Genomic DNA, 72089 nt, shown 5'->3' on the forward strand with positions numbered 1-72089 from the left:
TTTCATTACTCCAGGGACTGAAGGCTGTGGCACCACAGGAGCTGGCCCCTTCCACCTGTAACCCAGCGCTCAGCTGGGGCTGGAGCCTGCTCAGGTCTGCAGTGGGGCTGGGACCTGTGCAGCACGGGGACCTTATTCTAGCCGCAGCAGCCACTGTGCCTTCCTTGGCCCCTTGGCATGTGGACAAAACACCCTGCCCTTGCCCTGCATACCTCCTTCTCATCACACTATTGATTTCTGCAAATAAAATGCTGCTCACTTAAAGAAAAGTTGTGAACTAGATAGTTGTGGGTTGGGAGTGAAATGTTTTTAGCTAATTCCTCAGTTTACAGAAGCTTCTCTACTTCTCTAAATAGGAATCTTCAGCAGGCCCTGGAGAACTAGAATTCAGCTCCACAAACACATTCATCTTGAAATAGAAAATGAAATCGGGAATGGGGTGGCTTGTGTACAGCATGCACATTGGTGATGCCACCACAATTTGGGGCAGTTCTGAAAAAGCCTGGGGAAAACTTTAGCACGAAAGCCTGAAGGAGCAGGACAGAGAAGCAGCAGCAAGAGATTGGACCAACATTCTAAAGAAAGCACTGAGTTTATGTCCTGCCATGAGTAAAATGTTCTCTATTCTGTTCAGATAGAAAGCCTCTCTGAAAAACCAGCACATGGGAAAAGTCTGTTTCATGTGAGAATTAGCCTGGCCATCCTTTCCAATGATGAGGTTCAATTTCCAGAGTAAAAGTTATAATTTTTCAATTCCACCTTTGTGAACACCTTGAGACCAGGAGACACAAAACTGAGAATGACTGGTTTAACCACGCCCACCAGCAGCATGGAGAGGGGGAGGAGAAGCAGCTTGAGGACTCTGAGACATGAGCAGTTTTTCGGTCAGAGAAGATCAGGACAAAGCCCACTCCGGAGGCAAGACGGTGCTTAATCCTCATGTGTTGACCTTAACTGAGCCAATACCTGAGCAAAGATCTTTCAATTAGAAAGACTTTCTTTGCATTAAAAGAGTGAAAATAACAGTTACTTCCTTCACTGTGCAAGTTTGTTGTGAGTATTTCATAGAAAAGCACAGTTTGAACTACAACAGACTACCATGGAAGTATCAGGATGATGAAGAGGAGGAAGACGATGGAGACCAAACAGTGATGGTAGCTTCGTGAAGATTTTCATGGCTTCGCTGGAGTCTGGCCTATGCTAACCATGTAGCCTGGTGTTTGTAAGTGAAGTGTGGGTGTGTGGGGCTGAACCATGAGGAGAAAGACAGACTGGAGAGAGAAAGACAACACTGATGTCGACCTGCACTGCTTCTACAACTGAGTCTCTGCCTGAGTGATCAGAAACAAGATGCAATGCCAGGAAACCCTGGCCCAGGGAAGACACCAGCAGAAGGAACGTTCTTTTGGTGCAGACACAAAAGGGAGTTTCCAGGGTGGTATCAGTGACATGTTGATGCTTTGCAAATCTGTCCTTTCTTCAGTCAGTGAAGACTGTCTGCCTTTGGGTGCTGTGTGAAAGAGGCCCACTTCCTTTTGGGAAAAAAATTACCTACTGTTGGATGAGGTGTTTCAATCAAGTTGGTGCCAATGACAAATGTGAATTGAGACTGTTCATTTTCATCACACTGATTTGGCAGGTTAGTGTTTCATGACAGGTGCTGAGAGCTAACAATTCTCGGAACTAGGGAGAACCAAGATTTTTCTTCTTTTATGCAAATGTCTCTACTTCCCAAGTGACAGGAATCACATAAGCAACTGTACACCATCAATCTCTTCATATGCCAATATGAAAACTGAGAAGAGTCATTTTAACAGCACGCTACACCTTGGATCTCGAATGTCCCCGAGGGCCATGTGTCAAAGGCTTCATCTCAGCTTGGCACTCTTGCAGGGGGTGGTATTTGTAAGAGGTGGGGCCTTGTGGGACATCTTAGGTGGTTAGGGGTTTGCTCTCCAAGGGAGAGTCTCTTCCTGTTTTTCTCTTTCACTTCTTGGTTGCCATGAGGTGAGCAGCTTTCTCTACCAAGTACTCACCCTGACATGCTGTTGCATCACAGACCCAAAACAAGAAGGTCAATTTACCATGGACAGGAACTTCCAAAACTGAGGCAAAATAAACCTTTCTGCTTTTTAAGTGAGCCAACAAGAACCCTGTTGTTTTTTAAGTTGGTTATCTCCAGTATTTCATTACAGTAACAGAAAGCTGACTAACATACAGTAAGATTTAATTCCTCACATAAATTCACATTTTTTGATTATCTAATGTCCTCCTAACAACTATGAAGTAGATAAAGCAAGTATATTATTCACATTTTTCAGGGGGACTATTGAGGTCTAAGTAGTTAAGTAAGAACTTAAAAATCAAGATGGTGTTCAGGGAAAAAACCAACACTAAAGCTCATGTATTTTGACTATCAGATTTCCTCTGAACCATGAGGCTTCCTGAGAAACATTAGTCTAGGTATGTTTTATAAGAAAGGGTCTGTTAATTCATATTATCAAGAATTAATGGAAAGCAGAATAATTTTAGTGGGATTCTAGTAATATTTTTAAATGTTTAGGTTAGAATATAAAGCCCATTCTGCTAAATGCAAAATAAAGGATGAAAGAGGACTGGCTACCTGTATAGGTAAGCCATAACATTTATGCCAAGGGTATTCCTTTAGGTCCAATGTGTTAGCTTTACATTGCTGTGACAAAAAGTCTAGGATAATCAGATGAAAATGTTGTAAGGTTTACTGTGGCTCACAGTTTGGAGGGCTCAGTCCATAGTCAGTTGACCTCATTGCTTTAGAGGTGGTGAGACAGAACCTCAAAGGAGGAGAGAATGGTGAAACCATTCACCTCATGGCCAGGATGTAAAAGAGAGACAGAGCAAGGCTGACATCGCACAACTTCCTTCAAGAGCATACCCCCAGTGACCTAAAACCTCCCACTAGGCCTCCCAATACCACTGGGGCCACCCTTTAACACTTGAGCCTCTGGGCTTCAATGCAGATTGGCACTCTAGTACCCATAGTGTAGTACCAAGTATGGGTAACACAACTGGTCAGAAGTGAGAAGCACCTTGTGAGCTCTTAGACTCTCGGGTCACACACGGCAGGTCTAATTTCCATTTCCTTGACCTAGGTTCCAAGTCACCTCAAGCAGGTTTTGTTTTCTCTTAGGTCTCAGGTTATTTAGCTGTTCAGTGGGGATCCACTGTTGCTTATCTCTCTGGACTGGGGATGTAACACCAGGTGAGGACAAACACAGCATGTGGCCAAAGGGGAATCACAACTGAAGAGAAAGGTCAGCTGTTGATCTTCAAAGGGAAAAGAACACCTGGCTGGGAGTCTGAGGTTTGTGTTCCTATTTCACAAAGTAGCTGGGTTATTTGGAACCAGAAAATTAAACTTTTAGATCTTCAGTTTTCTTCTTTGCTCCTGAGAAGAGTGGGTTGATGGTGTCTTTGTTGTTTAGGGCTTTTTCAGTTGCAAGTGATGTACTCAGAGCATGGCTAAATAAAATAAACATGCATTGCTTTGCATGGAGGAAAATGTTGAGTTATCTTAAGGGCTGGCTAAATTCAGGACTCAAACATGGCAGCAGGACTTGGTTTCTCTGTCTTCTTTTCATCATGCAGGCATTAGAAAGCAAATAGAGCACCAGAATGCACATGTGCTGTAGAGGCTGCCTAGAAATATGTGCTAGGTTCCCTTGAAGATCACATGAGTTAAGCATAGCACATTTAGAACTCTGTCCTGGAACCTCCTTGGGGCTTAGGAAGTTGAGCTATTAGTGACAGTTCCCTGCAGGCCCCAGTGCAGGGCAAGATGATGGATACTGCAGCAGAACTTACCTCCTCTCAGATTCATGCCTCAGGGTAATGAATGCCCCCTTCAACCCTAGAAGTTTCCCAAATTTGATGGCATCTAATGGCTCTGAGAGGACTTGTACACATCCCTGAATATGAGATTCTGATTGTCCAGATGCAAGTCAGAGTGTGTAAGTGCACTCGGCTTTCCTGTCACTGCTTCTACTGCCGTGGAGGTATTGTTCACTGGCATTCGTGGCAAAGGAAAGAAAAGACACATGCCAGAAGAGCCTTCACTATTACCATCACATGCATGCACACTCACACACACTCAGTCACACATGGGTACTCAAATGTCAACGTAACGGCCTTCATTTAAGAAACAAGATCTGTGTCAGATTGAATTATTATTCATACAAATATCTGTGACAGGTATAGAATTTCCCTGATCCTCTACAGTCAGGCATTAATTTGGTTATTTTTTTCCCTCTGATTTTCAGATTTCAGTCTCAAATCCCTACTCATACTGCCCATCCTCTGCAGAAAACTCTGATAAATAAAGCCAGAGTTATTTGGGAAATGCGTGGCACGAATCGTGTTGAGCCACTGTCTTTTATGCATTTAGCTTTTTAATTGACTTTGCATGCATCAGCTCTGCCTTCCAAGAAACAGACATGGTTCCCAGGGATTGGCAAAAGACGCCTGTCTCACAAGCAGATCTAATCCAGTTGGTGCCATTGAAAACCCTTAAATGGCAGCTTTCATCTTATTTGCAAAAAACCCCTCTGGCTTCAAGTTACATTTTAATCCCAGTTGCTATATCAATTTTATGGCAGCAGGGATGGGGGTTGAGACTGGGGGATATTTTGGCTGCGTTTTATTTTTCTATTATACATACAATACCTTAAGCGGAATCCTACAATGGAAAGCAGTGTGCAGGTCGAGGGTACAGGCTGGATTTGGACTGGAGCTCCTCAGCAGCCATTCTTGAAAAGGAGCTGCAGTGTGCATACATATTTAAAATTTACCATGCTTAAAGGCTGAAGCCTGTGCTAGAAAATTTATTTGTGAGTCTTTTTCCAATGTGGTGAAGGAAAATTCAATCTCACAGGTGTATCTACAGATCTCCACCACTCAAAGCAAAGCTGTAATCACAGTAATGACACTTCAGTTCTAGTGAATTTCCAAAACAAACAATGTAGCACCAGCACAACTCCTTTCTCCCTTTCTTTCTTTTCCTTCCTTCCTTCCTCTCTCTCTCTCTTTCTTTCTTTTCTTTCTTCTTTCCTTCCTTTCTTTCCTTTTCTTTCTTTTCTCTCTCTTTCATTTCTTTCTCTTTTTTTGCCTTCAAATTCACACATTACCTTGAGACTTTAAGCTTCCCATCCTATTATAGTATATATTCTGCGCATGTGTGTGTGTTTGTGTGTGTGTGTGTGTGTGTGTGTGAATTTATAAGAAAATGAATCCAATACCCTTGGGCATGTTTCTTACTCTTTGTTCACAGTACATTTGATCAGTCCATTTATGCTCTTAAGTAGGAAGAAAAGGATGAATAAAGGGTAGATGAGATATACAGCATGTACCATGTTCTATAAATATTACCTCCTTCAATCTTCACCATAAGCTAGGTGTTATGGGTGAGATCTAAAATGTCCTCCAAAACTCTCATGCCCTTGGAAGGTGATTGGATCGTAGGAGCACTGTACTCACCAGTGAATTCATCCATGATGAGTTTGGCAGCTGAATGTGGTGTTAGAAGTTGTGGCTTGGTGGGAGGTGGGTCACTGGAGTGTGGAGTGGAAGGGAATATTGTCCCTGGCTCCTCCCTTCTCTCTGCCTCCTGGCCACTGTGGGAGGAGTACCGTTACATTACCATGAGCTTCTGCCATGTTGTTTCTTAGGACTACCCGGACCATTGACTGAAATCTCTAAAACTGTGAGGCAAAATAAATTTCTCCTGTAAGTTGTGGATGTTGGGTATTTTGTCCTAGCAGGTCAACCCATTTGGCCACTGTTATCATCTGATGATGAGTAGGCATGATTTAAGAGGTTTAAATAACTCTGTCAAGACGCCACAACTCAAAGCTGACCTGGTGGGGATGCGATCCCTGACTGCTTCCTCCCCTTGGACTATCCTGCCTCAGAGCCAGGAGTTTCACAAATCTGTATCAAAAGGAAGACAAGCCTCTTCACTGGCTGCTTCCCCTGCCTCTCTGTACCTTTTACATCTGTGTCCTGCCTACACCCAGTATGTACAGGGCAGTCACTGGGAAGTTTAAAATCAGTTACAAAAATCTGCTCCTCTTCTGTTGCACTTAGAGTCTACGTCTCAGCCGGTGCTGCCACGTGATAACAGGTCACGTAGCTGGGGGTTTCCTGGGAGCACCTTACTCCTTTCTATATCCAACCTCACCCATTGGGTGTCTTCAGATACTTATGTTCTCTCTACATAAGTATCACCCTCCTCCAAGATTACCCTATAACACTCTGGGTAATAAGGTTATCAGAGTCAGACCAGGAGGGTTTGATCCCGTGAGGTCCTAACAATGGGCAGCAAACTCACCCATCGAAGCTTCCCCTGGCCACAAGGCTGAGAGCAGGCACATGCCAAGGGTTGCAAGGTAGTAAGATGGAAGCCAAATGAGCACTGATTGGGAAACAAGAGCAAATGGGTCCAAATCTCTGCTATCTGTTGTTGAATGAGTGATTTAACCTTGAAGAGTTCAATTTTCTCATCTTAGAAGTAGAGAAACAATGCCTCCCGTTGTTTGCTTTAACCTGAAATTAAATTGAGTGCAGTGGCAGAGCCCTGGCCCTGGTAGATGTTCCATCAAAGGCATTCCTGATCAGTGTGATTCCTCTGTCCAAGGCTGTCTGGGGAGAGAATGGTGAGCTGTCTCCAGGCTGGACAGCAACCATGGGTTGGTATCTTTTACCAACAACAATGTCCTAGGAGCCTCAGAGCACTGAACAAGTATCAGGCCCCTGTCCCTAAGGGGTTTGCAACATCAAGGTGAGAAAGCACAATTGTGTGGATGACATGAGAAACACTAAGAAGCTCCTCAATCAAGGAAACAACTAATTAGAGCTTCTTGGAGCTAAATACAGAATTACAAGGGGAAGGTGGAAGAAAGTACATAATCTGGCACAAGCAGTGCTGGTCTAAAGTGGAACAAGATTATAAGAGGCAAGAGGGAGGTGGACAGGCCATTCCTTTAAGTATCTTTTGCTGTTGTCACTTGTCCTGGGCAGTGCTGAGATGCTTCCATGTGGCATGGCCCAGCCCTCTGAAGAGTCATGCATTTTGAACAAAAAACATCCCCACGTTCTCGACACAGCCCTCCACACTGTATACTGTAGTATTCTCATCTCATACAGGAGGAAATAGAGACTCAGAAGACTCATGGAATTTGACTGAGGTCACAGGTATACTGATCGAGGAATCCAAAATGCAAATGAATTCTGTCTGATTCAAACACACAGACTCATTCCATTCAACAGAATAACTTCCGACAACCATCCTGACCTCGAAGCCACCCACAGAACTCTCAGTACCTGGATGTGAATTGTTGACCCAATGTTGCATCATGTGGCTGAATTTCCTGATGGAATTCCCTGGAAACCTTCTTCTCTGTCTATCTGCTGGGCTTTCCCTACTGCTAACAAAATATAAGGTCTCAGAATGCTGGGACACGCTTACAATGCTGACATGTGGCACAGGCCAAATGCCCTTTGTGGACAGCTCTGTTCTCACACTGTTGAACACAACACTGTATATCAGGGGACTACATGGGGCTCTGCACAACCCACATCTAGGCCTCTGCCTTTGTGTGGACGAGATAGGTTTAAGTTCTGCTCCCGTGGCCCCTGCCCACACACAAGAAAAACCATGAAACGCTCTTCCCAGGGAGCCATATTCCATGTAGTGACAACACTACAGGCCAATGGCCGAGCACTGGAGAGCAGAGAGAGCCCTAAGGAGACCCTGAGGAGACCCTGAGGCCCCCGAGGACCATTTCTACCTGTGACCGGAGAATGCCAGTATTTTTGTTTCCTCTGCAACACTTTATATTCCCGCTTTTCTTTGATTCCACTTTGTTTTATTAGTGCCCATTGGTTGTAGAGATGATGGCTTCATTTCCCCCTGAGACCCCCTTGCCCACCTTCTTCCCATTAGTTTCACATTTTGGGGTGGTTTCTGTGTGGATAGTGTACTTTGATTGTATTCACCCCTTTTACCTCTCTCCCTTATTCCCTTCCTCTGGCCTAATAATGATCTCCTTTCTACTTTTCTGCCATCTTTTTTGGACTTCAGGTCTCAGAGAGAATGTGTGATATTTGTCTTTCTGAGTCTGGCTCACTTCGCTCAGCAAGATGTTCTCCAACAAGCCGGTGGCTGTGCTAGCGTGCAGTGCCCGGATGTTATGCCCACTGTTCTCCCCACCTTATGAGTTCTCTGCTGGTGACCACTGTGGACCCCTGGGGATACCAAGCACATCCGAGCTCCTCTGGCCACATTTGGGCTGTTCTCAGCCTGTGGGAGAATTTCACGTTCTCTTCACACTGCTGGTAAAGGCTGAAGCTTCAGCATTATCCAAATATATATATGGGGAGGCTGGGTGCTTTGGGGCTCTCACCCTCTGTGGCTTCTCTCCCACTTGCAGGCTTCATTAACTGGAGCTCATCCCAAACACCACAAAAGCCAGCATCGCTCTGCAGAAAGCCACCAGCCCTGTAGCTTTCCGAGAAGACTCTTGTCAGGAAGGCGCTCAGGAGCGTTTGCTGTTCACACCTTCCCCTGCGAACTCAACTGGCGGCTGGTCAGCCTCACCCCCTATCATGGCCCGGTGGAAACAGAGACAGATGGAAGATGGCGCTTGGTCCAGATGTGGGGCAGTAAACCAGGGCAGTGGACACCACGTAGCTCTTCTGTGAGAGATGCGACATTTTCTGACAGACTGACAAAGATCCCGGGTGTGGACCCACCCACCGAAACAAACAAGGGAAGTTCAAGTGTAAAGGCGGCCGTGGGATAGCAAGTCCCTTCCCTGGAACCTGCCCTGGTGAGGAGCGAGCCTTTCTAATCTCAGGTGAAGAAGTCACTGCAGTTATTTGTGTAACCCAGGAGAAGATCTCTCACCGCACGTCCCTCAGCTGCATTAGGCCTGGAAAAGTTAAAATGACTTTTAAGAGTTCTGTCAAAATCAGAATGCTTATCTCTCTAGTTTGGCTACCAGTCTGCTTTTAGCTCCCAGTTAATCTCAGAGCTGTCCAGCCTCCGAGGGTGTGGGGATGGGAGCAGGAGAATGCTCCCTGCTCTGGGGAAAGAGGCACAGGTGAAGGGGAAGGAGTGGATGATCCCCCAGGGCCCTGAAGGTGTCCTGGATAAATACCTCCATTGCAATCCCTGTCTGGACATTCACAGGGAAGAAATACCCCAAACCTTAGCAATGCTGTAGCAGACTATGTCTAAAGAACGAATGAAGTAAATAAAGTCCTGCTGTAAATCGGGTATACTATGCATGCCTGTAATCCCAGGACTCTGGGAAGCTCAGGCAGCAGGATTGCAAGTTCAAACTCAGCCTGGGAGAGAATCAAAAAAAAAGTCTGCTGTTGTCTTCCAGCTCACCAGTTGGGTACGAGTTAAGGAGTCTTTCATGTCTTCCTTACCTAAAGCTTGCAGTTTACTCTAGCTGATAGGAAGTGATACCAGGCAGTCTCATAAGCACTTATGGTTTGGGATCCTCATCACACCAGTGCCATGTAATGTTTACCTCACTTTAGACAAGGCACTGATCCTCTCTGCAGCTCTGCTTCATTCTGAGGAAATTAAAAATGCCTTTCGCATTGCCTCATCAGATTGTTTTAAAAGCTAAATGAAGTCCCATAATGCACATTAACAATGTGCAGCATATAGAATTTCTGTGTCTCTGTTTATTCCATTTCCCAGCCATACATGCAGCGGGCCATGCCCAGGAAGACCTGATGTGAGTGGAAATTGGAAGGCCCAAGGCCCACATGTGTGAGCAGGTAGAGGGAAATCAAACAAGTCAGAACACGGAGAAGGTCAAGACCTAGAACCTTCCTGTTGGTCCCTGCTGAGCAGCCCGTGCCCAAGAGCAGGAGAATGAAGGGAAGAGCAAAGCTTGGGACCTCTGAGGTCCGGAGTCCTCCTCAAAATGGTGGGCTTCTGCCCCTCAGGGCTGCTGCCCATCGTGTCCATGCTGGCATATCCATGGGAAGGACACCAGGAGGGAGTCAATTCACTTATGTCTGCCATCTTAGTCACTCCCGTCTATTTTGACACTAATATGAGTCGAAGGTAGAAGACATCAGGTATGGATTTCCTCTCTACAATCTTCAAACCCATCCCTAACTTCCTCAGGCCTCACAAAGAAACATTTGCACAACCATCTTCAAAAGTAGCACAAAAGTGACATTTGTTGAACCATAAACTCCCGCTGAAACAAAAAGTACTGGTGATTTCCCAAGGCCTCACGCACTTCTGTTGACTGAAATCTCAAGCCCTCAACAAGTGAGCCTCATAGATCTTAACACAGTAATTTATAAAAGGTATTATTAGCCGGAAACAGTATCCAATGATTTAGGTTTCAGGGATGCTCATGCAAACTGCACTCCTGTTTTATACCAGCACCGGGAGAATTCCCTCAAGACCCTTAGTCAACAGTTTAACTAGTTATTACTTTTGCTTTTCCTTGGTAGCTAAAATCCTAACATGAGCAAACATTGTTTTGTTTTTGTTTTTTTGGTAACAGGGATCGAACTCAGGACCTTGCGCTTGCAAGGCATGTGCGGTGCCACCACTGAGCTAAATCCCTGGCCCCATTTTCTTTTCTTTTGAAAGTTCTCATCTCCCATTGCCCACACAACATACAAAAAAGGCAGAAGAATGCCCCCTCCAAAATTCCCAATCCCCAATTCCCAGAAGCTTGTGAATTATTTTCCACCGCCAAAGGACCTTAAGGTAAGTTAAAGACTTCAAATGTTCTATTCCCTTATTTCACCTTGTTGACTTGAACAAAATAAACCTACACAATCATTAAGTCATGGACCTTAAAATGGAGATTATTTTGGATTGCTGAGGCGGACCTATGCAACCACATGATCCTGAGGAAGCAGAGAACTTTATCAGTTGGGGTTGGGGAGGCAGCAGTAGAAGATGCAGAAGAGAGGAGCAGGAGAGGGTGGTCTCCCAAACATCTGGAACTGAATTTTACAAACAAGGTGTATGATCTTGGAAGTGGATTCTTCTCCAAATATCTCAATAAAAAGGTCAGCTAGGCAACATGCTGATTCTGACCTTGAAAGACCAAGAGCAGAAAGCACACTCAAGGCTGAACAGACTTTGAATCTACAGAATTATGTAATCATAATATTTGTATTGTTTTAAGGTGATAAATTTGTGGCAATTTTGGCAGCAGCAATGGACTAATGTTTCCACTGAGGACATTCTTCTATCCACAAAATGGCACAAGGGCAGTCCATGACCGCTATGCCTGGGGAGATTTCAGTTCAGTATGGACCTAGACAGTGGTGTGGGGAGAGTAGTAGTGGAGAATGATGAAACGCATGGCCGTCTCATGGGAAGCTCTCTCAAACAAAAAACTATGAACTAAGTGGATCAAGGATTAGTAAAGAAGAAAAAAGAATTCCTAGAAGTCTGCTTTGGGAATTATCAAGCAAGACCAAAGCAAATTAAACAAACAATGTTATCTTTCATTCCAAATTATGAAGGATGGCTACCATTAGGGACTTAGGTAGTAACCTAAGATGTGAAAATATATTTCAATTAAGCCTGTGTCTTATCTGACAGCAGGAAATATTGTGCTTCAATACATTTTCAATGTTTTCTTTGCACATAGTACTCAGTAGTCTGGGGAGATGTGAACTTCCTTTGCAAAAATAAAACAGGTTGTCATGATATAATAATTGAATGGGAATATGTTTGTCTGCCTCTCTAGAAAGGTGAAATATAGCTGTGGTGTAAAAGCAGAGGATTCTGATCAGGCTGTACATAGAGTAGATGGCTCACAGGAGAAGTTCCTCCGGTGGGATCTAATAAGGCTGAGAAACTTAACTAACAGAAACCCTCAATGCAGTAGCCTGGTTTTGATTATCAGTTTTTGATGATGCAGCCAGTGGAGAATATGACTCATCATTTACGAGGTGTGGAAATGAGTGAACTAAGTTACTTGCTGGGAAAAGACCGTCCGAGTTACAGTAAACAAGTTGCTATGTATTTTCTGCAAAGCAGACGACAACTACTGGGAACACAATGACAATCTTGGAGGTTGAAACCAGCATTGGCCAAGGGTGGATGGCTAATTCCTCCTTACTAATCTCTTTGAGAAAACCAGAGGTACAGTAGAGCAAGAATCCAACGGAGCGGAAATGAAGACACAAAAGCAACTGAGCCCAAATCTGGTCTTTCCTGAGCACTTGACCGATAAACATGCAGGGAGAAGCCCTGAAAGTAGACATGTCTGAGTTTCACTTGGGTGTACAGTGGGTGCATTTCTCAGTGCAACTTAAACATATGCTGTATGTTTTTAAACCTTGTGTAGCCGCAAGAAACAGATGCTTCTTGGAATTACAGACATGTAGCCCTATTTTGTTCAAATCAACAAGGTGAAAGAAAAGAGTACAGCATTTTGGATGAAGTCTAAAATTTTCCATCACACCATCTGCATTCCCACTCATTTCCCAGATTACTCGGGAAGGCCATCCGACTTGGCTTTCAGGCCAAAGTTACTCAAAATCAATTAGTTAAACACTGAACCAGTGGGATAATCTGAACTTGAAAGACCATGTGTGTCTTTTATGCTTACAATTTCTTTTCTTCTCTTTCATATAAAAACATCTGAAAGTGTTTCAAGATTTAGAAAAATGCAGAGAATAATTTATTGAACAGTATTAAAATCACAATACAGCTTCATTAAAATTAACCTTTTGTAGATTCATCATCAGACCCAATGATAAGAATGGCTGAAGGTATCTTATTGGTTCCAGCCAAGGACTGCACTTTTTATTTTGGGGGTTAAGCAATACTCTTGTCTCCTCTGGATATTCCTTTCTACAAAAATCACTATGTTCTTCAGCTTTTTAAAAAGAAAAGAAAGCTTTTGTGGGATTTTTTTTAAATATAAGTTTTGAAAAGAGTCAGATACTCGTATTATATCTTTGTCTCCTCGATCCTCCCTACACCAAGATCTATATTCTTTTACTCAAAGGAGTCACTCCTCTTCCTCCACATCCTCCCCCCGTAGTAGGAGAGTTCCCGCCAAGACTGCTAGTCATGATACCTCCTGACCCGACCTGACGCACGGAAGAATACATCACCTGCTGCTCTGGCTTTGCTTTGCCGTCCCCCTTAACAAGCATTCAGTCATTCTCTCCTCCCTCTGAATGTAACCCACAGATTTTCTACATCAGTGAACCTACCAACGCCCTAACAGCATCTCCCTTCCACTCCCAGCTCCATTACTCCTCTTATCTCTGCCATTTAGGAGCACACTTTGGATTCCTTGCTGTCAAAGAACACACAGGATAGATCTCCAAAAACAACTAAGAGATTAAGGTCTTTTTTGAATTAAGCTCAAGTATTCTTGTAAAACTGTGCGCCACTGTTTGGGCACCGTTCCTTGCGTCCATCAATGTCTGACCAGCACCCGTATCACGAGTACACATCATGTATAGGTACTTCACAGAGGAATGCAACAGATACCCTTTGCTTATGTAAATAAGGAGGAAAAGGAGTGCTTACAAAATTAAGTATATTGTTCTGATTCACGTAAGTGTAGATGGAGCTGACTTCCAGTCTAGCTGGCTCCCTGGGCACTTTCTGCTATGGGCATTGCTGCCCGAGTATCCGGCAGTGCCGCAGCTCTGCCTGGGTGGAGGGTGGGACATACATGTTCCCTGAAAAGGCAGTGACACTGCCCTCGAGCACAGCCACAGAGCATCTTTGACCATCCAGGTCCCTCGTCCTCACAGGCCAGACCATGGGGACGAACCACTCATCACTCAGACAAACAAGCAAACAAAACTTCAGGGGCATTATCCATGTCAGTTGTCATTTATTTATTTTGATAGCAGCATTACGTATATGATTACAAATGGTTCATTCCAAATCATATGCGGTCAACTGCAGTGCCATGAAGAATTATTTTAGATCACAAGGTGTGATCTAAAACTACTGTGAATGCTTAAAGAAGCATTTAGTACAGTAAGACACAATGCCATTCGTCCCCCTCAATATACTCCCCTTTGCTTTGAACTCACTTATATCCTGTGCTTCTTGCCACTTTCTACAGCAGCTCTGGGGTCCTCTTCCATGAGTGTCTTTAGTTGCAGTGTCATGGCTGCCTCGGTGTCCTGATTGAGTTCAAAGTGTTTATCTTCCATGATCATTTTGACTTTGGGGAAGAGTCAGAAGTTACATGGTTTTAGATCCGGTGAATATGGTGGACGAGGGTAAGCATGATGTTTTTATGAGCCCGCCTTTCTCTTAATTGCTGTGTAGCTGCAGCACTCACTATATTTTTTATTATACCTTGTAAAGATACTTCCAGAACTTCAGAAAGTTGCAAGAACAATGAGGAGAGTATGCTCAAAGTGAAGGAGAACACTTTGCAGGGGATTAATGGGAGTGTGTCTATTACTGTAATAATATTTTTAACTTAAGCATTAACTCTATGTTGTTGTTGTTGTTTTTTGTTTGTTTGTTTGTTTTGTACTGGGGATCGAACTCAGGTCCTTGTGCTTGTGAGGCAAGGGGCAGAACAACTGAGCTAAATCCCCAGCCCCTTAACTCTATGTTTTAATCACCCCCTGTGTAAGAAGAAATTCCAAGATGCATTGATGTTCACATAGCTTGATTCAGAACATGACTTAGAATTGATCGCTATATCATCTCGAAAACTGCCCCAAAGCTTCATTAAAACCAAAGAGAGCTTAAAAACAGCTTAAATAAACATTCTATAGGCCATGACCTCATTGGCATGGTAGGAGAAGACCTTCTTTGACTTTTTCTTGGTGAACAGAACTAGTGAGAAGGAAGCAGTTCAACCATCTGTCCATTTCAATTCAGAGCTGAATCCACCAAAAAATGTATACACACTTCAGGAAAAGAAAAACTTGTATAAATATTTTAATACTAAATTTATTGGGCTGTCCTGAGATGAATACAAGTTACCTTTGGTCTCTACAATGACGAGGTGCTCAAAATGGTGGCCATGGGCTTCCAAACACTTATTAGTACAGCCAGCTGCTGCTCGGGTGACCTTGGTCACTGACATTACTGCACTTGCATTTTCAATTTTTTTCTCTAAGGGCTGGCAGTGTGGTGGATTTTCTACAATATACAATATCCTCTGGGGTCCCCCCAACAAGGGTAATAATATCTGTTGACAAAACATCAGACTATTTCTTTTTCCTGAGTGTATATACATTTTTTTGCAGACTCTGTACTTTTACCCTTGGTTGGAATAGGAGAAAATCAGAATTTCTTCTAAAGAAAGAAAGTTTTTATTAGCTTGCTTTGTGAACTTTTTGGAAAGTTCAGTTTGGAGTCGTTTTTGTTCAGGTGAAGGGTTGAGTCATGTCTCATTTCCCCAAAATAGTTCATCCATCTCAGCCTCTCAAGTCAAAGGAACTGAATCCTGAAATATGTTTTATTACTGTTTCTTTAGGATAGGGAAGGAGTCTTGGAATTTAACATCCCCCTGAAGCAGAAGAAGTTAAAGGCCTACTGTGTCCTTCAAAATCAAAATCATCTGTGGAGGGAGGGTTGAGATTTCCTGCGGAAAGTACAAACTTTAAAGGTTTCTATGTTTGCTGCTCATCTGAATTCATGTACGATTTCAGATTTCATAGGGTGTGCAGAAAGGAAAGCCTCCTCTTAGATAGCACAGGCTGTCCCTGCAGCTTCTGTGAGCGTCAGGCTCAAAGTGAGGGCGGGCAGTGTAGGTCCAGATGTAGGGGACACAGATGTGCTCGCTCTTGTGGGACCAGAGGTGTGGGACTGCGAGTGCAGACTGAGGTTTGGCACTGCAATTCCCTTGAGTTCTTTGAAATGCCGCTATTAAATGACTGTTACCCTTTTAACACTCTTTACCTATTTCAACTTCTGGACATTGCTTTTCTGCTATTTTGAATTATGTCTCCTTAAAATATGTAGTTGCAAATAGGTTCATAGTTTTTCTTTTAGGGGGTTCTATAAAAATCTATCTCTGTTTGTTGGTACTTTTTTAAATGGTCTTTTCTTTGTGTGAGGGGTGGGGTGGGGAACCAAAGCCATAATTATCTCTGTCCCAAAGGAAGTCAAACACATTGCACCAGGGCACTTGTCAGCAAGGACAGCAGCACTCCTCCAGCTGAGCTGGTCCCTCCCCCAACAGCTCCCCCCAACAGCTCCCCCAGCGCATCTGCAGCTCAGCACCAAGTGGCTGAAGCAGGCCAGGCTCCAGTCCATCCCAGTCCAAAACCTAGAACAGGGATGGGCCTCAGTCGCTTCCTTGGGTACTATTAAAATTTCTTAGATCTATTAGATTGGAGGCAAAGCCGTTTTTAGAGACACCAAGTAGAGAAAGAAAATATAAATTTGGAACCAAACCTCTGTCTATTCAATCATTTTTCCATATTCTAGAGGTGACAGTCACCTAGAGGCTGGATGAATAAGTAGCTAGGGACAGTGAAGATGGAGAATAAAAAGCCACCACGGCATTCTCGAGACCTCTCACAGGACCTGGAGATCTCTCCCTGTTGCATACTCTATATCATCCTCTTTTTATGGGATGACCTTTTTAAAAACTACATTAAAATACCATGAACTAAATTACCAAAACACAAAATCCATCATCTTGATATACCAACCGTTTTATTTTTTCCTCTTTGTATAATATCATACTTTATATCTACAATTTTTAAATGTCACTAATCATCACGTGTATATAGTACCATAGTTCACTTTCTCACTAGACTTTCAAGAATTGTTTTTGTGTGTTTACAATTATCATTTCAAATAGTTCCCTTGAGCTGATGTAACAGAAGTTACTTCACAATTGTTGAAAACTTACCATCTGTGTAACCTAGGGCATGTGACATCAGCTACACGAGCCTAGAGGCTTCATCAGCAAGATGGTAGTGAAAATGTTTACATCATGGGCTTATTGTAAGACTTAAATGAACTAATATAGAAAGCATTTAAATCAGTGTTTTCACTAAAGAACTCAACATAGAATAGCTTTTAAAAATAGTTTTCACTGCAAAGTCACAGCTTCTTTGGTGAATGTCTTTAAGACACTGTCCTTTCTAATTATTTCCTTTAAAATAAGTTCTTGGGAATGAGATTCCCGGGGAAAATTGCTTTAGCATCTTTATTCTAATTAAAATAATTTTTCCAATGGAAGTGAAAGCTCTTTATGTGCACTGGATTATACATTGTTGTGACTGTCAAATGACATCTATGATGTATGTATATCTGCCTGGTGCAGGGCAGAATATGCTACTGAATAGATAGAACTGACTTGATTCTTGACTGTTACATTCCAAAATGATGCAATTGGAGAAATATGCAGGAGTCCTACCAGTTCGACTATGGACGAAAGAAGCCAAGTACCATGTAAGGCCATACATGATGGATTGTCCTTGAGTCCTGTCACCTCCAGGTATGTAAACATGTGAGTGCAAGGTCTTGTTAATCAAAAGGCATGTTATACAAGCAGCAGCTCGGAGCCCTGAGCATCAGCATAAATGCTGATGGTTCCAAAGGGTCATGGAGGAACATCGGGTCTTGTGTGAGTCATGAGCAGGGGAAGGTGACGATTTGCTTGTGCTGACCTCAGCCTCCTCATGCAATAGTGAGAGAATCACCCAGTGTGCACAAGAAGCATAGACTGGCCAGGGTCCTTCATTTGTCCAAGAAGGCTTTTGGGGGCACAAAAACAAATAAAAGAACAAGGAATCATAGCAGAGATCAAAGCACTATTCACCATGTTTCCTAGCAAACTCACACATCTCCCTCACACATTGAGCTCCTGCCTGGCACCCTGTGCTCTGGTTAGTACTGTTTCCCACGAGCAAGGAGCACTTTGCCTGTGCGCATCTGCCCTAGTAAGATCCACCTTCTCTCACTAAGCCTGCTTCCCCCATGAGCCTGCCCTGATGGTCCCAGCGTCACCATATTATTCACACAAATATGAAGGTGGAAGAGACAGTGAGTGCAGAAGAGAAAGTCTCAGAAAAGGCCAACCTGCTGGAGCTGAGGCAAAGAGAAGACCAGCAGGATGGCACAGTGACTGGCAATGCTTTGCAGCTGAAGCGGGTATTGATGGAACTGGGAGTGGAGTCAGACTCAGCGTGGATCCGAGACTCGTCCTTTTCTCAGCTGAGGAATGCTTCAGGCCCCGTGCCTCCCCCAATGAGCTCACCACAACAGCAGCAAAAGCACCACAACCCCTTCTATCCTGCAAGAACAAACGTCCATGTTGCTTAGTGACCCCCTTCGTGCCCAAGTCACAAAGCAATGGTTTCATTCTTTCGAGTTCAGAAAACTCAAAACTGTTTCCAGATTATTTATTATAAAGGGTTGGTGGCAAGGATGCTTTGTGTGCCCTGAAAAAATTCCATTGTGGGCATTCCATTAGAAAATGGGCTTTTGTGCCTTTCATAGATTACAGTTCCTTTATACAATGGACTTGTCTAAGTCTCTTCCTGTTTTCCAATCGGTTAAATTTAGCATGATTGTTTCCATCTCTTAGGAGATATGATGTCTAGGAATGGTGATTGCCTGGATGTGATACCAGGGTCCAGCCAGTCTGCCCGACTCAGTCCTGGCCTGTGACACCGCACACCGCCCAGGCTGGTCCAGGTTTCCCATGGCGTGCAGGGCACTGGCTCTTGTGGTTTCCAGCTTGCTACTTCGTAATATAAGCCCTTCAGTTTTCTGCCACCTTAACACAAAAGGACGCTGTTTTTAATACAAAGCCATTTATTTTTAGAGAAAACCTTTTCATTTTTACTTTATATAACTTTTCAAAATCAGTCTGTGATTATTGTACTGCAATGGGAAAATGCGTTTAAACAAAAGGGAAAAAAAATCTCTTATCTTCATACCCACAGATAACTACTCTTTTTTTAAAATTTAATATAGTTTTAAAAAAATTCTTTTATTGGTACATTTTAGGTATGCAATACGTTTACATTTATCATTGGGTGCCTGTACCTGTACATGATGTGTCTTAGTTCTTATTTTTCCCCCATTACCTGTGCACCAGGTGACTACTCTTAACATTTTGGGATGTCTTTCTAGATTTTACATAATATTTATAAGTTCATTGTAAATGTATATATTCATTTAAATATATCACAAAATTTATAATGATTTATATCTTTTATAAAATCAGTATGTTATCAATAGTGTGATGTGACTATGAGATGCATTTTTATCTTTCCATTCCAGTAGGGACACTTCTATTAAATTGCTTTATGGCTGTATGACTTTCAGGTCCGTAGAGCACCCACAATTTATACAGCTCATCCTTTATGGTCAGATATCTAGATTACAATAAATCTTATAGATAATGCCACTGAGAATTAGTAGCATAATTGGTTGTCCATGCTTTGGAGCCTGTTTTTGCCACTTATTCAGTGTGTAGGATTTGGCAATTCACTGACCATCTTTGGCCTCCTCCATAGAAGGACACTCATACTTTCTTCCCTGAGTTTATTCTGAGGACTAAGGTAGCTTATGCAAAGTTCTCATGAGGGCTCTTAGCACGAAGCAAAAGCTCAGAATGCAGATGTGATCTTTTTCCTGTTTCATGCTAACCACTGAGCCAGAGCTCTCATTATAACATAGATGTCCCTAATTGGGTTCTGGGCATCCAAAAAACATTTTTTTGAGAACCTCTAATAGTTGTTTAGTTTTTGTGTTTTTTTTGGTACCAGGAATCAAACTCAGGTCCTTGCACTTGTGAGGCAGGCAGCAGCACCACTGAGCTAAATCCCCAGCCCTCTACTACTTGTTTAGAAAATTAACTCTTCCATGGAAGTGAACATGAGTTCTTTTCCAGACTGTTTGACATCCCAGTATGTACAGTTCTCACTCCATGGGACTGAAGCAAGAGCTTGGCTTTCTAGGACACTGATCCTGGCACCTGGCTCGGCTGGGACACCAGGCCCTGTCCCGCTCCTGTGCCAGAATCCTGTGGCCCAGGGGTGCAAGTCTTCTTAGCTCTCCTTGGGCCAGCCTGAGACCCTGAAGATACAACAGTCTCAGCCCATGTGGCCATTTGTCTAATGGTGACAAAATCGTCACACAAGTAGACAACAAACCATGAATCAGAGGAGAAGAAATAAAGTTCTCCCCACACCCTCACCAGGCAGTGTCTCAAAGGGTGGTGCTTGTTGATTTGAATTTGACTCTTAGATATTGGTTAGAAAACTGGTAGGAAAGACAATCAAATCTTGAAGTAAACTTTAAATGGAACCACCTTCATTTGATTTGGGGTCTATTTGATCAACCTGAGAACTCTTGTCAGGTGATAATCCCGCCCAGGAAGGATAAAGTAAAAGGGGTGATGAATGGCTTTGTCCCTGCGATACCTTCTCAGCTATATCAAAAATCATCCCTCTTTGCCTAGAAAAATAATGTAAATTTGTTTTGCTATACCTTGAATAACTTGTTTTTTAATACCCTGGCAGCATCTGATATTCTACGAAAAGCTTGTAATTGTTCTCAGGCATGAAGTGTTCAACACAGGAAAGGGCTGCATTGCTTCTCTAAGTGCTCACTCTCCAGTGTGAAATGCTCTGGATGCCCTCAGGTGGGACACAGGCAACAGAGAGGCAGGAGATGAGTGGTCCAGTTCTGCAGGAAGCCTGGTAGCCCACAAACGCCGGACAGAAGAAAATCCACACAAATGTTTACGTGTAAAACTTTGTGATTGCCAGATTGAAGGTCTTGAAATGCCTCAGCAAGAAGCTGACTTGCAGCGGGGGCTGACTTGCTAAAGGGGCAAAGTATCTGGCTCAGATCTCAACATCTAAAGAGGAAAATTCTCCCCCTGTTCTTTCCTTGGAGGCTATGGGAGCTGTTAGAGGAGACTGAGGTGCTGTGACTCTGTCCCTGATCGGTCCAGGATCTGGGTCAACACACACTACCTTCATTCCGCTGAAGACTCACACCTGAAATCTTCATCAGTTAATTTACTCACTTGGAAGCCACTGTGCTAAGCAGCATTGGGAATAAAATGATGAAATAGATATCCTCATCTTATGAGGGAGACGGATGAGTAACTGATGAACTAAGGTAGAGCACAATATGTCAACGGTAGAGGAACATATGCTTGATACAGGGACCACAAGAGAAAGAGAGTGATAAATTCTGTCCAGAAGTACGTGTGGTATGGTCAATAAATACTATGGCAGATCTTTAAATTTAAAATAATTTATTAGACTAAAGACACATTGCCATGATTCTCCCTCAAAATACTCCCCTTTGCTTTGAATACATTAGTTCCAACAGTCTTGCCACTTTCTAAAGGAGTTGACAGTTTAATTTTATGGTAATTTCTGTAAAATAAAAGCTTTACCATGAGTCCTCATCTACCATAATCATCAGATCTGACACTGTGTGACTGCTGGGTCTTCCCTCAAGGTCAAAATAATCATGAAAGTAAATATTTTGAATGAATTCAGGACATCAAGGTAGCCAGGATAGTGCAACAAAAGACATTCACAGACGAGGACCCCAGAAGTGCTTCAGAAAGTGGCAAAAACAATAGGATCAGTGTTTGAAACAAAGGAGAGCATTTTGAGAGGGATTCCTGGCCATGTTTCTTTTCCTTTTCTAAATGTTGATATTCACAGTACTGTAAGAAGACTTAAGAAGCGCACATTCTGCAGGACAAGGGGTGTCTTTTCTGGTGAAGATACTCACAGTTCTCTGCTCAGTCCCGGAGGATGTGTTTTATCCTGCAACAGTGAGTCCTGATTGAGTCCCATGTGGAGAGGGACCCCTTAGATGGCAATGGAGCCTTTAAGTCACTTCAAAAGGAGGAGACTTATTCTCAAACCAAAGGGATTTTTACACCAAAAAATGCCAAAAAGCTTGTCTTTTATTTGGCCACCAAATGGTAAAAATTTTAGATTATTAAACATCAACTGTTATCGGAATTGGAAAATAAAATGCTACCTTTGGCAAAGAATTGGGAAAGGTGATTTCATTTCTTTATCTCTAATTTCCACCTCTCTCTGTGGGGGCCCAGGGCCCTCACGCTCTCTCTGGGCCCAGGATCTCAACCTCCCGGGCTTCCAGGCCTGCCAGGTGTGACCAAAATGTGCCCCAGGCTGTGACACTGTGAGTTCAACATTCCCTCAGCAGAGTGAACCAGCACTTCATATTTTAAGAAGATTTTGTGTGCTTCCCCTCAGCCAACTTACTCAACATGATCATTTGGAGACAACTCTTCATTTATCCTCCTCCTGTGGTCTCCTCCTTTTCCCAGCATTCATAACGTGATATGAAATATTAAAGAGAAATGTATCAGCTCCATGCTTCATTTAAACTGTAACCTGAAATTGAACAAAAATGTTTCCATCATGGTGTGTCTACTTGTTTTTTAGTGTTATGGGAAATTGAACCCAGGACCTTCACACTGAGCTATATCCCCAGCCTGTTTTGTATATTTTTATTTTGAGACGGGGTCACTAATTTGCCAAAGCTGGGCTTGAACCTGCGATCCTCCTGTCTCAGACTCCCAGAGTGCTAGGAGTACAGGTGTGTGCCGCTGCATCCAGCTCCATCATGATTTTTATTAGACATTTCATTCATAAAATCAGGGTGTGAGGTCAGGGATGTAGCTCAGTGTTGCCACGCCTTCCTGGCAAGCACAAGGTTCTGAGTTCCATGCCCAGTTCCACACAAATTAATTAATTAATTAATAAAAAAATAAAATCAGGGATTATAAAATCATGTGTCAAACTTGTTAAAATTATGGAGTGTGGAGTCTTGAGCCCTCCACAGATTCTGATCAGAGGATTGGATAGAATCCTGGGAGTCTGAATTTTTTCAAAAACACCCAAGATGATTCTGGTACAGAAGTGAAAAGCCAGGACTTGACACCCTGACTTGTGATAAACCACAGCTACTTTGAGTTTTACTGCCACCATACCTCCAGGAATCTTCACTCAACCCTCCAAAAATAAATATAAAAAGGCAAAGCAAATTTTTGTTGCACAAATATTTCACGTTCTCAAATCAACTTGCTTTCGGATATTAGCATTTGAACTTGTACTCTATCGTATTTTTCTACAGTCAAATAAGGAAGCAGTAGCAGAGTGAAGATTCAAAGGGGTCCTACCAAGATAGTGTGGAAAATCATTCACATCTCAATTATTTTTTGAATTATTTGACCTTCATTTAGTGAAAAGATCAACAAGAAGTTTTACTGATGGGGAAAAAAGCCAAATGTTATGCATAATTTCAAAATATTCGCCATTATGTTATAAATCATAGATGCTGCAGACAGGCAGGATTTCACAGGTTCACCAGGCCACTGGCTTCCGTCCACGAAGGCTGGTCCAGCACATCAGAGGCTAAACCCGTCTTCAGGGAAATTCTGAAGTTGAGAGCCATGCAGGGTTGTTCGTTGCATTCTCTTCCTCCAGGAATCATTAGTTTTCAGTATCACCAGTGGATTGTCAGTTTCTGGGTGTCATTTAGTGTTAGCATTTGTGCTGCCACCTCAGTGACTTACGCCTAGGTCATTCCCATGCCTCTCTTGCAAACACTTCCCAGGGGTTTATGAACTGTTTTAAAGCCAATCTGGAATACCCTCTCCTATAATCTGACTCATTTCTCTATGACTGTTTCTCAATACAGTTAGGAAATCACCTTCTGTCCTTCACGCATTATCACCCTACATACTCAGAGAGGCAAATAACACAGAGCATTACTGTATCCATCTAGTCCTCCATAGTATGAAAATTAAGGAGAGGTCTGGGTAATATGATACAGGAGGTGATTAGAAAAAAGAAATTTCCTGTCTCTTTTTGGAAAGTTTTAGGCTTTTCTACCTCCTTTGGCAGTAGCTTTACACTCTAGACTATACATTTCTGAAGCTAGCCTCAGACAAACTTTCCTAGGTATTTACCAGCTGATCATGGGGGAAGCCAGCTCCAAGTTGTACAGATAGCAAAGGCAGCTCATTTGACTTTACCCACCAGGAAATAAAGAAAACTTCTGTTTAATGCTGAATTAAAGTGCAGCCTAAAAATTGAATTCTCAGGTGTTTTCCTTAGAAGCCTCACTATGTGTTCTCCCACTGCCATGGAATTGCTTCTCACCAAGTGACAGACTTTTTTCCCCATACAGTTCTCATCTTCTTCATTTCCTTCTGCTGGCTGAGCTCTGTGAAACCTAAATGCCATTCTTTCTATCTCTGTTGGGAAGCAGTGGAAGCTACTTTGGAATAACTACTGGACAGGGTATTCAGGAGTATTATTTAGGTGCTTGTTGTTATGGCTTGGCCTGGAATGTCCCCAAAAGACCCGTTCATTGATGGCTTGGTTGCCCATCTATGATCCTGTTGGGAGGGACTGGGCCTTTAGGAGGTGGAGCCTAGAGGGAGGAAGATAAGTCATTGGAGGCATGGCCTTGATGGTGCATTGGGACCTGAGCTCTTTCCCCCTTTCCTCTCTCCACTTCTCCCTCTCCTTCTTCCTCTTCCTCCCTTCTTCCTCTTCCTCTTCTTCTTCTTCCTCCTCCCCTCCCCCTTTTCCCTCCCCTCTCCCCCCTCCCCAGACCCTCCCTCCTCCTTCTTCTTCTTCATCATCATCTTCTCTCTCTCTCTCTTTCTTTCTTTCTTTCTCAATCTCTCTCTCTGTCTCTTTTCTGATCCTCACAAAGTGAGCATCTATCCCCTGCCTTGCACTTCTACCATGACAGACTGCAACCACAGGCTGAAACCTTGGAAACCATGAACCAAAATCAATCTTTAATCCTTTAAGTTGGTTTGCTTTGGTATTCTGTCACAGCAATAGAAATCTGATACATTTGATGTAGAAGTCACTCATCTTAACACAGTGTAGTAACTATCATTATTCTCTTATTGCTTTGTTATGGGATTTTGTTTTATTTTTTCATTAAAAAAAACCCAAAACAGATAGGTAAGGGTAAGGATAGAATGGTTGGAAATTTCTCTTTGTGTTTATGTTTCCATGAGCTCCTCATTCCAGCCATGGTGTGTGTATGTGTGTGCTCAAGCACACCTGTGTTTAACCAAGTGTGCCATCACTTTTAGAGCTCTCATAGTTTTAGAAGGCTGGAGTTTGGTATTTTTTTTTCTTTTCCATCCAATTCATTTTTAAATCTGAAATTGATGGTGATGCTCCTTCTGATGTACACCCCATCCCTCCCTACCCTCAGTCTTCAAAGGTGGCTGATGTAGTAAGTTCCGCCTAACTCCAGTCCTAGGTCTACAACAGACATTACCGAGTCCTTAGCCAACTCTGTACTCATTTAGGGCCTGTAGAAGGCATCAGTCTCCACTGAATCCACACCCTTTTCTGGGAAACTATACCACACTTCCACGTCCTCTGCAGCCAGCCCCACCACCCGCATCTGCCCTCCTGGTCTCAGAGGGCCCTGCAGCCCTGGCATCTCCTGGGCTCTACCTGAAGGTGGATGGAGCCACTGCAGTCCCTCAGTTTCCCCCACACAGGGGACTGCTGGAGAAGAGAAAAGGAAGGGACACATGGTCATGTCTCAGGACACCAGTCCAATTTCCAACTCTTTGATCAACTCTTTGCTTCTTCTCTTTCTTGTTTCTTATGCAAAGGCCAGAAAAATGGCTGACTTTTAGAATTCAACCAGTGTCCTTTTTCCCTTGAGCAAATATTTTAGAAATCCTTGAAGTCCAATCTTGGAACTTTCAAACTATAGTTTTTTGCCATGGGTTTGAAAATTTTATTTTGGAGCTCAAAGCCACAGTTTGGTTTTCTTCCTGCATTCCTTCCATGCCATGTCTTCTCTGGGGAAATGAAGGTAGACAGCTCAATCACCTGGCATGGAACAGAGTTGGAAGGGAAGGGGCAGCAGGTGGATGGGTGGGGCAAGGTAGCAGATGGATGGTACCAGAAAATACTAGAGAGAACTCACATTCTTTGGGAAAAATTTAAAATTTAGTATAAAGGCAGAAAATGATTATCCTACTGCAATTGATATAAGAAATCATGATCCACTTCTAAACATTCTGCCATGAAATTTTTACTCAGTTCTTAAAATAGCAATGAGTAAAAGTCACGGCATCACCTAGTTGCCACATTTCAACATATTCTCCTTGACCAAATGCCTGCCCATGCATGACCCCTGCACTTTCCTCTGGGTCCAACCCCTGTGAACTGAAGCACCTCACTTCTGAGATGCTTCTTCTTTTCCTCTAACATAAAAGCATATTTTCAAAGCCGGGTAAACTATGAAATATGAACAGAAGTGAAGGTGGGTCCAGCAGGATGCAGGTCTGTACAGGAGGAGCTTGGAAGCCTTCTGCAGCTACACTGGAGAAACAAAGGAAAAGGAAACAGAAGCTGCAAATGCACCTGCAGGCCAGCACACGGCCCCCAGACTGCCTCTCCTGTTAGGAAAACGCTCAAGCCTGGGTCTCCTACCAAGGGCTGCTTCCCCACTCCGCCCGTTACATCAACGTTTGTGCTGGCGCTCAGCTCCTCCGCTCTTTCTCCAAGGTGCAGCTTTGAGGTGGTCTTCGCTTGGCTGGTCGTACCCTTTCCTGCCGCTCTAGGTCTGCCCCTCCTTGCCTTATCCCCATGGAAACAGTCGGACCCAAGTTGCGGGCTCAGTGAAGTGTCAGATTTGCAGCTGAGCATTTCTTGGGGCAGGGGCTGGGGATGGGAAGTGAGACAGGGAGAGAGCGAGTGTTCCTCAGTCTTTCTCCCTTACACCTGCTGCTTTTTACTGTGCATTTGAAACCACCATCCTAGCTGCCTGTCAGTGCTGGTCTGGACTCTCTCAGCCAGGGGCAGCCCCACCTGCCCTTCCCACCTTCCTGCTCAGCCCTGTCTGGCTGTCTTCTCCAGCACTATTTCCATCTGAACTCGAGGCAAAAAGCACAGAGCAGGGAGCTGCTGCCTCTGGGGTTCTGAACGCCAGTCTGGCACCTTTCAAAGGAAGCAGGCTGCTCAACAGGCTTGATCAGCTCTAGGTTTTCAGCTTAGCTCCTTCCTCATGGGGAGGAGGCCGTCGGGGCTGGGATGGGGAGACAAAGACAAGGAAAGCCCTGATTGTCTTCTGGGCCGCTGAGACCCTCCGGGACTTGGACGTGGAAGGAGAAATTACTCCCTGGGCTTCGGTTGGTATTGGAATAAATGTCCTCTAGGCCCTAGGATGAAAGGAGAAAAGGGAGTAAAAAGATCTACAGGTATTGCATTCTTTTGAAACCTCAGTCCTGCTGTTTTCATGGGTGAAAATGACTGAGTGATAGGAAAACACTGGGGAAACTGAATGCAGTGGGAAGCACAGAGCGCTCCGAGCCAGGGTCTCTGCAGCAGCGACGTCCTCCTGCTCAGCCCGTGCTGCTGTGCCACTCCCTCTGCCACCGCTCCACACAGACAGGCTCCCTGCTGTGTCCTCCGGCCAGATTTCTCTCCAGTGCCAACCAGTCATCTTCTGCTCTTTTTGAATACAATGATACAGTGAAAAGGTGGAGATGGAAGGATGCGATTAGAATTCATCAGTGTGCTGCCACCAACCCCTGGATAGTGAAATTAGACAAGCATCAAGAAAGACCACCTAAACTTAGATAAACCTTGAGCAATAAGACAGTCCCATGATTCCAAATGTCATCCCACACAGACTGTTCTATCCAAAGGAAAAATGTATTTTTACTATAGAAATAGCTCTTGTCATGTGATCTATTTATTATATATATATATATATATTTTTTTTTTGAGATGGCATCGCACTATGTAGTTCAGGCTGGTCTTGAACTCACTATGTAGTCAATATTGGCCTTCAACCCCTGGTGATGCTGCCTCAGCCTCCAGAATTCTGGGATTATAGGTGTACAGCCTGGCTGTGACCAATTTTAGCAGCACTCACAGTAGAAAGTACACAGAGGCATCCATGTTTAACCAGAGCCTCATAAACCTTGGACCTAGCATCCAGTCTGGTACAAATAACCCAATCAGGGGAACTATGAGAAGCCAGTTACAGCATCCACAAAAGGTCAAGGTTAAAAGAATTAAAAGGGAGGAGATTGTTCTCCCATGAAAGAGCTGATGGAGCAACACTAAAACCAATATCTGAACATTGACCAGTTTGTATTTCAGAAGAAAAAAGCTCTAACCAGTACTTCGTTGACAATTTGCAAATTTTAATATGTTTTGAATAGTGGTGATATTAAGAAATATAGTTAATTTTCATTTTTGGATACACAGAGGGCAGGTTTAGAAATAAAATGTCATCTTTGCCAGAAGCTTACAGATCTTTCAGAAAATGGGGAGTGGGATCCCAGCTGTCAGGATTCCGTCTTCCAATCCTTGGTATGTCTGGAAAATATTTCAGAGTAAAATGTTAGGGGAGGGGAGAAGCAAAAGAAGAGAGGAGGCTGTCTCAGGAACCTTCCTCTCTAGCCTGCTGTGTGGCACATCTTTCCTCCCTGCCCCTAAACTTTCCTGGTGCAGCCACTTATCTCGATGGCTCAAATAAGACCCCACGTTTGGCGCTGTGATTTCTACTGAGGGGAAGTGTCCGCAAGGGTTTACAGCTAGCTGCCCCCCTCAAGCCTCTCTCACTCACAGGTGGGATTTGGAGAGGTGAGTGGATCGTGGGGGTGTGATAGTCATCATCGTGGATTAGGCCACTGCTGAGCTTATAGCTAAATTGATGTTAGGAGGCAAAGCCTGGTGGGAGGGGTGGTCACTGGGGGCATGGCCTGGAAGGTCTGTCTCCCTCCTCTGCCCTTGATCTCTCTGCTTTCTACTGCCATGCTGTGAGCTGCTTCTCCTGCACCATACCCTTCTGCCATGGCACTCTGACCTGGAGCCGGTGAACTATGGACTGAAACCTCAATAAACCGAGCCAAAATAAACCTTTCCTCCTTACAGTTGTGGGTATGAAGTATTGGTGGTCAGCGAAGAGAAAGTAACTAAGACAATATTCTAATTAAGTCCATTTAGTAGACACATCTTTCCATCTGGCTTCCTAATAAGCATCACAAGAAATAATGACCAGTCCTAACAGGAGGCTCCCTGCCCTGGCTTCCTTGTGGTCTGCACTGTGGTGTGAAATGCCATGCAGAAGCTTCTAGGATATTCCTCAGGATAAAAGTCTATCCTCATGACACTTTCCCATCCACACACTGAATGCTCTCCTTCTGCATCTGGTGCCAGTGGTCACTGCTGGAACCCCAGGCCTCCCTGGTCATGGGCACCTGTCTTCCCAGGGCAGTGGTCCTGCCTCGCCCCGGTGCATGCCATGTGGCTTCAAGCCCTGTGTGGGGATGTGATCGAAGATCTGCCAAGCATGCACAGGTTTAATGATTATTTAATCAGGTGCCTCAGTGAGAAGAAGCAGAGTTTCTCGTTTTACATGGTCACATTTCTAATACCACATTCATCCTATAAAATTTCTCTTAAAAGTTTCCTGGAATTTAAAATACATTTCTATGAAACATTCATAACCCTCATTATTTTTCCCCTTTTCTTCATGACAAGGGCAATATTGCATGCATTCCCACCCCATTTGTACTCTTAGTGCATTCTCCCAACGTCCTTTAGAAATGGGAGTGGATTATCTTATTTTATTATTTTATTTTATTTTTGGTCTGTTTTGGAATTAGGATTAGAGGTTTCCTAACCTCGCCAGCATCGTGGAGCTGGTCTTCATGGTCCCAGTTTCCTCTCTGCTGCAGCTGTGCTGCCCTCTCTGGACCTTCCTGACACATTAGTGAGCAGATCTGGTACGTTCTCCAGGGCCGGGGTGATTTGCCCAGGCCAGGGTCTGGTTGACCACGAGGCTCCTGCCAAGCAGCTGGACGGGCTCTCTCTGGGGCCCGACTGCCAAGGGCTGTCCCTTCCTTCTCTCCCAGGCCCAGGCCCTGGCAGCAGGTGGGCAGGGGAGGAGGGCAGAGGGTCAGCGTGGAATCCAGGCCAGCGGCGGTCAGATGGTGAAGCCCAGCACCAGGAAGACCACGTGGTGCTTCCTCTGACACCACTCAACTGGTGCTGATCATGAGGACTGTGAGAGCCTGTCTGAAATACCTCTTCACTCCATGCGGCTGTGATGAAGTTCACCAATGTCTCTCAAGGTGCCTTGTGCCACGGACATCTAAGAATCGTCTCACTTCAATGAAGACCAGAGACTTGGGGTGGAATTATTAGAATAGATATGCATCTTTATTAGTCAAATATTTCTAACACATCAACAGTTACCAAAGGTTATTTATCTTCCCAAGTATCTTTTCCCCTTATTTCCGATTGACTTCAATGTGTGTTGTATCTTTCTCATCCCAAATCCCAAATCAAAGAAATCATCATTTAAATGTTACTTAATCTTCACAGAAAAAAAATTTTTGTAACAATTTGTATTTATTATTTTAATGTTTATGGTTCTGGAGATTGAACTCTACATCTCCAGCGCCTTTTGTTTTTACTTTTTACTTTTAGACAGATCTCACTAGGATGCTACATTGCCCAGGGTGGGCTGGAACTCATGATTCTCTTGCCTCAGCCTCCCAGAGTGCTGGGATTATATGCATGTCCTACCAGCCCCAGCTCAATCTGTATTTTTCACAGTGTGAATCTCCAGTTCTACTTGGCCCACCTTAGAAAGATTTACTCTGATGGCCAGGGATTTAGCTCAGTGGTTCCACCACTTGCCTCGAAAGCTCAAGGACCCGAGTTCGATCCCCAGTACCAAAAAAAAAAAAAGATTTACTCCGATTTTGGATAAAGTTAAAAAAACTATTTCTCAGCAACTATGGAGGATGGGCTCCCAGACTTATGGGTACTGAAATACAAAGATGGTTCATGCTCTTGCATAAATGGCACAGTGTTTGCATATAACCTATGCACAGCCTTCTGTATACTTTCTACCATCTCTAGATTACTTATAACAATGAATACAATGCAAACTTTATGTGAATAGCTGCTATACTGCATTTTGTAGGGAATGATGACTCCGAGAAATGTTCTGCACATGTTCAGGAGAAATGCAACTTGTTGCAAACATTTTGAATCCAAGCCTGGTTAACTTCACATATGCGGAACCTGCCAATACAGAGGCCTGACTGTGCATTTCTCTCACTGAGCATTTATTTCTGGCCAAATGCAGTTTTATTTAAATTATAGGTTTTATTTGATGAACTCAGAATTCTAAAGTAAGAATCAGAGTGTTCATCAAAACAACAAATGGACAGGAAAATATTTTTATGCCTTAGTAATTCAAGTCAAATAATAATAATGATCTCTTACATTTGCCCACTATTTTGTAATTTGTTAAACAGATGTTTTGAGTTTCAGGGATAGTCTCAATTTTGCCTCATTTACTTTCCTAAAGAGATGAGACAATACTTAAAATTTTGTAAAATATTAATGCAAATGAATATTTTGGTTAAAAAATTCCTCATTAAATAACATCTCCAATTTTTGGCCCAGAAAACATTGTCAGCATATTAGAAATTTGTCTGCATTGGAACTCCTATTCCGCTTTAGTCTCCAGGATAGGAAACTGTTCTTCCTGCTCAGACTCGAGGACTTGCCTCTCACCATGTGCATATAGCACAAAAGGGGGTCCGTTCTTCATACTTTAGACACATTTGTGTAACATTAAGTTCTTCCAGGAACATGTGAACTGACACCAGGACGTCCCTGAGACTCATGGTCCGCACTATGAGGAAACCAGGACTTACTCAGTGTGAGTCTATCCTTGCTACCTGGTCCTTAGCTTATCCGCTCTCTTCACTGGGGCACAGCTGGGTTCCTATGCAGCAGGGCTCCTCCCAGTGAGCCCAGAGAGAGCCTTAGAATTCTGGTTACGCCAGTAGCTCAGTCAACCATTACTGACTGAGTGAGGATCCCATAGGACATGACACTTACTTTTCTCTTCATTGAGAGAGTGAAGACTTACCGGAATGTCTGATACCCAGCCACGAAAGGGTAGGATAGTGCCCAGTAAGCTTTAGTAATTCTATCGAATATCCTTCTGAATGTCAATAGAAAAGACTAATGAAAACTGGCAAAGATGAATCTTCATTCTGCAGTGTCAATGGCAGGCATTGCTTTATCCGCCTCGCTCGGCATTTCCTGTAGAACCCCAAATCCATCTATAACTCAAAGTAGGCTGGGAAGTAGAAGTAAAGTACAACTTGTATTACATGAAACTATCCCATTGAAATCCTCAGTCACCTGGAAATTCCCATTTTCTTCTTCCAGAAGAAATGGGAGAGCCATTTGAATTCCAACTGATTGATGTCAGTGATTTGGGAACAAGTAGCAATCAAACATTGCACCCTGGGGTTGCAGCATTTTCCTGTAAATGTTTCTGCACTAACAGCCCCACCTGTGTCCACCTTTAGTTTCTCTAAGCTTTCCTCCACTAGGTCCCACAGTAGGCTGACTTCTCAAAGTATTATTTCACCACATTGCTTCTCACCCTAAAACTCCCAGGAGCCTACTTGATAAAGCCCACGTGTTTAGCTAGACTTTCTACGCCCCTTGTCACCCAAGGAGAGCACACGCTTTTCTCAGTCTTTCTCCTGAAAGTTCCCTTCCTCTTTCTGCCTCTTTGGACACTGCATATACACAGATGTGTCCTTTGTTTTCCCACCTGAATGCTTTCACCTGCCCCTTCTTCATTCCTGGAAGGCTTCCTTCATCTCTATTTTCAAGTGTTATTCACCATTTAAAGTCCAAATCAAGACCATCTTGTCCACAAAATCTTCCTAGGATATCACAGGCCACAGAAATCCTCAGGCAACACTTCTGTCACCACTGATGCTAGAGTCTGAATATTAAATGTCCCCCCCAAAGGCTCAGGTATGGGATGCTGGGTCCTGGCCCCATGGCAAGGCTGAGAGGTAGTACAGCCTTCAGGAGATGGGGCCCAGCAGGAAGTCTTCAGGTCTTTGTGGACCTGGAAGGGAACTGAGGCACTCCTGCCCCTTCCTTCCTCTTCCCTCCTCTTGCTCTCTAGCCATAAGATGAGCAAAGCTTTACCCACCGCCACCATGCCATGCCACTTTGTCCCAGGCTCAAAAGCAATGGGGTCCATCAATCACAATCGCAGACAAAAATCCTCTGAACCAAGAGCCAAAACAAGTCTTTCTCTTCCAAAGTTGATTATCCCAAGTATGTGTTAAAGTGACGGAATGCTGGCTAACGACCTATCTCATCTCATCCGAAAGGGGAAATGTCTCCATAAACTGCTACCGAGTGTGAAGAAGCTGACAGTCCTAGCTTGAGAGCCTTTTTTCCATAGTGTTATTTATGTTCTTGGGAAATTGTGCCTTGTGGCAAAAAAGGATTTTTAGTGGTGTGAATCAATCCCTGACCCTGTGAGGAATTCCATGTAGGCCATTCCAAACATTTCTAAAAGTTGATTTTTTTTTTACAGAAACCTCTTCAAACTTCTACAGTTGGATCATCATAACTGGTATTACATGTTCCTCATTCATATCTTAGCTGTAACACATATCTATATATGTATATATATATATGTATATATTCATCCTAATTTCCAAGGGTCCAGAAGGTTCCACAATGGTACTGGGCACTGGCTGTACCAGAAACTGTGTAGCTAGAGACCTAGGGGTCATAATCTGTGTTCATTGCCGCTGGAACTTGTGTCTTGATAAAATATTTTGAACTCCTTCTTCTTTCTGAAACAAGCCTGTTTTTGTCCCCTTGGAAGAGGTCAAATTTAGCAGAGGAGTCATCCTTAGAACAAGTCTATGCAGTTCCAGCCAGAACTGCAGGCAACGGTGTAGATGCAGGGCCACCTCAGCTGTGGCAGGCAGGCTGCTTTGAAGCCTTTGCACTAGTTCAGAGGTATGCAAGCAAACAGTTCAAATCACAACAACACTGCTCAGTTCTTTATGCCTCCACATGCTCCGTCCTGTTTTCTGAAAACTACCCATACACCCAGGTGACCAGTTGTGACCCTTAGTCTTGATATGTCAACTTTGTTGGATTAAGAAATGCTTAGCAGATTCAGAAGCTCCTGGGTGTATGTCGAGGTGGGTCATGGAGATGTGACATGGGAACTCCATGTGCTCCTTGCTGTTCTTCTCTAGCACTGTTCCCCTGCTCTGCTTCCAGCTACCACGAACTGAGCAGCTGTACTCTGCCACCTGCTTCCACCATGATGTTTCTGGCTCAGAGCCAGAAACCATGGACTGAATCCCCTGAAACTCTGAGAAAATTTAAACCTTTCTTCCTTTAGGTTGTGGGTGTCAGGTATTGTGTCCCAGTGATGGGAAAGCTGATGAAAACAATAATCATCACCTACAAATGTCCTTTCAAGCACACAGCACAGCGAGAATAAGCTGGGTCCCTGTCTGTGACAGCTCTCTGGTGGGAAGGGCAGAGGGTGGGGAATTTGACTTCTAGAGGGAAAAACAACCAGAATAGCAAATTCAAACAGGAATGAAATCAGGACAACTCTGTGATTCTTTCTCAGAGCTACTAAGACAGCTTCAGTAACTTTGCAACCTCATTTTCCTCTTTTCTCTAAGACTTCAGAGAGCCCCATGGGATCTCCAGAGGCTCTCACTGAGTTGCACCCAGTGGCAGAGAAGTCTTTCTTGAAAGTCCAGCTCGATTCCCCAAGTCAGAGTAAAAGGATGTGGGGAGATGGGAGTCACGAGAACCAATCATCACAGCTTGGAAGCATTTCCCAGCAGAAGGAGTTAACAAGCTCCGGCCATGCCTGGACGAGGAGCACCCAAGAGCTCCTTCAGAAGTTTTCATACAAAACATTCTTTTTAAATTGGCTGAGACAATAACTTGCCTCGGGGCTGAGACGGTGGCCGGCTGAGCTGTCAAGTGCCATTTTCTAACTTGGTCTCCAAGCTCACTGAGGACCTGCTAACTCTTTCTGCACGCAGGGAATGCAGCTCGAATTCTGACCGCTGCCGCCTCTTCAGGTCAGGCTGCATCTGCCATTCCTGTCCCATTAACCTTTCGGTGCATCTGCTCCCATGTCTGTCATCAGCTGCAGGAGATGCTGATTAGACTGGGAGCCTCTGGAAGAGGGGATGAGACAGAGAAGCACCAGAAGATAAGGAGACCAACAGGAAAAAGATTAAAAACCTCTCAGCACTGAGTACAGTCAGGGCTGAGTGCGGTTGCAAACCCCTGCAGTCGCTGGCTTTCAATGAGGGAGGATGAATCAGTTGAGATAACTCAGGAATGGGCTTGAACCTTTGCCCAGAACTCAGAAGGAACCTCCAAAGAAACCTCTGCATGTTCCCAAATTAAGACATTGAGAAAAATACTGAAAGTGAGTTTCCCTTTCTCTCCTATCTCTGTGTCCCGAGGGAATAGCTGGGACCACAAGGCAATTTTTTAATAATAGTGAATCAAATGCTCCACACAAATTCCCCTCTGGCCATTTTGATGTGTCAGAGAAGCTTTACAAATGTTAAGCTCTGAAATTAGTCCCCCGAAAGAGAGAGGAAGAAGGCCTTTGCCGCTGGAGATTTCAGGGATTTCACTTAGTTAAGAAGTCTCTGTCATTTTCTGTGTTAGGGTGAGTTTCCCTGGAAGGTCCATCCCCTCGCTGTCAGGTAGGTGTCATTGCCTGTTGTTACAAGCATCCTTTTCTGGTCTGGGGTGAGGTGGGCAAACCATAGTTCTGTTTTCCTGTAATTTCAAAAAAGGTTCAATTGCCAGCTATTTTGATGTATCCATTTACCTAGGTTCTTTGGCTTAAACATCTGATTGAATATGATATATATAAATATATATTCTAATAGGTCAGGCAGTACATTGCGGGTGATTAAATAAGAATAAAATTTTTTTGCATTTAAGTCCTTTGTGGTCCAATTCTGCTTTATCTTTGGTACCAGGAAGTATTATTACCATTATGAAATCCATACTTCCAAATAGTGTGAGTTACTGGAATGATTCTCTCAACCTTTTGCCCTCCAGTGAGTGGACAATCAGTCATCCTGAACACATACATCTTCACAGAACTAAAATCACCCTGGGTGATATCAGAAGAAACTGAAAAGGCTCCAGACCAGCGATGGCTTTTGGCAGCCAGTGCTTACACCTCTTGTTTTTCTTGTCCAAATGCAGGATGAGGACAACTCTGGTCAGATTAAACCCAGCTATGCACAATCTCCAAGATGCATGTGATTCCCATCAGTACCTCTGGTCTCTTTCAGGAGGAAACATCTGTCTCCTTAAGTGGCTACCGAAGGGTGGGGACCTGGGCTCTTGTGTGCATTCTGCACTTGGGAAACTGTGTCTTGTGGCAAGGGAATGACTGCAAGCAGAGCTGATTCAATCCCTGACCCTGTGAAGAATTACATGTGGGTCGTTCCAGAGAGTTGGCTGTGTACAAACTCCCAAACACATCTATAACTCTAACATAATTGATAATATGTGTTCCTCATTTGGATTTGACCTACAGAACTGCTAGAGATAAAACCACCATTTGATTTGATTCATTCCTTAAGGTTTATTTAGGGAATATTTTTTAAATGTAAGATGAACTCAATCCCCATAGTTATTAAGCACCTGCTACATCTTGCTTAACATGCTGGGCTCCAAGATAAAGAACTGAGATTCCCTTAGAATCTAGTGGAAAATTAAGAAATGAAGACAAGCGTGACATGGTGGTGCATGCCTGTAATCTCAGCACACGGGGGGCTGAGGCAGGAGAATGACAAGATTGAGTTCAACCTGGACAACTTAGAGGGACCCTGTGTCAAAGTCAACACTAAAAAGCACAGAACATGTGGCTCCGTGGTACAGCGCCCCTGGGCTGGATTCCCAATACTGCAAAAAGAAAAGATGCTGAACGTGAACAAATACATTACAAAGCAACAAAAATGTGAATTGGTAAACAGACCATGGTAGTGTAGAAGGAACAATGATTCCACACAGGGAGGAAAGTAAACTAAGGAAGGCTTCTTGGAAGAGATACATTTTCAGTGTCCTGTTGCTGTGTGTAAATTCCCCCAAACTTTATGGTTTCAAGAAGCCCATTTAACACTTCACAGTTCTCTAGGGAAGAAATCCAGGTGTGACCCAGCTCGGTTCTGCTTAGGACCCAGCTCAGGGGTCCTAAGGCCATGGCCAAGGTGCTAGGCAGGGTGGAATCTCTTGCAAGGCTCTGTGCAAATATTCTGCTCACGGTCATAGGACCGAGACCTTCAGCACCTGCTGGCCACTGGCCTTCTCCGCACTGTGGCAGCCTACTTCTTTAGCTCTCACAGCAGAGTTTTTGCTGCTCCTTCTATTTCTGACCTGTACATCTTCTGTCAGAAGGTTCACCTGATTACGCCAGGCCCACCCAGGAAAATCTCCCTGTCTGTTAACTTGATTAGAGACTTGAATTACATTTCTTTGCTCCCATTATATTACACAGTCTAATGGAAGGAGTTCTCTCTCATCAGAGTCCTAAGTCTTGCCAGCACCCGAGGGGAGGAGGTTATACTGTAGTGTGCCACCCTCCTGTCCCCAGCTATGGCTGCCCTAGGGCCTGGCTGGTCATCCCCTCCTCCCGCTTCCTACCCTCTAACAGACCTGCTTTTCTCGTCACTCTGTTAAGAGACTTCCCCCGCTCAAAACTCCAGTGATTCCACCTAATATCTAAACTGAAGTCCAGACGCCTTCTGAACCCAGGTTGGTCCTGAGAAACTAAGCAAAGGCGAAGGAATTGCAAGTTCAAAATGGAAATAAATAACCACTCCATCAGCTTCCCTTCCCACGGGCTGCACGGGCGGCCTGGGAGGTCTTGTGGGCGTCAGGACATCACCTCCAGCAGGAAGAGCTCAGCCCTTCTCTCCTCTGCCTGCTCTGGGCTTGGCGGTTGGCAGCGCACCGTAAGTCTGCCTCGGACAATAATTCCTTGAAGAGTTCAGCAGCCTCCACCTGGACGTGCCTCCGTGCCCCATGGTTGCCAAGCACTGCCGGCCCCTCCAGCCTGGCAGGTGTCTGTGCACTGCGCATGCACAGGCGCCCCACAGAGGAGACCTCCACCCTCTCCCTGCGCACCTGTGCTTCCTGTGTAATCTACATGCTACACGTATGTACACATGCGGCACACTGTCACGAACATGGGCAGTCCATGTATGCTAAAGATGAAAGCAAGAATGTAAAAAGCAGTTACCGTCACGAAGTGCAGAGACTCTCTTTGGTCGTGCGCTCCTCCTCCAGCCAGCAGCAGATCCGAGCAGGGTCCTGGGTCTGACGCTGACCCTGGTCATCCTCGCCGCTGCCCGGCTCAGGGGTCCTCGCTCCTCTCAGCAGCTCCTCGCCAGGCGCCTCTGTGCTCGTCCCCCTCAAGAAGCTTGTCTCATCGCTGTCAGAGGAAAGTTCAGTCAGCTAATGGCCCAGTTCTCTTGAAGCCCTTCAGTGACTTCTCAGAAGCGGCTCCGTAATCCAGTCCGCAATGGAGCCCAACACGAGGGCGTGGCATTGGTGCCTCCCCGCCTCCCCCAGGACCTCACAGAGTCAGATCGCCACTCCCTACTCACAGCGGACATGCAGTGCAATCTCACGGGCTCCTCTCTCTCTCTCTCTCTCTCTCTCTCTCTCTCTCTCTCTCTCTCTCTCTCTCTCTCTCTCTCTCTCTCTCTCCTTTACTCTGGGATAGTCAGTGTAGCTAGCATCTTGGGGTAATCCTTCACCATGCATCAGAGCTGCAGTAGCCCACCTGCTTATGTGTCCGCAGAACACCCTGTTCACACCCTGCTTGCATTTCTTCCATACTCTTGAAAGTCTGCATCTTTGCCAGATTGCACACCACACCCCAAAGTGCTCGAAGACAGAGGACAGGTCTTACGTCACCTCCTGCCAGAGCAGTGAGCCTGCTAGGAGGCCGTGCTCATGCCTGTTAGCTCAGTCTACCCACCTGCCTTACATCAGCAGCCTCATCACTCACGGACAAGTGGAAGCTGTGCACAAAAGAAGGGAGGAGAGAGGTTGCTAGTGATGATGACAAATAATTCATGTAACTTTTCAAAAGTTCTTTTAGCACATGAGAAGCAGAGAATTGAGCTAATATGGTGGTTCTCAGACTTTAGTCTGTGGATCCTGAGGAGTTCCTGAGACCCTTTTAGGACCCCTCCAAGTTCAATTATTTTTTATGATAATGCAAAGGTAGAGGTTTGTGGCACCCTAGGGCCTCCATACTTTGCCCACGGCACCTCTTGGCCAAATACTTAGCAGCCTGTATATGTATCAGGTCAAAAGAACTCATTTATTTCCTCAAACTTTGGTTGCCATTTGAAAAAAAGGTACAAATAAATTTTGTGTTTTTATTCTGTTTGTATACAACCATAATTCCTCATTTGTAGGTCACATGTGCCTGTTTGGTTCAACTGTTCCAGTGGTGACACCCAGTGGAATGTGCCACCATATCCCCTGTCCTCGCCGATGCCGACCCTTATCATGGGATGCTGTGCAGGACCAGCCCTCAGGGGTGCATTGCTCCCAGGAGTACCAGGCATCCACGTGGAGCCTGCACAGCGAGTACCTGCAGGACCCTTGGCAGATGTCCAGGATCCCCTCCCCACATGCTCACCTTTCCCACCCCCAGAACGTGGTGGGCACTTCGGGAAGGACAGGAACAAGATGAAGTGGGCACTGATGGTCCCAAAGAAATGATGGGTAAACGTCTGGTGTCTAACATAGATCCAGGCAGCAGCAGTAAACCCTGCCGGTAAGCACGTTCTTTACTGCTATCCTGTGCAGAAAAAAGCCCAGTAAAGTTAACACTCACTAAGCTATGGATCCTAGAGACCCAGTCAACAGAGGAATGGATAAAGAAGATGTGGTATATATGCACAATGGAGTACTACTCAGTCTTAGAGAAGAATGAAATCACATTTGCAGAAAAATGGATGGAATTAGAAACTGTCATGTTAAGTAAAATTAGCTAGGCTCAAAAAGTGAAGTATTATTTCATGATTTCTCTTATATTAGATACCTAAAAAATATATAAATTGATAAAGAATTAAAATAAAAGAGAGAGGACAAGAAACCAGGAGGCAGACTTCTGGAGCTATGCAAAGGGACATGTGGGAATGGGGAAGAAAGGGAGAGAGGATAACGTGATTGAAATTCACTAAGGTGTGTTAAATGTATGTACTGACTTCCCCAAATAAGCTCCTTTATCCTGCAATATTAACACGCAGTGGTCAAATTTTAAAAAGTTGAATTGCACTTTAAAATGTTCTTGATGAACCAGTAAAAATTATCAATTACATTAAAGCCCAACTGTTGACTACATGCCTTTTTAATATTCTGTGAAACTTTATTTGGAGGTCCTGTGTAATTCAGTGAACCAGTATTTTCAAAAGCTAGTGCATCATGTTATAAAATCATGTAGGAGTTAAAAAAGAAATCCATGCAAAGTGTAAGAGAGAGAGATCAAACAACATATGGGGCAAATAGAAACAAGTAAAAAGATTATAAATTAAAACTTGGCTAGGGCCGGGGATCTAGCTCAGTGGTTTTGCCACCTGCCTCGCAAGCGGAAGGACCCGAGTTCGATCCCCGGTACCAAAAAAAAAACAAACAAAAAAACTGGGCTATACTAACAATCATATTAAATGTAAATGGTCTAAATACCAATGGTCTAAATGAAAGTGAGAGATTGTTCTCATCTAAACTTGTGTTGGTATTATCCATCTAACCTTTGCCCATCAGTGACTTCAGTTAGACAGCTCATTGTCTTTAATATGCATTTTCTAATCCATAGTAAGATTGAGTCTCCTTCCCTGAACTTGTTAGATGGCATCTTAAATTCAGCTCCCAGAAAAGAGATTCTAATACAGAAAGCTGCATGAAGACCTTTTCCTGGGGAGCGCTTCTGGGAATTTAAGATAGATGTCATAGTCACTTTTCTTGTCATTGGGACACAGTACCTGATGCCTCCACGTTAAAGGAGAGAAGCTTTATGTTTTAGAAGTTTCAGTTCTTGTGTGGTCAACTGGCTCCAGGCAGAAGCAGTATGGTGGGAGGGTCTGGCAGAGGGAGGTTCACCTTATGGCCACCAGGAAGCAGAGTGTAAGGGAGAAAACTGGAAGGGAGATAAACCTTTCCAGCTTGTTTCCCGGTGACTTGCCTCTTGCAAAAGGACCTCACCTCTTGATAGGATGTCAGCTATTGCACTCCCATAATCCAATCACCTTCCAAATGTCTAAGACTTTAGATCTAAAGACTTCATCTAAGACTTTAGATCCATTTCAGATCTAAACCACAACAACGGAGCTGGCCACTGAGAGAAGCTGACCCTCAATACAAGTTCCATTGACACTTCTGTGGATTCCATGGTGAACTCCCTAGTTGAGGAGGGAGTTCACTGCTGTCCTAAATGAAAGAGCCCAGGCCTTGTACTTTCACAGTAGCCAGTTAGTGGCCACTGAGCAGGGTATAATGTGGAGCAGGCAGTGTCCCGAAGCCCAGGGCAGTTCCTCCCAGGAGAATCAGCCATGAGCCTTCAGCATTTGCCTCAGCCAGGGGAAGACTGAGTAGGCCCCAGCACTATTCGTGTGTTTGTGCAGCTGCACACGACAGAAGAGAACGCAGCTGTATAAAAGCAGCATTCCCTGCATCCAGCTAAACATGTCCAACCCCTTTAGCTGATTATTGTTATATTTCCAAACACTGATCCAGATCAGTTCTTTCCAACCTATAGCATGCTGGACGTGATTCCCTGTGGCAGTTTTCTGAGTGGCCCCAGGAGCCGAGCAGTCCTCTGGGAGGTCATCACTAGTGCTCTGCTGCTCTGAACTTTGCTCCCCCATCCCAAGGACACAGGAAATCAGTATTTTAAAATTCAGCTGTAACGTATTCTTTGTTTTCTTTTGGTTGTTGTCATTGTTTGTTTTGGTTTGGAAGTTTGGGGATTTTGTTTTGTTTTTTTAAATTTTTTCTTTGTTTCACAATTTTATTTTTATTAACACATTAACTGTGCATATTCACTAGATTTACTGTGGTATTCCCAAACATGTATACAATAAGCAATTGATCGTATCCGCCCAGCCTTCTTCCACCCTCACCCCATAGCGCCCTTTGTAGTCCCAAGGATTCACCGTTCTACTTCCAGGTTGATTGTGTTTGTTTCATTCACTCCGCCTGTGAGAGAGACTATGTAATATTTGGCTTTCCGAGCCTGGATTATTGAGTTTTACCTTTCAACTCTTTTACTAAGCATTTTACTTCTATGATAATAGTTTTAACTTCTTTGGGCCCTTTCTGGTTTCTTCCTGTGTCACGCTCTATTGCTATTACAGCCTACTATTGTCCTAGGGAAGCCACATTTTACCTTTTCTAAGAGTATGGTAGAGTGCACGAAGAGTTCTTCTTCATACTTAGTCATAGGCTGCTTCAAATTCTTGCCTTAGTTTAGTATTTTTAAACTCCTTTATGTAATTCCAGAAAGTTTCTTTAAATATCAGTCATTGCTTTTGCTAGTGTAATGATCTGAATGTACACTTCGCATTATTCCACCTGGTTTCGGCATAGTGACTACCTACCTCGCAGCTAGGCGGCTGCCCCAGAATCCATTTCCTTCTTTGGTCATCAACCTGTCTCTTCTTTAGGGTTGAGGGAACTTAGTTGCTTCAAGGCACAGAGTGACTGCTTCAATGACTCTGCCTTCTTCTAAACAGAGCCCTGCCTCCATATCAAGGCAGGAAGGCCTCAGGGGCCAATGACTTGTACGAATTCAGGTCCAGTGGAACTGTTTCTCCACGTCTATATTTTCTTCTTGTTGCTCTTGGAGGTTTAGATCTTAGTAGACATGACAAGTGCATGCACACATACACACACCATGGAACAATATGATATTTACTGCTAAGTTAGTGGATCTGGAAATACATTCAACACTCATTTTAAACTTTTGCTGTTGATTTTTTAATTTTAATGACATTTTGATATATCACACTCAGAAAGTATAGTATTCATAGAGTTGAACATTGGAATTTTCTTAAGTTTCACTGGTGGATGCATTGCAAAGAATATGTATTTGCAATTTGTTGTGTACAAACCTTTTCTTTCTGTTAATAGGCTCATTAATCACATTATTCATATTTCCTATATTTTTGATCATTTAAACTACTGATTGTATTTAAATTACAACTATTGAATTATTTATTTCTCACTATAATTCTGTCAGTAATTCCTTTTTATACTTTGAAGCTACCTTTCTGGGTGCATATTTAATGTCTGAAAACAAATAGTTCAGTTATTATTTTGACTTTTACACAGTTTCTTCTTGTTCTTTGTTGTTTTCTCCTTAAATTATATATTTTCTCAATCTACTGTTTTTTCATTGTTTTCTTATGTGGCATTTTCAAATATTTCCTTAAAAATACTTTGTGTGCCTGTTTCAGGTTGCCACATGTTTCTATGTCTTTTTAAAGAATATTTGTTATGCTTGGATGACTTAGTTTTGAGTCTAACACATTCATTCTGATCCTCTTGAACATAGCATCCCGTTTATGAGCTTCCAGCAGACAACTGCTATCTTGTTCTGTACTATGAGCGCCTATTCCCTGGAAACATCACTACCCGGCTCACACAGCACCCAGGGAGAGACCCTAAACCCTCGCCCTGACTCGGCCGCTCCTGAAGCAGTGAGTAGTAGCATGTGGAAGCTCCCTCAGAGCAGAGCCTAAAGCTGCTCAGCGGGCAGAGCCACTGTTCCCGCCACTCTGCAGCCCAGGTTGCCCTGCCCTCAGCAACCCCCGGGGCTCTAACTCCTCGTGGCCCCTCCTGCATCTCCTGCCACACCCGGCCTGGGCAGAATCTGCACAAACAGGGCACGGAGCTTTTCTGCATTGGCTCTGGGGCTACACGGCTGGCCGGGCAAAGGGCGGGGCGGGGCGGCTTTGAGGTGAAGGAGCACGTGCGAAAGGGTCTTTGCAGCGCAGCGGAAGTGCGCACAACCCGGCCTACATCGCAGACCACCCATCTGCACTTCTCAGGGCTTCTCAAAGCTGTGGCTCTATTTTCTCAGAGTCCTTGATCTCACGTCTTTCTAACACTTAATCACCTTTGTACTTGGGTGAGATTATTTTGCTGTTTTGTCAGTAGTTGGATACCTTCACAACGTTTTTAAGTATCTTAGGAACATCAGAGACGAGACCGGGGAATTATAACCATGAAAGTCTTTATTTAAAGAAAATGAATCCTTTCCTCTGTTGTGTGATTAAAATACCTCAGAAATTAAGTGGTAACTGCTAGTCGAATGAATGCTGCGTCTTGTGCTTCTGTACCAGGGGTGCTGGGGTAGGCATCGGCGTGGATTCTCTTGTCCGCCTGTATTCCAGGGTTTAGAGAGCTGTGCCTAGCCAGCTCCATGTACGACCACAAGAGGTATGCAGAAACTCTCTCTACGTATTGCTTCAAAATGTTCAAACTACACTAAGAAGTCATTTGATACTTGGCATCATTTTCCACGAATATAGGCGGTATGACAAAAAACTATAGTGAATGCTTGAATTTTAAATAAATGAATTACAGTAAAAAAACACATTGCCATGAATCCTCCTCAGAATACTCCCTCTTCCTTTGAACACATTTACCCCATTGCCCTTGCAGCTTTCCGAAGCAGTTCTTGAAGTCTTCCTTCATGTTTTTAGTTTTGTTGTCCTGGCTGCTTGGATATCCTGAATATTTCAAAGAAATTACCTTTCATGGTCATTTTGACTGTGGGGAAAAGCTAGAAGTTGCACAATGCCAGATCCGGTGAATAAGGGGGATGAGGGCACATTGTGATGTTTTGCCATAGATGTTTTGAATCAATTCAGGACATTAAGGCAGCCAGAAAAAGACTTATGAAAGAAGTCTTCCAGAACTGCTTCAGGAAGTGGTAAGAATGATGGGCTGTGTTCAAAGTGAGAGGGAGTAATTTGAGAGGGATCAGTAGCAATGTGTCTTTTACTATAATAAAATTTTAAAAAATTTTAAATTTAGACATTTACTGTACATGTTGATCGCACCTTGTAAAAGAGCAAGCGGAGTAATGGATAATAGAGAAATTACATTCCATTCATGTAACAGACATGTTTGAACTCATGTGCTAAACTATGCTATACTTCAGGGTTTCAGACATGAGTAAATGGTAGTGAATTTAGGATCTAATAGTAACCTATAAGTATGATGTGCATGATAATAAAAATGGGCACAGAATGCTTCAGGGACAAATTAAAAAGAGTCCACAATTACTGCTAATGATGCCGTAGAGTGACAGGGGAGATCTGGGCTCAGAGTGTGGGGACAATGAGTTTCGTGAATGGCCCAAGGAGGTGCATGGAGGCTGGGAGTCCAGAGCAGGTAGCTCTTCCGGAAGCCAGAGATAGCCAGAGTTAGGCTCTGTCATAGGATCTATGTGGAACCACAATCCCAAGTTATAGGAAGCCTTGAAAAATTTAAAGATAAACTTTTTGATATAATTTAAATAGGCTGGGTCATTTCTATGTTGCTGTGAAGTCAGTCCCTCAAAAGATTGTGAAGAACTCTGAAGCTACTTGAATCATTTAAGCAATTAGCATCCTGCAGAGCAATATACTGGGGTGGGGTAAACTTACCCTGTGCCCTGTGGCTCGGACAGACCTGGCTCTTGAACTCTGGCTGATTCTTGCACTCAACAAATCCTGTGATTTGGAGTGTGCGGTTCGAGCTCTGAGTTTGAATCACATATCCCAAGGCACTGTATTTCCTATGGCTATTAGGGGGTTAAATGAGGTAGCCCAGGAGGTGTTAAAGAGAGAAGCAGTCAGTGTATGACTCACATCATGAAAGGATGGTTCAGAATTAAATGGTTGATATTCCAATCACCAAAAGTTTTTCTCGATTCTCCCATGGAGAAGATTTATACCACGTAGTTTTACAAATGAGCTTGACACACTGTAAGCTCTCAGTCAATCTCTTCTGAATGAATACATACATATATTCATAAGATACCGTTGTTTGGACTAAGAGATCCATGTGATGCTTCCAAGTGAACACATTGATGCTGAAGGTTGCAACTCTTTGATTCTTGCATGGAATTCACCTGTGTTACCTAAAAAAATTCAAGGAACAAGAATTTGAAGGGAAAAATTTTTTATTTTGTTCCATTGTCTGTGGTATTCCAAAAATGCAATACTAGTCATAAACTGTGTAACTTCCATAAATTTTTTAAAACCCTCTCAAGACAGTTACATTTTATTTTAATCCTTCCAGATACCCCCACCCCAAGGCAGAATGTCTTTGTTCTCTTTGTGCAACTGAGGCTCAAAGATAGAATTTAAAGCCAGGTCTCTCTGCACCCAAATGTCTGCCTTGCCAAAGGCCTCTCATAGCGCGTCTTCTTTTTGAATGTCTTCAGCCAAAAGCCTTTCTGCAGAAACTTACTAGAATTCTCTCTGTGGTTAAGCAACCCAGCAAGGAAGGCCGCATACCCTCTCCCTCAGTCCTGGGAGAGGAGTTGCACCGTGGGCAGATACAGGCAGCTGTCAGAGCTACAGGCTCTGGATCAGGCCACCGACTTCCCAGTTAAAGAACCAGATGTGATTGGCAGTGCAAACAAAAAGCAGAGTCCCAGGGTCAAGTGGTGATTTTCCAGATCAATTTTTAAACTGTCTCTGCTGATTAGCACAACAGCAGTGCCCGTACATTGCTCAGGTAAGGTATTGATCGGGGAACAGAAGTTAACATAATGCATCCCAGCTTAGAAAAATTGTCCATGAGGTATTCGGCTTGATTCAGCCCATTTTTTTTTTTCCTGTCCTATTTTAAACCATTTTGGAGAGGGATTGTGGGAATCGTCTTCCCTGGAACACTGGCAGATCTTTCCTAATTCCATTAGTGGAAGGTTGGTGCGAGTTCAAAATGCTTTGTTAAATAGTATCCTAACCGGCGCCTTTATTTCCAGCATTCCTTTGGCACAGTGTAGAACCCCGATTCTCCACAAACATGTTAAAAAGTAAGAAGTCACTTTTTCCTTCCTTTGGCCGTTATCTGGAAGTGCTGAACTCGGAGCAGCTGCTGGACGGTACTGTTGTGCACGTGAGAATACAAGGAGCTGAGTTCCAGTTGCTTCTTCTTCTTTTTGAACAGTCACAGCAGAGTTGTGGCTCTGGATAATTTCCCATGCTCATTCTTTTCAAAGTGAAGAATCCTGGACTTCAGCCTATAGTATGTGAAATTGCTCAAATTCCAGTTTTCTTTCCAGAAAATTGACAAAGCAGGGCATATTTTGCATTGCTAAATAGGCAAAGGCAGATAGTTTCTTCCAAACCTTGACTACACACTGGTGCCTGTGTACCATCCAGTTATCTCGTGCAGCTTTTGTCTCCTCTGTGTGTACTTAGAATAATTCAAACAATGGGGTTCACTAGTCCTGGAAAGACTGGATAATTCCTGAACCAATGCTCAAGAGGAAGAAAGAATCAAGGGCATCAAATGTGAATCCCTTCTCATTCCTCTGTAAATGAAAGCTTGGCAGGGGGAGAATTATAATTAATGGCCACACTGAGGTTCTTACATGGATGCCAAAGGTTCTCTTGCTTAGTTATTTATTCCATTTACAGCCACCAGTTATATTCATTTGGACAACAGATGGAAACTAATGGTTAAATTTAATCTTTAAAAAATTATACCTATTCCTTAATGTGTTTCTACCCAATTTGCCAAGCATATTTTCTTCTGGGTTTTTTTGTTCTCTATGAGGAAATGTGAATGCAAACTGAATGTGAAGGTTGGTATGCAAAGAAAGTGAGCTCATGCTTCACCTGGCAAGAAAGCCCCACCCTCACCTGTGAGGATATTTCCTACTAGATAACCTGCCACATCTGCCCTTCAAGTAGGGTAAACAACATTCAGAAGTGGGTCTAACACATTATGCACAATGAAACCGAGACATCCAGAACACCTACCCTTAACAACTTAGACAACCGCCTACATGGCTAGATCTGAGTGGGTGTGGTAAACCTCACCATCCTGGATCCAGAGGGATCCACGGGGGGAAAGGGCCAGGACCACTCACACTGGAGGTGCATTTCAGGCAGCTCCTAGGTGATGAGTACTGGTGTGACTAGCAGAGAGCGAAAGGGCGGAAGTCTGGTAGACAGAATGTGGAGATCTTGCCCTTGTATAATTCTCCCCCAGTAAGTATGGGTGAAATCTGTGACAATATGAGGTATTGCTCCCATAACTATGTACTGTATGTACAGCAGAAGAGATTTTCCAGATGCAATTAAGGCCCTGATAGGTTGAGGGGGGTTATCTGGCCAGCCTCATCCAACCAGCAGGATCTTCAAGAGGGACCTGGGCCTTCTGAAGCCAGAGAGCTTGGACATATGAGAGGACCTTTGGAGAAGCCATGTGCTAAGGACCCAAGAGTACCCTTGAAGGCTGACTGCTGCCCCCAGGTGACAGCAAGCAAGGCCATGGAGGCCCAAGTCCCACAGCTGCAGGGAAATGGATTCTGTTGAAGACACGAAGAAGCCTGGCCCCCTAGCCCAGGCTTCTGCTGAGTCTAATCCCTGGACTTCAGCCCTGTGGAGACAGCAGAGAACCAGCTCTGTTGGACCTAAAAATCTGACCCAGGTGACCTCGTCAGTGGGTGGTGTTTTGATCACCATGTGTTGCTTTAAGCCTCTGTTGCAGAAGAAAACTAACACAGAGGAAAATCCTGCAGAGAAGTCATAGCCCGGGCTGCTCTGCAGGTGGGAAGGTGGGCTGGCTGGTGTCCCCTGTGGCCGGGCACCCACTTCCTGTCGAAGAATGAAAGGAGGTAAGGACAGTCCTGCTGCAGCTGTGGTGTGAAAGGCCTGTACTAAGCAGCATGACCCACAAACGCAGTTCCACGGCAGTGTGAGGATGCTGACCCTTATCCCTGCTTTCTGCAGGAAGAGTGCCCCTGCTGGCCACCGTGCCCCCAGGGACTTCACAGGAAGGCTGGCTGCTGGGGTCCAAGCACAGCATTTCTAACAGCCCAAAAGCAAATGTGGCATCTAGTAAAGAACCTAAAATAATGAAGTTTTCTAAAGATTAGCTGCAAGAGGGAAAAATGCTGCCGGAAGTCCTAACAGCAATGGTTATCATGACATTAACATGCAACAGTGAGGCTACTCAGGGTCACACCCCATCTCAGGGATGCTGCTTGGGCTCCGTGCACAATTCTGCCTCAACTCTGAGTTAATAAAAAATAAAAGTTAAAAAAGAAAACCTGAACAGAGTTCTTCCCCATCCCATATTTTCAGTGCACACTGATTAGACAGATGGACGGGTTTAATTTGGGCAGGTTTGGTTTTTTAAAATTAATTTTATTAATACGTTTTAGACACACAGACTGATCACATTCACCATAGGGAGTTTGTACCTGTACAGGATATGTCTTGCTTCTTCTTTTTACCCCAATCCCCTCCCCTCCCTTCAACCCTGCTTCCCCTCCTTGTTTATAAAAGTTTTGCTTCCATTTTTTCCTTCTATTCTCTTTTTTTCTTTTCCCTTCCTTTCTTTCCCCCTCCCCTGTTCCCCTTCCCATTTGAACATTTTCTTCTTATTTCCCAACATCTATCATACATTTTGGCCCTTATTTACCTCTTCAGTTTCTCACACCAGAGAAACAGTGCAATATTTATAATTTTTGGTGGATTTGCACATGCATATAGCACATCTTAATCATTTCTCCCCGTAACCACCTCTTGTCATTCTCCTTCATAGTTCTACATCTTTGGAGCATTTCAATGTTCAGGATGTACTTTGATGATATTCTTTCCCCCATCACCCATGTTGGAAATGAGCAGAAGATAGATAACTGTTCCATGTTAAAAGGTGAGATGATAAAATTGTACAGGAGACTCTGTTCTCTCCACTTTGTAGAAGAAAGACTCAAGAATGAAAATGTGATTGTTGCTCACGCAGTTCCCAGACTCGCTGGGGGACTCCTGCCCCATCATTTCTCCTGTGACCCTGTTCTGTAGCTCGCTTGCCTCTGGTCTCCCTGATGCTATCATCTGCTTGGCCTGCAATTTGCGGTGAAATGGAAAACACAGAAATGAGATGTCTGTGGTTTCCATTTAGGTTCAAACCTTTGAGGACCCTGGAGCAGTAGCTCAGGTGCTGTGCTTCCATACCCTGAAGAATTGAGTGTTTGTTGCCCTAGAAAAGGAGTCCGTCCTGTGAGGTGTCCGTGGCAGCTGAATGAGTCCCAGAAAGGGTGAAAGATTACACATCAGGCCCTGTCCCCTGTTGGATGTGATTTCAACCAAGCACAGTATTATTTTTCCTTTATGTTCCCTGCCTTCTGCTTTCCTCTCAGTCAGAATTCGAGGTGGAGCACGCGTGACCCAGGCCAGGCTCTCAGATGCCGGGGCCGCCCTGCGGGCTCCCCGCTCTAGATGTGTGGCGCGTTCCTGACACTCCCCGGGGAAGAGTCAGTGTTGCTTGTGGTTTTTCCAGGTGGTGCTTTAAAAAAAGTCTCACTGAAACTCTCTAGAAACTTTTGAAAGGCTTCTCTTTGGTGGGTCATACTATTTCTGGGAATGACTACAGGATTTATAAAGAGGAATCAACATTTTGGACCAGATTCCCATATGAAGCAACACAATCAGCTGCAATCTCGCCTAACCCTAATGGAGTATTACATCATGATTAACTTGGAAATTTAGTGTTTACTCCTTTAAGCTTAATCATATTTCAACCCCATCGAATTGGCCACACACAGGAAAAGCTGCCCTGTGCATTGCTGGGAGCCCGGTTTCTGATACCTCGGTTGCCTCTGTGACAATGACCTCACCCATCTCCAGCTCTGACCTCTGCCCAGGGGCGGTTCTCCCAAGATCCCAGGGTCCAAGGTCCCACGGGCTTGGTGCTCAGGTCCTGTAAGTGGCAGCACTGGCCTTGCTCCACAGAGGGCCGCTTCTGGGACAGAAGAGTGAGGACGCTGCCCGAGAGCAGCACGGAATCAAGACCCCTGGGAGAAAGAGCAGAAGAGGAGAGCAGGGGAGGTGGCCTGCGCTCTGCTTGCCTTGACTTTCCCATGCACCATCTCGTGGGAGTCTTCTTCCTCCCTCACTGCCACTCTCTGCAGTTTAAGGGTCCCCGTGTCATGAGTGTGCTGGACTGTGATACATGCTCTGTGCTCATACTTCTCTCTTCTCCACGGATGTCAGTGAGGCCGTTATTTGTGCTAGTGCATCCAGCCCAGTAGCATTTATTAATTTCCTACTGTACCACATTCTTCCAGCCACCAAAGTCACAGTAATGCACCTGGCAGATGGGGGACCATACTAGTGAGACTCCTCAGTGAGGTAAACAAACTTACGGGCATTTTCCCAAAGACTTTTATGTTCCCAGATTCTCACATGGTTCCCATCACATTGGGTGAGCAAGCAAGAGAATGAACCTGTAACCGGAAGCCTGTGAGAGGTGAGTCGTGTGGATTAAACTCTTCCGTTTCTTTCAGAAATATCATAGAGAAGAATTACCATCTTCACCCCAACTGCTGCCTACCCAATGACCCACGAAGCACTTCCTTAGCAGTGTCCAGTGTTGAGATAAACGCAGGGAGATGGAGTGCTTGTGTTTGGTCCCATCGTCCGGTCCAGCAACATCGCAGGGACGGTGGGAGCCACACCAGAGAGTGGCACGTGAGTGACCCCAGGGATGGCATGAGCGCGGCAAGGGCCACCAGCACTGTAGTCTAGCGTCCTGGATCAGGGCCCCGATAGGCTGCACTGCAGCCCGCTCAGAGACTCTCAGACTCTGTTTCAATCTTCTGCATCTCTTCATCAGGAGGCGCACTTCCTACAGCCCTTCAGATTCCACATGTCATTGCCTCCTGTCACAGCAGACATCTGTGTGCTGCCAGCGTCCTTTTTGAAATCAGACCTGGTGACCTGTTGGAGGCTTCTGTCAGAGGCCACCTGGGAGTCAGTGAGGGCTCCACCTTGAGGAGCGAGGGTCTATTTCACGCAGTGATCTGGATTCTGGAGCAGCAGTGTCTAAGGAGCTGTAAACAGCACACCGAGCAAGTGGAATTTGTAGTTAAATTGTTTTGATCTCCACTGTCCCTTCAAAGTGACCTGGGTCAGAATTCCTGAGGGTCAATTTTTATCACTCAGACTTAAGTCCTAGAGTCATTTTAAGTAATAGTTATGGCCCTAGTTCAGAAATGACAAAACTGATCCCAAGACATTAATGAAAACTTGATTTTAAAAACTTGATTAAAGGTAAAATATCCTCCCATCCCCCAGTTTAGGCCTGCCTCGAACTGACAGGGGGAGTAGGGCCTGAAGGAGAGGAGGTAGGATTGTATTTTCTGTATTTGTCTGCAGTATACTTCTCCTAACTGTCCACTGCCAGGACCCTTATGTGGAGAAGGATGTGAATGGAGAAAAAACAAAGCAAAACACTCAGGAAAATCCATACTTAAAATGGCCCTGGACTAAGCAGACTTCAGATGCTGGTTGGTAGACGTTTAAAACCATCTTGGACTCTTGTGGATGCTTTGTGGTTTCTTCCGGTAATCATCACTGCAGAGCTATATCCTGTAGTTGCCCTGACCATCCTGGGGGCTGTCTTTTGAGTCCTTCTGCATCTCCCAAGCAGTTGCTTCATGTCTGGTTTCTCATGTTGGAGTTTCTCGAAGCCCTCTTGGTGCCCTTCATGGGCAGAACCCAGGCTGAGTCCACACTGGCTCTTATGGCACCTGACCTCCTGAACGCTACAATAAACTGCCACATCTCTGGTCTCAGCAGACCCGGGGGGGGGGTCCTCTGCTGGGAGCTCCTTGTCTTGATGCCCTGGTGGCTTTAGCTGGCTCAGGAGTGACTCTGACATCTGTCATCTGTATCTACTAATTCAGACTCACAGAGATGAATCCTCAGCAGGCTTGAGGTGAGTGAGTTGATGAATCACACCAGGAGCTCATGACACAGAGGGGACTAAGGAGCGGAGCTATCACCAAGTGTCTTTAGAAAATCCTTGCCCTCTCCTCTATGGGAACCTCCTCCTGATGGCTGCCATTTTAAAATCTTCATTTTATCAGGCAAATCTGACACCAGTCAGAACTGGATCTCTCTCCTTTACTTTCCAAATTCTGCATGGGATAATCTGGCTCTGGAGTTTTGCCTTTATTTCAACTTGGGGAGCTGTGCTGGTAACATCAACTTGAACATTTTATGTTAACATATGACCTAGACATGCTAGGGTCTCTGTAGAGAGACCTTATTTGTGGAAACAGAAACCCATAGTTTGGAGATAGAGAAAAAACCTTGAGAACGTGTTTTGAAGCCCTGGTGTTACCCAAACCTGGAACTGGAAGCAACTCTAAAATCTCTCATAGAATTACCCTATTACATTCTGTGGTTTTGCATTTGGTTTCTTCAACTTGCCAATGGGAAGAATTCTTCTTATGGCCCATTTCTTTTCCCATAGCCTCTGAGCCAGGCAGGTTAGACCTTCCTTTTACTCCTGAAGTTCTCCCATGCTTTGACCTCCCCACTTCTTTGTTTCAGTGTTCCCTCCTTCAGGAAGTAATCTCCCCTTCCCTCTCTGCACTAAGCCCTTGTGGACAAGGGAGGAAAAGTGACCAATTTCCTGCTGTGCAGAGTAGGCCCTCACATGCACATACACAGCGAAATCACCTGGAGATCTTGGAAGCAGAGAGCACTTGCTTTAGTGAAGAAAAGGAGCTCAACAGTGTTAAAAGGTGAGGCCATGGAGTCTGGTTTGGAAGGAAACCATCAAAGCAGGAAGCATTCTGTTGCTTTGGGGTAATGATTTAGGAGTTGGCTTTTGAGAGCGAAAGAGGAAATTGGGGTACAAAAGAAGTTGCTGAAAGGCAAAGGGAGGATGTGTCAGAAGTTCTGGTTATGCACTGCTGGGTCTTCTTACCTTTCTGAGTGGTGAAGCAGATGAGGCCAGTCATGCTTGCCTGGATAGGAGCTGAATTCTCCAATGTCCTTGGAAACTGGGCAAGGGAGATCTAGTGTGAAAGTTAAGACATTACCAGTTCTGTGTCATGCTACAGGTCTCCTTGGTAGTTTTAAGGTATGCACATGGAGTCCACTATGTAATCAGTGGTGCTTTGAGAAACCAAAGACAAGGGTGATATAGGGCTGGGAGGAAATAATAATTGCTTAACAGGATAAGACACAAAGAAGACCACTGAGAACTTGGTGAAAGCAAGAAGCAGTGAACTGGAGAAGCACAGATCCCCAAGGCCCTTAGAAGTACACTAAGTTGGGTGTCAGACTTAGCATAGGATATTAGTCATTTTCCCATCACTGGGAGAAAATATCAACACTCACAACTTACAGAAGGACAGGTTTAATCTGGCTTGTGGGTTTGGAGGCTCAGTCCACGGTTAGCCGGATGGCAGCCAGAAAGCAGAAGGAGGGAAGGAGCAGCTAGTACATCCTTCCAGGTCACACCCCCAGTGACCCACTCCAAACAGGCCCCACCTCTTAAAAGCCTGTTTAGCTACTAAATTCATCAATGGATGAATCCACCCTTCAGCATGGTTCTCCATGATCCAATCACCTCCCAAACACATCAGACTTTTGGGGGATATTTTAGATCTAAATCTTAACACACAGTATGGAAGATGGGAATTCAAGTTAATTTTCTTAAATACTTGAAAAATAACCCTGCCTGGAACATGAAGGCAGCCAGGCAGCAGACACTAAGGTTACATCCTTCTCTATTGAAATCCATTCAACCTTTCAGACCTCAATTCAGTTATCATTTCCTCTCTGAAGTACAGCAACTCATGTCCTCTCTGCCCTGGGACCAGAATAAACTGGGACATTGAAGGGATTTTCTGCAAAGTTCCATGAATAAGAGCCCTAGTCTCCAGTGGGCAACACCGCATTGAATATGGCTTTCAGAAAGCCCCAGAGTGAGCATGGATTCACTTTATTTTTTTCTCTAAATGGAAATGTGACCTTTGCCTGAGCCAACAGGGTGTGTATGACAACTACCTCAGCTAAGCCTAAACTAGCTTATATGAGTGTCTGCAGCATGACCCCATATTCCCAAAGCCCCTCCCAAGGTGTCAATTGATAAATATAAAGTTGCTCTTCTCTTGTTTTGTTTTGTTTTTTTCCTTTCAGGAAAGGACACCCATTCCGCCTTCCTCCGCAGTGGAATAAGTGGCTCAGAGCAGTCAACTGCTGGTGAAAACTCAACTTGCAAATACATTCCAGGGGTTATTTGCTGAGGAAAATGTGCTTTACCTTTTGAACTTTCAGATAGCTGGCAAGAGCAAGTGGGTAAGGCTTTAGTTTTTAATTAAACAGGAAAAAATATCACACCCTGGCTTGGCTAGTAACCAAAGCCAGAGGGACTGTGGCTCTTCCCTAAGTGCCGCCTCAAAGATGTGGGGGTGGATGACAGGAACAAGGGCCAAGCATGGCTGTTGCAATGGTGACACTCTTGGTAGCTTCAGAAGAGAACCTCCTGTTGCAGCATCCAGGGGCTCCGAAAGGGGGTGGGAAAAGAGGTCCCCAATGCATTGACTCCTTGTACCATGCCCTGGAAACTTTATTGACTATAAATCAGAGTTGTTTGAAAACCACCTCATCCCTCTTCCATCTGGGTCTGTGAAGCTGCTTCCTTTAATCCAGCAGAAAGATGCCTGTGGTTTCAGACCCTGACATGTTCCATTCCATGTGCCATAGGCATGTGGTTAGTTAATGACCTAGATGTCTACTGAGGTTTGATACCACGAATTGTTACAAAGCTCTACCTGCCTCCATTCTTCTCCTGGAGGAGATGAGAACATTCTTACCATATTAGTCATACCGAACCATTTTTTTTTAAATACACAGGAAATGTTCCTGTCCAAGTGCACATAATTTGGCCAATAGCTGCTTCCTTATATCCACAGCAACTTTACCACCCATCATGTGTTCTCCAAGATAAAGTTTGCAACAGTTCAGCTTTAGTGGTAGGGTTGTTACCAAACTGTTTAAACTCAAAGCATGTGTGGCATTCAGTATCTCTGCAAATATTAATCAAGAAGAGTTCATTGGGTTTGGTAGGATGGACTGTATAACAGTTGTTCTTCATGCCTAGAATTTACCCACCACCCACACAAGGTTACACAGGCATTATTTTCTTCTTAAAGGGTCACTGATTATCAAATTATACACAGCAGTATGACTCTTCTTATGATAAAAGGCTGAAGATTAGAAAGGAAACAACTTAGCACATGAGTTCCAAGGGGCTGCTCTTTGGGGGGCTGGAGTTGACCCCCTTGGCACTTGGGCATCTGGGTACAGGAGCAAATGAGATCAAAGACAAGATTGGGTCTAGTCGTCCTCTTTGGTCCTCCTCATCAGTATTTTGTCCTGTTGAATCTGCCTGCAGCCTGTCAGACAGGAAGTCCAAGCCTGAAGTTATCTGCATGATTCAGTTTAAAAGCAGATAGTGAAGAGCAGAGTCTTCAAGTCTACCCTAAACCAATCAGCTTGTTATTGGGTAGATGTGAGCTGGTTGTCTGTGATGACAAGGCAGCTAGAGCCTGCTACCCAGTTGTTTAGCTCTGCACTTACCCCAGTGTTGCTGTGAAAATATTTTGTAGATGTGATTCATATCTCCAGCAAGTTGACTTTTGTGTAAAGCTAAAGTTAATTTGGGGCTGCGTTTATCTAGCATGTGTGAGGCTCTGGTTTCCATCTAAAACACTCCAGTAAAATAAAATAAAGTTGATTGTCAAATAGTTTTAATTTCCACATAAAATATTATGTATTTGTGGTGCTCAGCATGATGCTTTGAAGTACACACACATTGTGGAATGGGTCAAATCTAGCTATATAAAAATGAATTATTTCACACTCTTATCATTTTTGTAGTGGGGACACTTAACATCTACTCAACTCTACATATTTCAAGTGCAGAGCATATCACCATGAACTGTAGTGGCCATGCTGTAAAATAGCTCTCGTGCTTTTTCCTCCTAGCTGTGAGTGTGTGTCCTCTGACTGGTGTACCTCCTTTCCTCTCAGAATCAAGGAACAAGTCAATGAACTTGACTCAGTGATGAAACCAGCCAATATGTGAGTAAATAAAACAGTTGATACACGAGTTTTAGTCTCATACCTGACACACATGCATGCACGCACGCACGCACGCGCTCCACATGGAGACTGTCCCTCCATCAGCATCTAACCTTTATTAGCCTTCCTCCTCAAGCTGCGGACATGTTGCTCAGCTCTGCTTTATCTAGAGCCTCCCTTCTGGTACCTTTCAAAGTTCCACCCTGCTTACCTAACACGTGCCATCTCTCTAGTCCTTTTCCTGTGTCCTTTCTGATTGACTTAGTGGTTGCCTTGGTATCTTCTGCAGTTCTCAAGCCTGTGTCACCTGCCGTTCCTGTGACAGGCAGTGCTGGTTGCCATCTTCAGCAACTACTCTTTTATTTTTTTTCAGCAACTACTCTTGTAAACACCTGTGAACACCAAGGGGACTCTGTCCTTCTCCATCCATGGCTCCTGCAGCAGCCAGCACAGGGCTCCAGGAGAGTAGGCTTCCCATTCCTGTTCATTGGAATGTGTTGCAGTTTGGATGGGATTTGAAGGTACCCCTCAAGGGGCCGTGTGTTAGATGCTTGGTCCTCAGTATGATGATGGAGCCCTACAGAGGTGGAGCCAAGGGGAAGGTGACCAGTTCACCGGGAATGATGCCTTCCAAAGAGACTAAAGTAGTTCTCATGGGGCCCCATGATTCTCAAGACAGTAAATTGTTATAAAAGAAAGAGTCTGGCACCTCCTTGATCTCAGCAGTATTCTGTCTCACCATTTGATCTCTCCCTCTCCCGTGTCCCCCCACCGTGATGCCATCCACCATGTGATGCAAAATAAAGGACCCTCACCAGAGCTGAGCAGATGTCAAGGCCATGATCTTGAATCTCCAGAACTGTGAGCTAACTAAGACTATTTTCTTTATAGATTGCCTAGCCTTGGGTATTACATTACAACAACAGATGATGGACTATTACAATAGGTACACTTATACCAACAGCATCACGGATCTGCCTGGTCAGTGAAATGAAGGGAAGAGGAAAAGGAACTAAGATGATGAGGTAACCTCAGACACAGAGATAGGAGAGCAGAGACCCTGCTCGGCCTTCATAACCCAATCCCTTGTGTGCCAGCCGGAGGCCATAGCACAAAAAGGGGTTCAACGGCTTGTTTGGAAAATGGGGTTCCCATTTGAAGTGGGTCTCTTGCATTTGTCTCTGGACATTATAAAGGGGAAGAAACAGGGGAAAGGGAGCAAACTTGCCTTTATTTCTCTTGTCCGTATCTGCTTTTGATCACAGCACCCATGCCTCCTTTGCATATCTACCTCTGTATCCACTGCCTTTCCTATGGGATGTAGGGCCAAGCGAGTGGAGCCTGTCTGCTTGGTTGAGCACAAATCTCCCACTGCAGAGGACAGCACCCCGCATGAGTCAGTGTATCATGAAGAATGAATAAATGAAATGGCTTTATCAAAGCAGTGAGTATTATCAGTTTCTGTCCTGCCGACTTTATTTTCTCAAAAGATATCAGCATTTCTCCTCTGTAAGTCTGGTTGGACAGTTGTTTTATTCAAACACAACCTGTTTACCTGATCACAGCCTCCAGCCTTTGGACCCCTCAGTTCTAGGCTGTGATTCCAGATCAGGCTGGCTCCTGCATCTGTACATACAGATGTAATATTCTGTGTATTTTAAAGATTTGACCAAATGAATTGTCCTGCGGGAATTTTAAAAAGCCTTTTAAAGTTATTTTTAGAAAACAGTTAACAGAAGAGCGTCGAGTCAAATTCTGGAGACTGATGGTGCTGATGGTCTCTTGGCAACGTAAGTGTACTTATTGTCACCAGATGAGACACTTAAAAATGGCCAAAATGGCAAACAAATTTGCGTAAGGTGTATTTTAGCACAATTGAGGACTATTTAAAATTTTACAATTACGAAAAACCTTCAGGGTACTAATATTGTGATGAGATATTTTTCTTGTGTAGACAGTAGCAATCTACAAGGTCAAGAACATTCTCTCATCAAGGTGAAAATGGAAGAAGTCTCCTTGTCTTTCTCCATAGATCCTGGCCTGAGATGCAAACACGCTCTTAGAGAATGACTTGAATTACCACAAACAAATTTGGTAAGTTTCTACGATTACAGTTCCCATATTGCATTCATTTATTTTCTCACTACTCTTGAACAAAGAATACTGCTTCCTGTCATGGTCATGTCCAATATAGTACTGAATATGGTAGGAACAGCCCATTATTGTACACAGAATGCTGCCATCTGAGACAATCTCAACATTCTTCCACTATTATTTATTAGTTCCTACATTTATTGCTTTTTTAAAACTCTAAAATACTGGTGAAATTTAAAACAGCTTAATTAAACTTCAGATGTAGAGTTCTGATAAGGCTGGCATACAGCCATGCATTCCAACATTCTCAGATAGCATAATCTAATTGATTTTTTTTTCAAGAACACAGAGATCATAAACACACAGTAATTTGAAACACTTCATGTCCTGCCAGCTGGCATCTCCTCATTTCCAGTTTCCCTACACTGTAATTTTGATTCCATTTGTGAGAAACTGTGGATTTCTCCACTTTGGTAGATTGTATTGAGTTACATGCTATTCAGTTGAGGTATTTTTTTAATGAACTAATTACATGTTAGTTAATAATAGAACATTGCTTCAACAGTCAACTGTCAAATATAACTTTTAAATAAATTACTTCAGTCTTGTAGTAGGAATGGCTGGAAACAGGACTGACCTCTGAGAACAATGTGAACATCTAACAGTGAGCTATTGAGTTATAAACCAATGTATGAGTATTTTATATGAGTATTACTAGGATTCAAAAACATCAACAGCAAAGACAACATCGAAAAAATGCAAATTTTAATTTTTCCTGTCAATATATTTTCCATTAGTGACATCTAAGTTTAATCTTAACTAAAACACAATGGATCATACTCACTAAGCCCATTGTTAGACTCAAGTGAAACTGGTCATGAAACCGGTAAGATGTTGTCATCCTCTGTAATGTGCAGCTTTAAGTTAGAGTCTAGTTATTCCACACCTCATCTGGACCTGTTGAGTGACCATTTCCACCTGCTCAGTTGATAAGGATTGTGCAAACACTGATCACCCTTGTAAGACAGCATTTGTATTTCTAGATGTTCTGGTTCTGGACCAGTGTCCCCAGATCTATCCACTGCTCTCTGCTCCTCTGCTTTGCAGTGCTAGCTTTCTCTGGTTTCCACATCTATTGGTCCCCACCTGGAGTCAGCCCATAAGAAGGAAGTGCTGGCAGGAAGTGGAAGAGTGGAAGACAGGAAGTGGAAAAGAGAGGCACTTCTCGCTCTCCTCCAGTGGCTTCATTTCTTTCTCCTGCCTCAACTCCATTTGTGTCCTTAGTCTAGCTCAGAGGTGGCAGGGTCTTCCTGCCTTTGTTCATTTCTGGGCTCTTCACTGTCCCATTAGGCTGCTTAGGTCACAATCACCAGAATAACCAATTCCCTGCATTAAAATTTCACCATTCTAACTAGTCGATGATTGTCATTTCCTGGCAGGCTATGACTGAGATACCAGACTAAAACTCACAATCTCCTGAGGCTATTTCATATTTTATTCATTTCAAATGCTTATTTTTCAACTTTTGAGAAAAAAGTCAGGTCTTTTTGATGTCAAATCGCATGAAGTATTTTTCTTCCTCCTTTAAGGAACAGTAGGCTTGATAAGCTAGGGAAAAGAAGAGGTAGGCAGTTATTTATAAGGTACTAAATATCTGCCTAACATTCTCCATCCTGGAGATCCACTTTCCCTACACAGCAGGGCACACGTTTTTGGTGAGGTCGCACCCACCCAGGGACATGATGTCATCTTACACATTGTATTACAAACAGGTTTAATAATGCATTGCTGCACCTTAAACCCTGAGCTGGAGAGTTCTGCTCCAGTTGCCAGTCCCAGGCCCATCTGGTAGACCTGTTAGTCAATGACCCTGAGAGCTCAGCTCATTTCTCCCTGTTGAGATGGAACAGAAATGACTCTTACAGATTTAAAGCTCACTTGTAAAACACAGCGATGATGTCATCACCACAAGGACTTTCATCCTGCACCTCTTCTTTTTCTACCTCTCTTTATTTCTCTCTCCTCTCTGCTCCTCATTTGTGTGCTTCTCCCACCTCAACCAAGATCAAGCAGCTTAAAAGGAGCTGGAGATCTATTGGTCTTCTTCAGAAACCAAGCCATCTGGACCCCTGTTTACCACTGTCTGCCTAAGGCACAGCTGTCATAGGGAAGGGTTCAACCCAGCTGAGGACACCGAGGCCACTGTGGGATGCATGTGGCTCCTACTGTGGTTTTGCTGACTGTTGTGCACCCACTTTTCCAATCTCCAAATTACAGAACCATCTTTGTCTCCTCTCCTGCTCTCCTCCTTGGTTTCCCATCTTGCAGATTGCCCCTCGGGACCCCAGATATCCCATGTGCTGGCCTCTCAATGCTTCCTCAATTCCCCATGCAATGTCCACATCTCTTGTGATTCTTGTGTTTGTTCACCACTGTTTTCATTGAAAAATCTGACTAACTGTTCAAAGTCCTTCATTAATACCACATTCTCTGAAATACACACTAGATCCAGGGAAATAAAGTAGATTAAACACATTCAGAAAAGTAATCCCAAATCAATAGTATATGTGGGTGTAAAATATATGTATATAATATACACACTAGAAATTTATCTTCAAAGGTATACATGTAAGTACATATTTACATACACACTCATAATCTTCAAGACCAAGAAAAATAAGATGCAAAAACAAATTTGGAGGCTAGAAAGCAGAAGAATGAAGGGTAAATAACTTGAACACTCAAGGAATAGAAATACTAAGCCAGCAATAGAGAACTGAAAGCCAATCGAGATATCAAGATACATAGCACATAATCCCCAAAGGCTCAGAATCCAACCTCATCAAGTACCTTGAGACATGAGATTGAGGAGTGCAGATACAGATCAAAAGTGAATCTTAGGAAACAGGCAGTTGGCCAGTTCCCTCTCACAATGCCAGCTGGTCCCTCCCTAGCTTGCTGTGCCTAGAGCAGTGTCATATGTGGCAGCAGCCACAGTCGATGGTGCAGATATCCTTCTGAGAAGGAGTAATCTTACGCAGCCTGAAGCAACACTCCCAGCCCTTTGTGTCCACTTGGCTCCCGGAATACTAGCTGTCAGGGAGGATGTCGGAAAAATCCTCCATGGGAAATATTTCTTTGCCAAAACAAAACAACAAGGAGATATAAAGGTATCAACAGCGGCTATTCTCTGTGAAGCTGCCAGTCCAGTCACTCACTAGTGAACCTGACAATTAACAGCCCTCATTCGTGCCCTCACAAATCAAGTCAGCTTATGAGCCCTCTGCTTCTAAATGTGAAAATTACTGGCCTTTGAAGAAGGCTTCCAAAATGGAATATAGAGCAGAAAAGAAGCCCCTTCTCTGGCCCACACGCATGACCCAAAACAACTTGGCTAAGATGAAGATGTGCAGGGAGAAGAAAACTCCAACAACTGCAACAGTTTTTACATAACAGCGTCAGGGAGCTAGGAGATTAATGGAACCACGTAATAAGAATTAGAGATTGCTCTTGAAAAGAGAGGGAGGAAGGTGTTGTAAATAGAAGGGAAAGATGAATATGGTCAGAAACACACACACACACACACACACACACACAGTTCAAGAAAAATGAGAGAAATGAGAGATGGAGAGCAAAAACAAAGGCTCCCAAGTAGGAAGAAGAAGATTGAGACAACCTATTAAGTGCCCTGCAAATTCAACAAAAATAGATGAATATGAAGGCAAATCATGCTGAAATTTCAACAAGAAGATCCCTAAAAATTTCAAAAGGTGAAAAAGCAAGGAGATCATATATAAAATCTCAAGAATCAGAAAGACTTCCAGCAGCCTGGAAGGCAGAAAGTAATAAAGCAATGCTTTCAAATTCTCAAGGAATACGCTTCCAGTGTAGACGCCCAGATCTGGATAAGCCATCAGCCAACAGTGAAGTCAAGACATCGTGAGATCTACAACTCCTCAGAAAAGTCCTCTTAATTTCCTTCTTGCAGAAAACTCTGCAAACAGGCGCTTGTCTGAAAAAAGAAAAGATTGTCAACCAAAAGAAGACAAGAAGAGATCTTTACAATAGAAGACCCAGGAGAGGAGAAAGGCAAAGGGAACCTTCAGGAAGTCTGGGTAAAGACACCCCATAATGGAGCTGTGTCCTAAAAACCACAGTTTAATTGGACCAGCTGGGAAGCCCTTGGGCAAAATTGTGGAAGATAAAATCAAATGCAATCTGATGCCCCTGGATGTTCTAAGAAAAGATTGAGGCAATTGATGAAATGCTTGGGGCTGGATCTGTGATAAGTATATATAGAATGAAGGAAGTCTTAACATGAGAAATGTATGAATTATAAAGAAAATAAACAGTTGTTCCAGAAGGGAAAACTATTCACATTTTACATGTCTCCAGCCATGATAACAGAACATTGGCTTTAACAAAAACATGACAGTTTTATTGGGAGGATAGAGAGATACACATGTATGGTGCTAGGAAATAGAGATAAATTCTCATCTTCCATAGGGGGAACTCAATGAATAAAGCCTAAAACAGAAAAATGAAGAAATGGCACTATAGGGCTGGGGCTTTACCTCAGTGGTTCCACCACCTGCCTTGCAAGCACAAGGTCCCTAGTTTGATCCCCAGTACCAAAAACAAAGCAAAACAAAAACAAAGAAATAGCACTATAACTGTGCTGTGAAGAAACAGAGATAATAATACAATAATCAGCTAAAAGAGTTGATGAAATTTTTCCACAAGGAAAGGAAAACCTATGAGATAAGAGTTACAAAGAGCTGTGTTTAAAAAAATTTACAAGTCTTGTAGAGCTATTTCAATGATTAAGCTATCACATGTAACATTGGCTTAAAAAAACAAAAACAAATGACTGCCAGTGAAATCACGTGGCTCCTTCCTCCTCGCCTGCAGTGCAATGTCTGAGCAGGCACCACATCTCGTGTGGGTTACAGTGTCAGGATGCCCACGTCTGGGCCACAGTCTGAGCTCTGTGAGGGCAGGCACCTGCTTTATTCCCATTTCTTCTCTTTCTCAGTATGTTACCTGACACAGAGCTGGCATTCAATCAATACTTTAAAAAAGACTGTATGGACTCATTGCCCTCAATTCTACTATACTATATTATAGAAATCAAGTGCGGTTCCTCTTCTAAATGAAAACAAATCCAAATATTTGAAGCCAATTTCCCTATGTGCTCTGAATCTTCTCTTCCGTGGACTGCGCAGTATTTGTAAAGACTACTCCTGTCTCGGCCGTAGATTCCCACTTAGCTCTGATGAGCCTTCATCCCTCACAAACACTGGATAAAAGGTTAGTACATGTGATCAAATAGAACTCTCAGCCCCTAAATCTATAGCCCAAATGTCTACTGAAACAATGTGCAGTCATCTGACATTGTCTATAAACCACTGCTCCCTGCTGTCACGTATTTCGCTTGTTTTCTTCTGTACGTCTTCAAGTCTCTTTTTGATTTATTCCCAGCAAACTGCTCGGCCACTTTCTATGTGTAGCTATTTTTTTAAAGTTCAAATATACCCTTCTTATACTTTTAGGCCCTCATTATAGTCCATTAAGACTATTAAATTAAAATCTTGTGATCACTTGCAATAATCTCCCAATTGTATTTGCACCTGTTCATAAATTAGTGTAAGTCATTAGTGGAAGATAAGATTGGAGTCCCTTGTTACAACATTAAAGATGATTAAAATCATCTTTGGGTCAACAGTATCAGTAGAGAGCATGCCCCAAGAGCAGCCATTCAGACAGTTACACAGTCCATAACTTTATCATTTAGGTGATGTGCATTCACTTTCTCTACAAAGATACAAAAATCCTTGCCAATGTCTGGTCCAAGTAACAACAGCTACCATGACAAAACACAGAACTTATTTGGCCGTGCTGGACATTTTACTTAAGGACAAATAATGAGCTTTATATATTAGATCTCAGTAAGTGTTTACAACTCTGACACTGACTACATTCCTCTGATGCTCCAAGCACTGTCCTTTTGCTAAATTTATTTGCTGGGGATGGTTGTAGGTGAATATTACATCTTAACATCTTCCGTGGAAGAGAAGCATGTTAAACATTCCAAAAACTTCTGTAATTAAGAAACAATGTCGGCAGTTTTGACACTGGATTTCCACGCTCACTTGCTTGTATCCTTTGTCCCCTGGGGCTCACAGGCCAAGCAGAGATGCAGCCGGAGCTGGAGCGATGCTGGTGACCTTGCCACTGGTTTTCCAGACCTCACACCAACTTCTCTGGGCTTCACTTCTTCGGGCCTTTGATGTGTCTGTTTTATTCTACCGGAATACCCCTAGCTCCCCTCACATCCATGTGTCTAAAAAATCTACTCATCCTTCTGAATTAATGCCACAGATTCTAGAAAGTTCACAGTAACCTCCAGGGTAAAGAATTTCTCTCTCATCTGAAAATTTTAAAATTCTAGATTTTCATGAAACTGTGAGGTTCTGTCACACACAGCCTCATAGCTTGCTTCTATTACAGAATTCCCTCAGGTAGATTCAAAGTCCTTTAAACTTCAATAGTTATATTTATGCATTTTTCAGAGTTTTACTTAGTATAATAACTTATTCATTGTGTATGCTTAATGAAATCTTTGGATCTGTCAAGGTCTTAAATCTTTTGACCTCTACAACCAGCACTATGGTTGCCTTATAGATCTTTTGGGGGCAATATGGAATTGTGTACACAGAGCTACTCTGGAATGGGAGAAATTACATCTCTGGGAGAAACACAGTGCATCTCAATAGGTATTGGCTTCCCAGCTGCTGAATCTAGAAGTAGAGTTGTAAATTTGAATGGTGGAGTACAAGAGTTGACAGATGTTTTGTTGTGTCCAGTTGACTAAACATTTTTAAAGTCTCATCCAATTATCAGTGGTAGAGCACACCACCCCTCCGGAGAACAGCCCTTGAGCATGAAAATGAGTGAGCCAGGGAGTAGAGGTCTCTGGTCTTCAAATCACTCTCCTTCTTCCATGGATCGTTTGACAACTTTGGTCCCACGATTGCTCATAAACATTATTATAATTACTTGATGGAGACTATTCTGGTTACAAGGGTCTCAATTCCAGAGATTGAAGAGTAATCACCTCCATGAACTATTTTAATAATAAATTATTTTCTTGTATTTCAACTTGGGGTGGTTGGATTTGGCCTCAGGTTAATGAGACTTCCCAAGAAAGTGGTTTTCAAGCTTTTTGATCTTCTATAACCAAACTACGTGTCACTAAGCACTGCCCTTCCTAGCGTTTAAAATCCACATGTACTTTATAGGAGATGTTGCTCACGTGGTTTTGATTTATTTGCATGTTAAAGGATCAAAATGTTGTTTGAGAAGGGTGTTTTGATGTCCAAGAAAGTTTTCAAACTTTTTGCAAGCTGTTTTTCTTCAAAACAGGAAGCTTTATTTTGCCAAGAATAAACAAAGTGGAATCTCAAAGGGCGGGAGGTGGCTTGAAAGCCCACAAGTTTGAGAGAGTTCTAAACTTGGCAACCCACCTTCCCATCCTTTTGTTGAATGTGGTTGCTTGTCTTCCTCTCAAAACCAAATCCCCAAGCCAAGCTGAGATGCAGAGTCAAAGGGCAAACAAGAAACAGAGGTGACATTTCAGCCAGGCTTTCTTTCCCAGGCTTCTTTCTGAGAAAGCAGTGACATTCTGCACCAGGAAACTGAGACACAGCAGGTTAGCTCTTCCCAAAGTCCCATGCAAATTTGGTCCATTGCCAAGCAACCAAAAGGCCAACTTCCAGCCTGCTGTCTTTGTCCCGACCTAGGTCACCAGCCCGCCCAAGTGTAGACAGGATGTTCAGTGTGTGCCCCATTCCACAAGATGAGCCAGTGCCAAGCCTGAGACCAGCTGGAAATCACCAGGCCTTTCTGCTTCCAAAAGCCAGAATGCACCTCATCATGTGTTTTTGACTCTGCCAAGTGGGCTCTGCCCAGTTTTGATTCTGTGTGGGTCCCAGGAACATTTGCGATGGTGTGTGTGGTAGACGGCAGGGTGGGTGGGCCCAACCAGGAAGCCTTTCACCATTCCACAGGCAAAATGTTTTTGGCTCTACTCACAGTCTTTTCCAAGGATTGGCAGATTGCTTCGCCTGGCACTTTGGTTCCCAGAGGTAGGCATCTCTGAAATTTAGGTCCACTTCCAAATATTCTCAACAACATGCAAAGCACTCCCTGGACTGCAACTAATGCCAGAAACTTATCTGTATTTTTTCCCTTTTATATCCCAATTCTGAATTTAGCTTTCTTTTTACAATTAGCCCTAGGAGCCAAGGCAAAGGGGAGGGGAAAATCCAACAAGAAAGCTGTTTAGCCTAAGTTAACCCACATTGAAAAAAATGAAATAATCACTTTGGTAAAGCTTTTAGATTCGCATGCATGGCATTTGTAAGTAATAACACCATGAAGCTGAAAAACATTTAGGATTTCCCTCCTCCCATCCTTCACTCCAAATGAAATTAATACTAAATTATATCTTCTTTTGTAAATCATATGACACATAATTTATCTCTCCTCTCAAGTTGTCTCTGAGCCAGTCAAAAATTCTACTGCATTTAAAATGATCAATGCATATGGGATTTTCATTAGAAATGTAAAGGACACAGTTATACTCAGTTCAGTTGCTGGAGCATGCTTTCCACCTGTTGCCACTTAGAACAAACTTAATTTACCCCCAGTCCCACAGTTATTGGGTTATTTATACCACAACTTCTTGGAGAGACCGAAGAGGCAAGATAACGGGACGCAAATACGTTTTGCTCTTTGTGGCTTTTCACAAACAGGGAGTGTATATTTTCCTTTCCCTAAACATAGAAGAAGGAAGGGCAAGACTGAATGGTACACATCTGTCAAGGAAAGCCCAAAGACTTTTAAAAGGCTGTTAAAATGCCTCTGAAAGGGATAAAGTTTTATTCGCTTTATCTTACTTTTCCTCCTTTCTCTTTAATGAGGCGTAACCCTCTAAGTTGAGCCTGTTCCTATATTGGAAAAGTAATAACTGAGCAGTTTACCAGGCATGTGCAGAAAGATGATTGCTGTCCAGGGAATTCGAGCTAATAAAAAAAAAGAAAAAAGAAAAACTACAGTGTGGCAGAGCAAAAGACAGAGGCCACAGACAGGGAGTGGAAAGCACACCGAAAAGAAGCTGTGATTCCTTGAATCGAGATTCACAGGGGATGGCCATTCGTAATTGCGGACCATTTAGAACAAAAACAAACAGAACAAAATGTAAAGCTGCTGGTGTGGCCCATAACTGGATAATCGCTAAACTCCCCTGGCTCTCACATACCCTAGGGTTCCTTGCTCAGGTATTTTTATTTTGCAGCTCAGTGTCTGCCTCGGCATCTGGGCAGATGCAGACCGAGGGGATGGTGTGGGCAGGAGGTCGCTGACACTGTGGTGACATTTCCAAGACCCCACCAATCCTCTTACATGATCTGCACCATTATCAAGAGTAGTGGGGTGAGAACGTCCTCTAAAAATAAAATGTATCATTTTAAAATCATATATTGAAGTAACAATCCAATCTCTAGTCTTAAGTTTTAAACAATCTGGGTAAGTAGTATATGTACAGTGTTTTCCTTCTTCATTTGTAAACCCGTCCTCTCATATCTGTTAGCAAACAATCCTTGTACAGATAGAAAGAGAACCCTCTCTCCCTCTCCCTCATTGTCTTCTACAGCAGGCGGGTGTCATTCCAGGGTCCATTATCTCCCGGTCCAAGTGCATTTCTCTTTTCTCTTTTCTTTCTTCATTTTTTATCAGTGTGCGTGTGTGTAGTACACACTGTTTACCTTCCCGGTGGGGATTTGGTACATGCACCTGACACATCTTCATTTCTGCTCTCATAGCCTTTCCCCTTCCTCCCTCTCCACTCCCTCATTCTCGAATCCCCTCCCTCTTTGGGAAAGACCTATCTCCCGACTTCCTGTTATCTATCCTTCATTTTTCTCTGTATTTTTACATGAGAAACCATGCAACATTCAAGCTTATGCGTCTGATTTGCTTCACTTAATATTATGTCTCAAGGTGCATCCACTTTCCTAAAAATGACTCAAGTTTCTCCTCTCTTCTTCATCCATCCACAGCATCATGATTTTCTTCTTGTTTCAAACAGAGCACTTTGAACACCCTGATACCCCTCTGCACCCCAGCCCCCATCCATTTGTCCCAGCACGGTCAGCCCGGTTCCCCTGGACTGGTCCAGCAGTGACTCTTTCCTTCCCAACTGGCCCTGCTGCTCCTCCTCCTCAGCCCAATCATCTCTCCTTGTGCCTCAGTTTCCCGATAGGGATCCCTATTTTCATTCTTCCCCCCCTCCGATTAAACTGAAATATCACCAAATTCAACTCCCCTACCCTTTTATTAGGATTTGATTTTTTAAAAATTAATTTCATTGGTACATTTTAGGTGTACAATATAATGACATTCATCATTGGAAATTTGCACCTTTACGTAATCCATCTTGGTTCTTATTTTTCCCCCTTCCCCTGCCCTCCCTTCAACCCCTCCATGCTCCCTATCTACAAAGACTTTGTTTCCTTTTTCTCATTTTCTCATATTAATTCCATCCCCTTCTTTCCTTTCCCCCACCCCTCCCACTTCCCCTTCCCCTTTGCCCCTTTTCTTCCTATTTCACATTGTCTATTAGATATAATAGATAAACTTCCCTGCTTTCTTTTCACATGACTGATGCCAAATTTTAAACGACATCACTGTGTGTGGTATCGGGACATCAGTCCTTTAGTGTCCGCCCTGTTGCCCATCGAGGAGAGGTCTAGACCTGCGCACCCCTTTCTAGAACATGCCAGCTCATCAGGTTAGCCTCACTGGTGCTCTCCCCACAAAACGCCCGCCATCTTGGTTCGCCCAATGCCTCGTGGCCAATAGCTCTTTCCTTCCTCTTCCTAAGCCCCAACCCTACATGTCATGAAGCTGTCAGCCTGATTGTCACCTTCTGCTCTGGACTACTGCATTCACACAACAGCCATTTAGCACATATTCCCTTGTATTGTTTTCCAACTTTTATTGCCCATATTATGCTGAAAATGAGGACATTAAGAATTCATTTTTCCATAATCACCTCTCTATTAATTTAAAGGATGCTCTACATGAATGAGTTCGTTTAAGAAACACAACATTTGCCAAAAGTAAACTAGGGAGTTACTAATTAAGAAGTATCTAGTAAGTGCCCAGGGCTTTTGACCAGCAAGGTTCTCACAGCAACACTGGGCAGGTAAATACTTCTTCTGTCTCACAACCCAGGGGCTGGGACTTAGCCAAGTTAGGAAAATTTCCTAAAATCAAGTGCAGCAAGGGCCACTAGTGGGATTGGCCCTAGGAGTTATTTAAATGAAAGAGCACTCAAGTCTGGGATGAAATGCACAGTGCATGCCAGGTGATAGGAATGTGTCAGGAGAGTGTTCTGGGGGATGTTTGTACTGTATTTCATTTCCTCCAGGTAAGTGAAAGGCAGGGTGCTCACCAAGCAGCTAAAGTCCTTCTGGATTCATTATTTCCCCTTCAAGTGTAAGAGCTTAAGAGATTTTAGATGATTCTCAAGGAGACAAGTGGGAAATTTGTGCAGAGAGCCAGAATTCAGTCTGTTTTGTCTTCCCCTCCTCCTGGCATCATCCCAGAGATGCCTGCATTCAAGGAGCAGAGGATGGGAAAAGCTAAGTGGATGCTGAGCCAGACCCAGCTCAGCTCTCAGCCTGGAAGATGCAGGATCTGTCTCCTGATGGCACTAGGAAAGTCTCAGACACAAAAAGTGATAATCTACCAAGTTATTATACAACTCCCTTGTTTCTTCTACACAATCTTTCTTCTGGGAAGTCTTCTTAGATCATCCTGACATCTCGGTCTCTTTCTTAGAACCAAACTTCTATTTGTCTACCTTTGAAAAGGTGCCTGTGCCCAACAGAATAGAAAACATCCTTTAATCTGGTAAATTTCTCCTCTTTTCCCAAAATGAGTGTTCCAGGACAAACAGTGTAGTTGTTAACAGGTCCCAAACCATCTTCAGCAGACAGAGGCCTAGGGTTGGGTACATCTGAGTGTTTCCAGGCAGGGGACAACAGATGCTGGAAGATCAGACAATCATAATCCACTGGGAATTCTTGTTTTCCAATTAGCTCTGAAATTCTAAACATAGCAAATTCCCAGTGATGATTAGCAGGAACTGAAATCACCAATAGATGATTGGTTCCAAGGCTAAACCATACCTCAGAGATGCCAGGAAGAATTCTAGTTCTCCAGTTCATCCATGTTTTCTTTAAATAATTTTTTATGGGGGACCTACTATACCCCAAGCAATACTATAGACTGTCAAACATGGAATGGTCCCGGCCCACACAGAGTTTACACTTTACAAGGAGTGATCTGAGAATACAGTGATTGTTTAAATAAATAAGTGACTTATTACACTAAAAGTCACACCATGAAGAACAATGGGAGAATCCTGATCAGTGTGAGGGGGAGTATTTTGAGTATTCTGAGAAGCATTAACGGTAATGTCTTTTACTCTAATGCATTTTTTTCAATTTAAACAGTCACTGTATCTTTTGATCATTCCTCATTGATCACACATTTATGGAAATTTATGGGAAATAAAAATATTAAAGTGTGTCCTCATCCACCTTATTCTCTGGATCTAGCACAATGAGATTTCTGATTCTTCCCCAAAGCCAAAATAACCAAGAAAGGTAAGGATTTTTTAACAATTCAGGACAAAGGCAGCCACAACAGTGCAACTAGACACTCAAGAAAGAAGGCTTGCAGACTTGCTTCAGAAAGTGGCAAGAATGATGGGATGAGTGTGTTTGAAGAAGGGATGGAGAGATTTTGAGGGGAATTCATGGGAATGTGTATTTTACTGATATA

The 72089-nt window shown here is 43.7% G+C and overlaps 1 long non-coding RNA gene across 2 annotated transcripts; it reads right to left on the bottom strand.

Moving 5' to 3' along the window:
* Positions 1-28144: 28144 nt before the first annotated feature.
* Positions 28145-38806, bottom strand: LOC110346203 (uncharacterized). Of its 2 annotated transcripts, XR_002390105.2 has the most exons (4): positions 38729-38806; positions 38183-38374; positions 29700-30203; positions 28145-28389 (listed from the first exon to the last, which is right to left on the bottom strand). It is a non-coding gene; the product is annotated as an uncharacterized LOC110346203 (long non-coding RNA). The 2 variants fall into 2 exon arrangements; XR_002390104.2 differs by lacking the exon at positions 38729-38806 and having other exon boundaries at positions 28147-28389; positions 38183-38588.
* Positions 38807-72089: the final 33283 nt, after the last annotated feature.

The sequence above is a fragment of the Heterocephalus glaber genome, unplaced genomic scaffold (genome assembly GCF_053883595.1).
Source record: "Heterocephalus glaber isolate CG9 unplaced genomic scaffold, H.glaber_assembly_v1.0 deba00001067, whole genome shotgun sequence".
In the NCBI taxonomy this organism is placed as follows: domain Eukaryota; kingdom Metazoa; phylum Chordata; class Mammalia; order Rodentia; family Bathyergidae; genus Heterocephalus; species Heterocephalus glaber.